At 44.0% G+C, this 59,908-nt stretch overlaps 1 protein-coding gene across 1 annotated transcript; it reads right to left on the bottom strand.

The window, feature by feature from the left end:
- Positions 1-18,360: 18,360 nt before the first annotated feature.
- Positions 18,361-33,842, bottom strand: CRABP1 (cellular retinoic acid binding protein 1). The gene is made up of 4 exons (XM_054042474.1): positions 33,673-33,842; positions 32,823-33,001; positions 29,724-29,837; positions 18,361-18,697 (listed from the first exon to the last, which is right to left on the bottom strand). Exons 1-4 carry the CDS (start codon positions 33,740-33,742, stop codon positions 18,647-18,649), a joined length of 414 nt encoding a protein of 137 aa, XP_053898449.1. The 5' UTR covers positions 33,743-33,842; the 3' UTR covers positions 18,361-18,646.
- Between the last annotated feature and the right edge of the window lie 26,066 nt (positions 33,843-59,908).

Genomic DNA, 59,908 nt, shown 5'->3' with positions numbered 1-59,908 from the left:
TATTCACTCTTCTGATACTTCCTGCAGTTACTCAAACAAAAACATAAAACAATAGTTCTGTCCATGTAAGCGGTCCATTTATGGCACTCTTAGCGTTCCAATGGCTGGATTATATCATGGCCTGTTTTGAAGATTCTAACAGCTGTTGCATGAAGCCACCAACCACGATGTTTCTGTGGTAATCTGTCCTAAGGGGCCAGTTGCAGACTTTTATTATCCTTCGTGCCAGCACTAAACTGTTGACGTCAAATTAGTTGCTGGAATTGGGAAATAAATGCATCCGAAGAAGTGGGCTGTAGTCCACGAAAGCTTATGCTCTAATAAATTTGTTAGTCTCTAAGGTGCCACAAGTACTCCTGTTCTTCTTTTTTTGGTATTTCAGAGATTATCATGCCAGTCAGCTCCAGATGATTCCAATTTATTTCACTAAACCACAACATTTTATATACGTACATTGTCTGCTGGCATGCCTGAAAAGGACTTGGACTTCTGGCTCTATAATATTTGCAATATGTCCAACTCCTCCGGCAATGTCCTGCTAAAAGAGTTTGAACTCAGCGTTAAAATGAAGGAAACTAAAATTATTAGGTACTCACATTGGATATGTGCAGTCCTGGCTTAAGCAGAAGTCTCATTTAGATCACTGCAAGTTTCATATGATTATGGGCTGCAGAGTCATGTGCAGCTAATCTAAATGTTCGCAAATAGCCCTGTTGTAGACTGATTCACTAATCGTCACTGTGGCACAGTACATATTTTGCACAGATGTTCACACACAGAACATTTTAAAAGTTCCTAAATACAGCAAAAGAAATGGCTTCAATAACCAGCAACCTCCTGGTAATATGAACATCTCTGCATTGACTCTGGCAATAAAATACTGGCTAAAGATCGCTATAAGGAATTACCACGGTAAATCATTTTGTCTTCAGAGGTAGCATGCTAGAGGCAGTGTGATCTAGTGAATACTGGACTGGGCCTCAGAAGACCTAAGTTCTATTTCCAGCTCTGCTTATAGCCTGCTGGATGACCTAGTGCAAGTCACTTCCCCTCTCTGCACCTCAGTTTCCCCATATGTAAAATGGAGAAATGATACTGACCTCAGTTGTAAAGTCCTTTGAGGTATACTGATGAAAAGCACTATATAAGAGCTGGATATTATTAGAGCATAATCCCATTAGTGCATGTTTTAGGCCTTCATTGTAATGACTGAATGAAATCTAAACATGCAAAGGGCATCAGACCTGTTTTGCTGTTTATTTCACTTATATTGGGTCAACTCCTGCAGTCCTTATTCAGCACAAAACTTCCATTGACTTCAGTGCTGCTTTCTGTTCTCTCAGTACAAAGTCTTGGGAAACTGCCTACAGATTAGGAGGAAGAAACCTTCTCTCTCCCTCAATTCAGCAGTTTGGTTTGGAGATCCTACACAGCTGCTCTTCTTCAGCTACTGTAGCCCCTGGGGTTCATCAGCCCAGTTGAGGGTGGGGAAAGAATGCACTAAATGCACAGGAAGGAATTGCAGAACTTTTGGGGAGCAGGGAACTCATGTAAATGAGCAGCACTATGTGTATTCTCAACCTGTGTCCTGCTGTACTGTATGCTGCATAAAATGGGCAATCCTGTTGGATCACTTGACATCTATCATGCTTTTATCACCTTTCAGCAATGTAATCTACCTGGGAATGAAAACTCCAGCCCTGGGAAAATTTACTGCAAGATCATCAGACCTGTCCTCCAATCTGTATACTCCAGTGAATAGCACACTGAGGTCAAGATCTTGGTCCTTTTCTTCAAGGCTCTTAACAATTTGGGTCCAGAGAACCAAAAAGATTATCTTGAGCTTCAAGATCACAGAGAGGGTATAAAAACCTATGTAGAATAGAACAGAACTGACAAAGTCAATCCCATTCCTCTAGCACCATGGAGTTGTTACAGCCAGGGTACTACTCTGTGCAGGAGACGCAAGAGCTGGTCCAAAACTGTGAAACTCACTGGTACAGAACCTAAGAACCAACCCGAACATATAGTTGGACAGTTTGGCTTCTGTCCAATAGTGAGCAAAAATGCAGTTACTTGTATACTAACCCAGTGGTTCTCAAACTTTAGCAACCCGAGGACCCCCATTTTGATTTAAAAATGTTCACGGACGCCCAAGCCAGCTTCTAACTTTCCCTGGGGGTGCTCAACCCATGCTCAGCCCCAGGCCCTAGCCCCCACTCCACTCCTTCCCCCAATGCCCCACCCCTGCCCCACCTCTTCCCACCTCCACTCCACCCCTGCCCCATCTCTTCCACGCCTCTTTCTGCCCCCTCCCCTGCGCACGCCCCGTCCCCACTCCTTCCCCCCGCAAGCGCTTCCTGCACGCTACTGAACAGCTGTTCCGCAGTGTGCAGGAGGCACTGGAAGGGAGGGGGAGGAGTTGATCAGCGGGGTTAGCGGCCCCGGACATGTCTTGTGGATCCCCTGGAGTCAGACATGACTTGCGGATCCGTGGACCCAGTTTGAGAATCGCTCCACTAACCAATTCATTGCAATATCACATCTCTGGCTGAGCTGTTCCTTTTCTCTTTTGGCTTGCCCAGTGTGAATCAGTTTGAATCCAACATCATTGCCTGTTCTGTTTATTGGCTTGTCTTTCTTTGTTTGTTTTTGTTTTGCTGTAGAAAAGAAAACAAAAGTTTTATGAGAGCACCACTATAACAACCGGCAAAAGCAGAGAAAGATCCCAATCTGAACCCTTGTAGTCCTGGGGCAGATGATGTGGCCTGATATCCCAGAACAGATTTTTTTTTTTTTTTTTTTAAGTTACACAAGTTAACTGGAGATCTCCGTAGAGATCAGGATAATCCTTATAGATGCCTTTATAGCATGTCATTCTCAGTATTCCATGCAATGCGCATGGTGGGCCTGATCCTACAAATACTTTCTTGACTCACATGAGTAGTGCAAATGAAATCAGTAGAAGACTGGTCGAGGGAGGATCAGGCCCTTAGATTGCAAGCTCCCCAGGCAAGGACCTTGTCTTTCATACAGGCTTGGGGAACACCTCATTCTCTCTTGGCCCAGTATAAGCAATTCTTATTCAATAGTAATGCCCCAAGTTTGTGCCATCATCAGATGTGACAACTCATGGGAGATTGTTTCCCTCGCACATTCACTTGCATTGTCAGACATTTCCTAGTGACACAAGCAGAAAGACAATTGGCAACAGGCACTGGTCATCAGATGAGAAGTAGGGACTGCCTCAGGCTGAGGTGGATTGGAAAGACAGCAGATACACCGTGAACAGTTATGCTTATTGCAATCATTAAGCCACCCTCATGTCCAGATGGCTGTGGCAAACTGCATGTTTCACCTCAAATGCTACTAAGCCCTTTGACACTCGCTGCCTGCAGAATATAGCTTGGTGATGGCAAAAGTAGCTTCTGCTTTGCAGGAGGGGCTTGGCCTGCTGGCTAAAGCACTGAACTGTGTCCTGGTTCTGTTACAGCCTTGCTGTGTGCCTTTGGGCACGTCCCTGAGGACCTGAGCCAAAGCCTATGGAAGTCCGTGTAAATAGAGTCCTTTTGATCTCAATGGGCTTTGGATCAGGCCCTTACTAACTGTGCTTTGTAACGCTGCGATACCGATACCCTCCCGCCTTCCCTCACAGAGATGTTCTCAAGGACTTCATTTACTGATGTTTGTATAGCATGCTGAGATGGAACGTGCCACAGACGTGCCGGTTATTTGTAACTGCTATACTGAAATTGTATCATTCCCAAAAGTGGCCAAACTGCAGCAAATAAAAAAAGCCAGAGGTCTTTTTCAAAGCTTTTGGCCAATGGTCATTCAAAATCCCATGCACTTAGATTTAGAACATTGCTGTATTGTAAGAGTCAGGGGACTCACTAATGCTGTTTGACTTTTGTGATCTTCCAACTGTTTGTTGTAAGAATAAAACAAACACCTTGGGCCAGAAGGTACATCTACACACTGCAATCAGGGGTGTGACCGCAACATGGCAGCATGGGCTAGTCACCTGACTATGTACCCAGGATCCCAGGTGGGTGTATATAGCCCAGGCTGCCACCTGTGCTGCTGCAGCTTCACTGCTATTGTTATTTGAGCTAGCTAGAGCAAAGCTAGCTTGGGTATTTGCTGCAGTCGCACCTCTGATTGGAGTGTAGCCAGCGTCTGCTCTCAATTTACACCCGCATAAATCTAATGCAACACCACATAATAGGATTGCCAACCCTCCAGGATTGTCCTGGAGTCTCCAGGAATTAAAGATTAATCTTTAATGAAAGATTATGTCATGTGATGAAACTTCCAAGAATGTGTCCAACCAAAATTGGCAACCTTAAATCAGTAGAGTTGCAAAGTTGCTGTGATAGCACTATGACAGTAGGGAACTGCTGCAATGCCAAGCTGCAGGCAAGACTTCATTCCTGTAGCTAGTTTCCAGCACTAAAATAGATAAATTTCCTGTTACACAAAACAATCCATGTCTCAAGAATCTACTTTTAATCATAACCTCACAACTCAGATTTACTGCTCATATTTTGCTACATAGCAATTGCCAACTTGATGGATATCTGACCATTTTTGACAATCAGCGTGAAAACTCTCAGAAGGATAGTTGCTGGAACAGCAGAGTCATTTAGCACTATCCTTCCTAGAAAGCAGTCTCATGGGTCATGGCTTCCATTAAATACAGGCACTTGGTGTAGGGAAAGTTAGAGCGATGGCCCCGATCCTTCACCTAGATCCAGTGGCTGGAATCCTGCTTTGGGGAGCAGCCCCAGTGGCATAGCTGAGTGCAGGACTAGGAGGCCATGGTTACTCTTCAGATGCATTTGTAATGGGACACATTTAAAAACAATTAAGAAGCTCTGGCTAAAATATACCAATTGTCATGATCACCCTCAGTTCTGATCTCCCGTCCAGACAAGTGTGTGACTTCCATCTGAGCCAAAACATGCTGGGCCACATTCTGCTGAGCTACATACTGTGGCCATATGTTGTGTGGCGAGAGAGAAACGGTCTCTGAGGCCTGGTCTACACTACGAGTTTAGGTCGAATTTAGCAGTGTTAAATCGAATTAAGCCTGGACACATCCACACGATGAAGCCCTTTTTTTCGACTTAAAGGGCCCTTTAAACCGGTTTCTTTACTCCACCTCCGATGAGGGGATTAGCGCTAAAATCGGCCTTTGCGGGTCAGATTTGGGGTAGTGTGAACGGAATTCAACGTTATTGGCCTCCGGAGCTATCCCACCGTGCTTCATTGTGATCGGTCTGGACAGCACTCTCAACTCAGATGCACTGACCAGGTAGACAGGAAAAGTTCCGTGAACTTTTGAATTTCATTTCCTGTTTGCCCAGCGTGGAGAGCACAGATGACCACGCAGAGCTCATCAGCACAGGTAACCATGATGGAGTCCCAGGATCACAAAAGAGCTCCAGCATGGACAGAATGGGAGGTACGGGATCTGCTCACCATATGGGGAGATGAATCAGTGCTAGCTGAACTCCGTAGCAGTAAACGAAATGGCAAAATATTAGAAAAAGTCTCAAAGGCCATGAAGGACAAAGGCCATAACAGAGACGCACAGCAGTGCCGCGTGAAAATTAAGGAGCTAAGGCAAGCCTACCACAAAGCCAGAGAGGCAAATGGAAGGTCCGGGGCAGAGCCGCAAACATGCCGCTTCTACGCGGAGCTGCATGCCATGCTAGGGGGTGCAGCCACCACTACCCCAACCGTGTGCTTTGACTCCATCAATGGAGAATCACGCAACAGGGAAGCGGGTTTGGGGTACGAGGAAGATGATGATGAAGACAATGAAGATAGCTCACAGCAAGGAAGCGGAGAAACAAGTTTCCCCAACAGCCAGGATATGTTTATCACCCAGGACCTGGAACCAGTAACTCCCGAACTCACCCAAGGCGTGCTACCAGACCCTGAAGGCACACAAGGGACCTCTGGGGAGTGTACCTTTGTAAATATTACACATGGTTTAAAAGCAAGCGTGTTTAATGATTAATTATTAATTTGCCCTGGCAATCGCAGCCAGTACAGCTACTGGAAAAGTCTGTTAATGTGTATGGGGATGGAACGGAAATCCTCCAGGGACATCTCCAGAAAGCTCTCCTTCATGTACTCCCAAAGCCTTTGCAAAGGGTTTCTGGGGAGGGCTGCCTTATCCCGTCTGCCATGGTAGGACACTTTACCACGCCAGGCCAGTAGCACGTAGTCTGGAATCATTGCATAACAAAGCATGGCAGCGTATGGTCCCGGTGTTTGCTGGCATGCAGACAACATCCATTCCTTATCTCTCTTTGTTATCCTCAGGAGAGTGATATCATTCACGGTCACCTGGTTGAAATGGGGTGATTTTATTAAGGGGAGATTCAGAGGTGCCCGTTCCTGCTCGGCTGAACAGAAATATTCCCCGCTGTTAGCCACGCGGTAGGGGGGAGGGGTGAAGTGATCATCCCAGAGAATTGGGTGTGGGGGGTGGGGTAGTTGGATTTGTGCTGCATGTTAATCCGGAAACCGCAGCCCATCCTTTTACATTGCAAACCCATTTTAAATGGCCAACCCAAGAGGTGCTTGGTATGGGAAATGAGGGCGCTACTGTTTGAAACCATTCCCACATGTTAAGAAGGTTAAAAAATCCAAAAGACTGTGGCTTACCATGGCTGCCTGCAAGCCGAAATCTGTTGCCTGGCACTGTGTGAGTGATCTCTCACACCAAACCGGCAGGGCCTCAATATAAGAGGAAAAATGCGACCTTGTAACAAAAGCACGTGCTGTGTAATGTGAACAGCAAAATTTAACGTGAAAGAGTGTACCCATTGTTCTCTAAAATGTGTCTTTTTTAACCACCTCTCCCTTCTCCTCCACCAGCTGCAAATGTTTCTCCTTCACAGAGGCTAGTGAAGATTAGAAGGAGAAAACGGCGGACTCGGGATGATATGTTCTCGGAGCTCCAGATGTCCTCCCACGCTGACAGAGCACAGCAGAATGCGTGGAGGCAGTCAATGTCAGAGTGCAAAAAAGCACAATATGAATGAGAGGAGAGGTGGCGGGCTGAATCGCGGGATGAACAGAGCAAGTGGCGGGCTGAAGAGGATAGGTGGGGTCAGCTTGCTGACAGAAGGCAAGAGTCGATGCTCCGGCTGCTGGAGCATCAAACTGATATGCTCTAGCGTATGGTTGAGCTGCAGGAAAGGCAGCAGAAGCAGAGACCACCGCTACTGTCCCTGTGTAACCAACAGCCCTCCTCTCCAAGTTCCATTGCCTCCTAACCCAGACACCCAAGAACGCGGTGGGGGGGCCGCCGGCCACCCAGTCACTCCACCCCAGATGATTGCCTGAGCATCAGAAGGCTGGCCTTCAATAACTGTTAAAGTTTTAAAGTTTTAAACTGCAGTGTGTCCTTTTCCTTCCCTCCTCCCCCACCCCTCCCGGGCTACCTTGGCAGTTATCCCCCTAGTTATGCGACGAATTAATAAAGAATGCATGAATATGAAGTAACAATGACTTTATTGCCTCTGCAAGCGATGCTCGAAGGCGGGAGGGGAGGGTGGTTAGCTTACAGGGAAGTAGAGTGAACCAGCGGGGGTGGGGGGGTGGGGCGGAGGGTTCATCAAGGAGAAACAAACAAGTTTCATACCGTAGCCTGGCCAGTCACAAAACTCGTTTTCAAAGCTTCTCTGATGCGCACCGCGCCCTGCTGTGCTCTTCTAACCGCCCTGGTGTCTGGCTGCACGTAATCAGCGGCCAGGCGATTTGCCTCAACCTCCCACCCTGCCATAAATGTCTCCCCCTTACTCTCACAGATATTGTGGAGCGCACAGCAAGCAGCAACAACAATTGGAATATTGGCTTTGCTGAGGTCTATCCAAGTCAGTAAACTGCACCAGCATGCTTTTAAATGTCCAAATGCACATTCCACCACCATTTGGCACTTGCTCAGCCTATAGTTGAACAGGTCCTGACTACTGTCCAGGCTGCCTGTGTACGGCTTCATGAGCCATGGCATTAAGGGGTAGGCCACGTCCCCAAAGATAACAATAGGCATTTCAACATCCCCAACGGTTATTTTCTGGTCTGGGAAGGAAGTCCCTTCCTCCAGCTTTTGAAACAGACCAGAGTTCCTGAAGACGTGAGCATCATGTACCTTTCCTGGCCATCCCACGTTGATGTTAGTGAAACGTCCCTTGTGATCCACCAGGGCTTGCAGCAGCATTGAAAAGTACCCCTTGCGGTTTATGTACTTGGTGGCTTGGTGCTCCGGTGACAAGATAGGGATATGGGTTCCGTCTATCGCCCCACCACAGTTTGGGAATCCCATTGCAGCAAAGCCATCCACTATGACCTGCACATTTCCCAGAGTCACTACCCTTGATATCAGCAGGTCTTTGATTGCGTTGGCTACTTGGATCACAGCAGCCCCCACAGTAGATTTGCCCACTCCAAATTGATTCCCGACTGACTGGTAGCTGTCTGGCGTTGCAAGCTTCCACAGGGCTATCGCCACTCGCTTCTCAACTGTGACGGCTTCTCTCATCCTGGTATTCTGGTGCTTCAGGGCAGGGGAAAGCAAGTCACAAAGTTCCATGAAAGTGCCCTTACGCATGCGAAAGTTTCGCAGCCACTGGGAATCGTCCCAGACCTGCAACATGATGCGGTCCCACCAGTCTGTGCTTGTTTCCCGGGCCCAGAATCGGCATTCCACAGCATGACCCTGCCCCAGTAACACCATGATTTGCACATTGCTGGGGCCTGTACTATGTGAGAGGTCTATGTCCATGTCAATTTCCTCATCACTCTTGTCGACGCGCTGCAATCGCCTCCTCGCCTGGTTTTGCTTTGGCAGGTTCTGGCTCTGCATATACTCCAGGACAATGCGTGTGGTGTTTATAGTGCTCATAATTGCCGTGGTGATCTGAGCAGGCTCCATGATCCCAGTGCTATGGCGTCTGGGCTGAAAAAAGGCGCAACACTATTGTCTTACGGAGGGAGGGAGGGGCGAGTGATGACATGGCTTTACAGGTACAATTAAAATCAACAAAGGTGTCTGTGCATCAAGGAGAAACACAAATAACTGTCATACAGAATGGCCCCCCCCAAAGATTGAAGTCAAAACCCTGGGTTTAGCAGGCCGTTGATTTCACGGAGGGAGGGGGAAGCAAATGAATACAGAACAAATCTGGTCCATCTGTTTTTTACATCTTAAGCTGGCAGCAGACAGTGCAGCATGACTGATAGCCATCGGCATCTTCTGGGTGCTTGGCAGAAGATGCTGTATTACGACTGCTAGATATCATCGTCAAGTTGGTTCAATAGGACTGTGGGCAGGACTGAGTCTCCAGGAGACAAAACATGTTTGCCCAGGTGCCTCTGACCGAACTCACTGAGGAATACGATGACGATGGATACCAGTTGTAATACACCATCTACTGCCAAAAGGCAAGGAGCTGCTGCTGTATAGCAATACAGCCCCACGTCTGCCAGCACCCAGATGACATATGGTGACGCTGAGCTGAGCTGAGCTGAGCGGGCTCCATGCTTGCCGTGGTATGTTGTCTGCACAGGTAACCCAGGTAAAAAGGTGCGAATCGATTGTCTGCCGTTGCTCTGACCGAGTGGGAGGGGCCTGACGACATGTACCCAGAACCCCCCAGCGACACTGTTTTTGCATCATCAGGCATTGGGATCTCAACCCAGAATTCCAATGGGCGGCGGAGACTGCGGGAACTGTGGGATAGCTACCCACAGTGCAATGCTGTGGAAGTCGACGCTAGCCTCAGTACTGTGGACGCGGTCCGCCGACTTAAAATGCACTTAGAGCATTTTATGTGGGGACACACACAATCAACTGTATAAAACCGATTTCTATAAAACTGGCTTCTATAAATTCGACCTAATTTCGTAGTGTAGACATACCCTTACAAAGGTAGATTCCAGGCCATTCAGGTGTAGGTAGTGTGAGTCAAGTCTGGTAAAGGCTCCAGAAGATGGATGATCTGGGCCTGGTCTACACTAGAAGCTTTTCCTGGTAAAGCAATGTTAATTAGGGATGCAATTTTGTTTTTACAACATTTCTACTCTGGCAAAAGCTCTAGGCCAAGATCTTCACAGGTATTTTAAATGCCTAACTCCCCCTGATTTAAGCAAGGAGCTGGGCCCTAACATAGACACAGGCCTTGTCTACACTACGAGAGTAGTTCGATTTTACTTAAATCGAATTTTTGGAATCGATATTGCAAAGTCGAACGTGTGTGTCCACACTAAGGACAGTAATTCGACTTTGTGAGTCCACACTAACGGGGAAAGCGTCGACATTGGAAGTGGTGCACTGTGGTCAGCTATCCCACAGTTCCCGGAGTCCCCGCTGCCCATTGGAATTCTGGGTGGAGCCGCAAATGCCTTCTGGGTAAAAAAAAGGTGTCCAGGGTGCTTTTGGGTAACTGTCGTCATCCGTCCATCACTCCCGCCCTCCCTCCCTGAAAGCGCCGGCGGGAAATCAGTTCGCGCACTTTTCTAGTCAGTGACAGCGCGGACGCCACAGCACTGCGAGCATGGAGCCTGCTGCAACCATCACTGCAGTTGTGGCCGCTCTCAACGCCTCGCAACTTATCATACACCTTTCCCTGAGGCAGATGCAGAAAAGTCAGGCGAGGAGGCTACGTCAACGCGGTGATGGCCTGAAGTCTGAGAGTAGCACAGACCTCTCAGAAAGCACGGGACCCAGCGCCGAGAACATCACGGTGGCAATGGGTCATGTTGATGCCGTCGAAAGGAGATTCTGGGCACGGGAAACAAGCACTGAGTGGTGGGACCGCATAGTGCTGCAGGTCTGGGATGAATCCCAGTGGCTGCGAAACTTTCGCATGCGGAAGGGAACTTTCCTGGAACTTTGTGAGTTGCTGTCCCCTGCCCTGAAGCGCAATGACACCCGGATGCGAGCAGCCCTGACTGTCCAGAAGCGAGTGGCCATAGCCCTGTGGAAGCTTGCAACGCCAGACAGCTACCGGTCAGTCGCGAACCAGTTTGGGGTGGGCAAATCTACCGTGGGGGTTGTTGTGATGCAAGTAGCCAAGGCAATCGTTGATGTACTGCTGCCAAAGGTAGTGACCCTGGGAAACGTGGAGGCGATCATAGATGGCTTCGCAGCGATGGGATTCCCAAACTGCGGTGGGGCCATAGATGGAACTCACATCCCTATCCTGGCACCGGAACACCAGGCCAGCCAGTACATTAACAGAAAGGGCTACTTTTCCATGGTGCTGCAAGCACTGGTGGACCACAGGGGACGTTTTACCAACATCTACGTGGGATGGCCGGGCAAGGTTCATGACGCTCGTGTTTTCAGGAACTCTGGTCTGTTTAGACGGCTGCAGCAAGGTATTTACTTCCCGGACCACAAAATAACTCTTGGGGATGTGGAGATGCCTATAGTCATCCTCGGGGACCCAGCCTACCCGCTAATGCCCTGGCTCATGAAGCCCTATACTGGCGCCCTGGACACTGAAAAAGAACTCTTCAACTACCGGCTGAGCAAGTGCAGAATGGTGGTGGAGTGTGCTTTTGGCCGTCTCAAGGGGAGATGGAGAAGCTTACTGACTCGCTGTGATCTCAGCGAAACCAATATCCCCATTGTTATTGCAGCTTGCTGTGTGCTCCACAATCTCTGTGAGAGCAAGGGGGAGACCTTTATGGCGGGGTGGGAGGTTGAGGAAAATAGCCTGGCTGCTGATTACTCACAGCCAGACAGCCGGGCGATTAGAAGAGACCAGCGGGAAGCGCTGTGCATCCGGGAGGCTTTGAAAGCAAAGTTCCTGAGTGAGCAGGGTAACCTGTGACTTTAAAGTTTGTGTATTGAGAAGCTAAACCTGCCCCCATTTCTTTGCCCAGTTAATGTTGACTATCCTATCCAGTTACATACCCCCTTCACCCCACTTCCAACACACGTTTCAAAATAAAAATAGTTCTACTTTGTTAAAGCACACCGTTTTCTTTAATACTGTATTCGCGGGAATTTTTTAAAACTGGGACGCAGACTGTGGTGCGGAGCGGGTGTACTGTAGTGGCACGAATGCAGCTTCTAAACTCAAGGATTGACAGGCTCCGCTGCGGTGGGATGGTTGTTTCAACGGAGCCTGTCACCCCTCCTGATAGGGACTGTGTGTATGGGGGGGTCTATGTGACTTTGTGGCAGGGGGAGGACGGTTACAGATCCCCTGCTGTGTGGCTCTGTGATCCTGCCTAAGGACCGCCGCTTAAGATCTGTAACTGCCCTCCCCTGCCACAAAGTCACAGAGCAACCCACCCCCCACCACATAACATGAAAACAACCTCCCAGACTAACCAGGGTAACTAGTCACTGCATCACTGCACTATGTATGTGCCCTGCTGCTGTGCCTGCCCCCGACTATATACCCTGCCAAAGGTGACTGTCCTGTCGAATTACCAACCCCCTATCCCCCCCTCCTGCAAAAGAACATGATGGAAACAGTAGTTAACAGAAACGTATTTTTTATTATCAACCAAACATGGAACTGGGAAAGTGAAACTTGGACGGGGGCTTGTGTCAGGCGGGAAGGAAAGAACTTGTCAAATTTTGGGGAATGAGAGCCTTCTGCTGCTCGAGCTCTCTGCAGGGGTGGAGTGAGAGTTAGCAGGGACTCTGCCGCCTCTCCTTCTGTGCACTTTGGGTGAGGGGAGTATGGGACTTGGTGGCGGGGGAGGGCGGTTAGAGATGGACTGCAGCGGGGCTCTGTCCTCCTGCCTCCGTTCCTGCAGAACATCCACAAGGCGCCGGAGCGTGTCCGTTTGCTCCCTCATTAGTCCAAGCAGGGTTTGAGTCGCCTGCTGGTCTTCCTGACGCCACCTCTCCTCCCGATCCATGTTGGCTTGGTGCATTCGGGTCAAGTTCTCCCGCCACTGGGTCTGCTGTGCTGCCTGGGCTCTGGAGCAGGCTATAAGCTCCGAGAACATGTCCTCCCGTGTCCTCTTCTTCTTATGCCTAATCCGCGCTAGCCTCTGGGAGTGTGATGACAGGCTAGGTTGTGAGACAGTCGCAGATGGGGCTGTGGGAATGGGAAAAAGGGAGTGAATTCCTCAGAAAGATAAATGTAGTTGTGAACAAAGAACATAGTCTTTCTCTGTTAACAAGACCATGCACAGCACCTCTCACATGCGCACTCAGCACAAGGTCGAATTCTCGGCCTTCGCATTCAGTGCCTGGGGTCTTCTACAGCACATTTGAGAAGCCTCTCAGGAGAACGGAATTTCTGTTGCAGGCAGACATGGTAAGCCGTAGACTTGTGGCAGCTTAAAACTTTAATATTAGCAATGGCCTCATTTCACATTGAAATCAATGTCGGTCCCTGCTGCCAGCAATTCGGCAAGCAGGAAGTCTGCTCCTGTCCCACACCCTCGCGGCTGTCCCCGGGAACGATCCCTTTCGGCTGCCCCTCTCCCGCCTCCACCGCGTGGCTGCAAACCAGCGGTTACAGTTCTGTAAAGGAACGGCAAAGCAGTCCCAACACTAACATTCCCCTACCTCATTCAAAGCAGGTCATCATGAGCGACATCACCCTCATGAGGATCTCTGACAGCGAGAAAGAGAGAATGCTCCGGGAAAGCCTGCAAAGACCAGGGCCGTATGCCGCCATGCTGTGCAGAGCAATGATTCCAGAGTACTTGATAGTCTCGTGGCGTGGCAACGTGTCCTACTACGGAGGACCCAATAAGGCCGCTCTCCCCAAGAACCTAATGCAGCGGATTTCCAATTACCTCCAGGAGAGCTTCCTCGAGATGTCACAGGAGGATTTCTGCTCCATCCCCGGACATATAGACCGCATTTTACTGTAGCTGCTGTAGCAGTGACTAACCAGTAGAGCGGCTTGGGCAGGACAATCATGCAAAACCGGACATTGCTAGATGTTTTTTCAATAGTTGCACTGCCCATGACTGAACCGTTAAGCTAATCAAACTAATCATGAGAAACCCATTTTTTAAATTGTTAATATTCCTGTTCTGTTACAAATAAATGTTTAGATTTTTACAACACTTACTGGCTGATCCTTCCCCAGATTCTGTGTCCGGGGTAACGGCTGGGGAGGGTTGGTAGGGGATCTCTGTAAGGGTGATGAAGAGATCCTGGCTGTCGGGGAAATCAGCGTTGTGAGCGCTGTCGACTGCCTCGTCCTCCTCATCTCCTTCCTCATCTTCCCCGTCCGCTAACATGTCCGAGGATCCAGCCGTGGACACTATCCCATCCTCAGAGTCCACGGTCACTGGTGGGGTAGTGGTGGCGGCCGCACCGAGGATGGAATGCAGTGCCTCGTAGAAACGGGATGTCTGGGGATGGGATCCGGAGCGTCCGTTTGCCTCTTTGGTCTTCTGGTAGCCTTGTCTCAGCTCCTTGATTTTCACGCGGCACTGCGTTACATCCCGGCTGTATCCTCTCTCTGCCATGTCTTTAGAGATCTTCTCGTAGATCTTTGCATTCCGTCTTTTGGATCGCAGCTCGGAAAGCACGGACTCATCGCCCCACACAGCGATGAGATCCAAGACTTCCCGATCAGTCCATGCTGGGGCCCTCTTTCTATTCTGAGATTGCACGGCCATCACTGCTGGAGAGCTCTGCATCGTTGCCAGTGCTGCTGAGCTCGCCACGATGTCCAGACAGGAAATGAGATTCAAACTGGCCAGACAGGAAAAGGAATTCAAATTCAAATTTTCCCGGGGCTTTTCCTGTGTGGCAGTTCAGAGCATCCGAGCTCGTACTGCTGTCCAGAGCGTCAACAGAGTGGTGCACTGTGGGATAGCTCCCGGAGCTATTAGCGTCGATTTCCATCCACACCTAGCGTAATTCGACATGGCCATGTCGAATTTAGCGCTACTCCCCTCGTCGGGGAGGAGTACAGAAGTCGAATTAAAGAGACCTCTATGTCGAACTAAATACCTTTGCGGTGTGGACGGGTGCAGGGTTAATTCGATGTAACGGCGCTAACTTCGACATAAACGCCTAGTGTAGACCAGGCCACAGTTATAACACAAAAAAGTGCTTTTGCCAGTATTGTTTATTACATTCATGGAACTAGTATAAGCTAAATCGGCACAAGTTCCCTTTTTCAGGTATAAGCTACGTGTACACTAGGAGGGTTCGCTGGTATAGCTATACAGGCAAACCTTTTCTGGTGCAGATTAGGTCCGAATGTTTCAGATGCTGATGGTCTGCCTGTGTAAATCTTCTCTCTTATCTTTATGGACCTCGCTATCAGTTTTGCCCCATCACCACACCCTGGTAAATTGGGCAATATATTTCCCATTTTACATATCTAAGGCACTGAGAAACTAATGGCTTGAGTTTCAGATGTGCCAACCTCTTGCACCTCCTAGTGCCTTCAGCTGGAGACAGGGTGCACAATATGTCCGAAAAAATCAGGTCATGAGTGACTTGCCCAAAAGTTCTCACAGCACATCTATGGCAGAACTAGGAATTGAACTGAGCTCTCCTGAATCCTACCCCAGAGCCTTAAAGACAAGACTTATTCTTTCTCCCATGGATTACTGTTGGAAGGGACATTGTAGTGGACTAATGCAATTCTTAAAAAATATTTCTTCCCCTCAGCAATTTTTCCTCACTAAGCAAATTTTCTCTTCAGTTTGTAACAGCCCCATGCTGTTGGATTGTTCTTACTTGTTATTATTAAGCTTGTTATATGCCTGCGTCCACAGTAATTCAAGCCAGGTCAGAACTTGGAAAAGGAGCCTTGCAGGAAAATCAGGTGCTGCATGATATGATGTTAGCAATGGGAAGATGGGACTCTCGCCTCTGGTTTAGCGTTGAACCATGCCCAAGCACACTGTTATAGGGTACTATGCTGCTGGACCATTCTTTAAAACCAGGTTCCTGGCTACTTATGCTTATTAAAAACCCAATGGCATATGTATGTATGTATGTATGTATGGCAAAATAAGGATGTTGACTGTGATATCAAATTCCAGTGTAGGGAAATTACATTCAGCCCACCTACATTTTCTCTGCAAGTAAATGGATGTGCTGTTCTTCACTTCCTGTCTTTAAGTGGTGTGTATTATTGTCAAAAAAGCCACATGTTTTGATCGTTGTCACATTGAGGGCAAATGTTTGTTCCATCTAACTGTAAGATGCATTCTCTCCATGTTGCAGGAAGCAAGTTACTCACGCTGCAGTTCAGATTATTAGTGAACGTGAAGGAGGATCTTCACAGACATAGAGTACCCAGGGAGTCCTCATTCAGATACCAGAGGAACATTGAGGACATGGGAGATTCTGTACAGATAGACAGATATTTTTAACCTGGCACATTGTGAGATGCTCTGAAAGCCACACAATGCATGCAAGATTTGCAGCGATATGTAGCTCTGTACATTTTTGTGGGTATTGGTTGTAGCAGGGTTTACCCACAGATGGATTTCTAAAAGCTACTAATTTTCTTATCCCCATCAGAAAACCACCACACTAATTAACAGTGTTGGCAGTTTGTGCTCAAGAACTCCCTGGGACAGAAATAGCCAGTTTTTCTATTCTCATTTTTCTGGACACTTCATTATGTATGTTTTAAAGGGAAAGAGCAACATTTGCTGTGGTAACACTGGGGGGAGGTTGACGGGGAGGGGGAGATTGTGAAGAAAAATGGGGTGCCTGACTCATTTGCATCTTAGTGCCCTGAAGATACTTCAAGCTTGGATCTAACCAGTAACAGTGCTGGTGTCTGAGCTCCACTCAGTAGGCATGGAGATACTTTCTGTGGTTCTCAAGCTATGGTCCACCAAGCCCTTTCTGGCTCTTCACAGGTTGAAATATTGAGGCACAAGTAGTGAGCGGGAAGGGGGTGCTGAGAGACGCCATGGGTCCATAAGAAATTCTCAGTGTTATAAGTGAACCACAAAAGGAAAAGTTCAGTAGGGGGTCTCCGTAGCTTTCCTCTGCTCTACCCTTTAATGACAAAGGATAGTAGGCAAGGTGTGTTATGGTCTGACTGCTCTCTGGAGAGATCCAAGATGTCCTGGTGTGATAGCAATCACTGTGAGAAATTACAAAAACATTGTTTGCCTTTAAATCAAGCTTGGGGTTTTATTGTGAGTGGCTAATGGAGGGGCGAGCAAACTTTTTGGCCTGAGGGCTGCACTGGATTTCGGAAATTGTATGGAGGGCCAGTTAGAGGAGGCTGTGCCTCCTCAAACAGCCAGGCGTGGCCCAGCTCCCACCCCCTATCCGCCCCCACCCTGCTTCTCACCCCCTGACAACCCCCCCAGAACCCCCACCCCATCCACACACCCCCGCTTCCTGTCCCCGAAACCCCCACCCCTGACTTCCCCCCTGCTGTCCCACCTAACCCCTCCTCTCTTTCCTGATTGCCCCCCGGGACCCCTGCCCCTGGCTGCCCCCCGCTGCCCCATCCAACCCTCCCTCCTTCCTGATTGCCCCCCAGGATCCCTGTCCCCATTCAACCCCCATTACCCGCCTTCTGACCGCTCCGACCCCTATCCACACCCCCACCCCTGATCACCACCCCAAACTCCCCTGCCCTCTATCTAACCCCCCCTGCTCCCTGCCCCCTTTACCGTGCTGCCTGGAGCACCGGTGGCTGGTGGTGCTACAGCTGCGCCGCCCGGCTGGAGCCAGCCACGCCGTCGCCACCACGCAGCACAGAGCACCGGCTCAGGCCAGGCTCTGCAGCTGTGCTGCTCCAGGAGCTCGCAGCCCACCACCCAGAGCATTGCACTGGTTGTGCAGTAACCTGAGGCTGTGGGGGAGGGGGAACAGCAGGGGAGGGGCCAGGGGCTAGCCTCCTGGGCCAGGAGCTCAGGGGCCAGGCTGGAGGGTCCTGCGGGCCGGATGTGGCCCGCAGGCCGTAGTTTGCCCACTTCTGGGCTAATAGCTGTCACCACTGGGGAAAGTGGGCTGATGCCAGTATTAAAATGGTAGTTCCCGCCTAGCTATATTGTGGACATGTAGTGGGAGGAGCTTTCCCCACCTTGCATGGCTTGCAACAGAATGGCAGTCCCTCCACTCAAAGCAGCACAGAGATTGTTCCCCCGTGGTGCCCTAAAGGGGGTGTGAAGAGGTAGAGTGGAAGCAGAGCCATGGCTCTCTGCAGGAGCATGCTGCATCCCTTAAAAAGGGGTAGTAGCTGTGCACTCCCCTTACACATTGGAGAGCTCTGGAAGGCATGCAGAGAGTCTCCAGTGCTTCCCAGGCTCAGTGGGACGCTGCACTGCCCCCAACATGGGGCTGTGCCCAGTTGGCCCATACTAGCCCTAGAATGTTTTGTTGGGCTTTCAATCCAAAACACCTAACAAAACAGCTGTGAGTTATGCCCAATAAATTTAATAACCAATACAAATTTTTAACTACAAAATACAAAGTAGACAGAAAAGCGATGGCATAAGAATCAAAAGGAACAGTGTTTGTTATGCAAAACAAAAGCAAAATACACTTAACAATAGATATGGATTCTGTTATGACACACTTGGTCACATACAACGCTGCATTAGTAACAGTACACATAGATATTCATTATGCAGGATTTTCTCACAACGGCTGCCTCTTCATCCTCTACTCCATCCCAGGTGACAAGTCAATTGGTGTTCTTCATTCTCTTACATAAATTCTTGTGCACACAACATCATCGGCACCAAAAGTCTTGAAAAGAAACAGAAATCAATCAGCAGAGAGGTAATAGGCAAAAATGACATACAATTTTTAGGAGTATATTAATTTTACCATACTAGCTAGTGGTATAGCACACATTAAATTGCAGCTTTGCCGAAGCAAAGGTTAATGTACTGGAGGTGGGTCTCTTTCCCAGACACAATGAAGTTTGTCAGAGAGAGAAATAACCCGGAACCTCATAATTTTTCTACAGTTTCTTAGCTTGCATTTGTGAATGGCAAGAGAAGTTGGAATGTACTAGACTTTTATATTTGAAAACAGTCACAATCTTTGAATGGCTTTGTCTGAATTAAGGGTGCTATGGGTGGGATTCAGATCAGATTGACTGCATGTACAAGACTGACTGCTCAGCTGCCCAGTTCCTCAGCTGGTGTAAATCAGTGTAGCTCCAGTGAGGTCAATGGAGCAATGCTGATTTTCACCAGCTGAGGATCTGGTCCATATATACTATATATATATAAAACCTGTCAATGTATGATGCTGCTGCAAGATGTTGACATGACAGACCTACAGACTGAAATCCTCTTTTTCCAGCTATAGTGTAGACCGCATCAGTGTGAGTATCCCCACGCTGCTCTGACCGGGAGTCCTGACCCTGACCTGGATCTTTCTCCTTTGGGAGTGAGAGGGTAGCTGAGTCTCCTTGCATTACCCATTCGATCCTCGGCCCTTCTGCTGAATCTACCAATAAACTTGCCAATTCTGCTGATGATTTCTGACATGGGCACTTATCCACTTGGAATCTGTCTGAGGCAAACTCATTTCCCATCACCAAAAAGCCATCAGATGGCATCAACTTTTGATCATAACTGAGAGTCACTGATCTAGAGATCAGGGACTCTATATCCCATTAGCAATCCCCTAAGACATCCAATTCCCCAACCCCAGCCTCAGTAGTTGACCAGTTCATGGAAGCACCGGGTACCAAGAGCCGTATTTCTGGTGTTTGAATGGAGTTATAGATAGGCCCCCAGATGTCTGTTGTGTTTTAAGTCACCAGTAGTACTGTAGTGCACTTAAATGGTAATTCTACTGGAGTGATTTCACAATATTGATTAATCAGGACATTGGGGGCAGGATAGTTATTGTGGGGGCCAGCCGGGGAACCTGTGTAAACACCAGTGTGTTTGTAGATACCTGCACTGCAGAGACTGATCAGACTGACTAACTAATTGCAAAAGCTAAAGATTAAATAAAATATTACTGGTGAAGGAATCAAGCAGAGAAGAGTCAGAAAATACTGACAAGAAAGAGTTCAAATGCAATATTCACTTAGCCATGTTGTACATTCAGTACTCTAAACTGGTGGTTTTTCAGGCCTGCATTTAGCAAGTTATGGGGTAGGATCCTCAGCTGGTGTAAACTGACATAGGTCCACTGAAGCCAGCTAATTGGGCTCAGATCCAGGGTTATGAAGATTTAGCTGTGGTTTACTTTAAAAAAAAAAATTCCAATGCTTTTTTTGGCCCACCATCTCTTCAAAACATTGTGGCCTAAAAACCGCACGTTTTTTTATTCTGTTGGCCTCGATGAGAAGAAAAAACATTTAATAGGTTTTGGGAGGGGGGGCAGAGGGCTGGTGGGGAGTGAAAAATGTTATTTTTATGTGTATAAAGAGCTTATTGTATAAACCTTTATACCTTTTTAAAAAATCTGAACATCAAAATGGCTGGAAATGAACAGTTAAAGGATTCAGCCAGTTCCCCTCAGCCATATAATCCAGCGTCGCACACTAATACCCCACCAGATTTACCCCATCTTAAGATGGTTTTCTGATAAAATTTGCAAAAATATGCACACATGCCAGGTAACTTCAGCAGGAGCTATGCCAGAGAAAGGAGTGTAGGAATGGTGCCCCTGAGGGGTTTTATTGCTGTGATGGTTTTAAACAATTTTATTTTGTTTATAAGAGTTTTGAGGCTGGATTTCCTTTTTATTATGTTTGTACAGTGCTCAACACAATGGGGGTTGGGCCTTTAGGTGCTACTATAATACAAATAATATTAATAGAAATAAAACAAAATAAAACTGACTCTGGGCACACATTCTCTGCAAGAGTTAGGGGGCAAAAGTCCTCTACACTTCTTCCCTAGCTACACATGCAAAGTTTCCACGGGATTTAGAAGACTCTTTGCTAATAGTCACCTATTGAGTGCCATTGACATGACACTTCAAACAGAGCTAGACATTGTTCCTTTCCTGAAGAGCCAGACTAGATTATGTGGTTTCTCGGATGCTATAGGAGTGTGGTGCATTTTTTAGCTCTGATGTTTTATATTTTATAGGTAAATTTTTAAAACTTGGGTGCCTAAAGTTAGCCACCTGAATCCACAGTTGGACACCTAATAAGTGGTCTGATTTCCAGCCCCTTTGAAAGTAGAGCTACTTATTTAGGCGCCTAAATGTGGATTTAAGTTGTTAACTTTAGGCACCCATGTTGGAAAATTTTGAAAAGCCTAAAAGTTTAGCATAGTAGCATTATTAGTGAAATGGCATTAAACCATATTGTTGAGCAGAGAAAGTTATGAATTGGAGGGACATACTCATACTTGCTGCACTCCTTTTCTTTGAAGTTACACATGACTTTGCTTCACAGATACATGTTAAGGACACAGTTGTGCACCTCATACATTGGTGAGCATCTAGTCTTGTGAGATGTCCCATTAAAATCAACAGGAATGATCATATAAGTGTTCCCCTTCATAAGAATGGCACAATCAAGCCATAAATCAATTTACCATTCAATTCTAAACTACCAAAAAAACAGATGTTGAAGCCCTTCCCTACATGTAATGCCCATTGAGTTCTGCACACTGCTGGACCGTGAGCTCAGTTCCTAGACAGAGGAAAATACATTTTAATGGAGACTCAGAAGAGCTCTGACTAGACTTCTGCACAGTATAGGTCCAGTCCTGCAGCCACTTCATGAGTAGAACACACATCAACTTCAATGGGCAATTCCGTTGTTCAGGAAAGGCAGGACTCAGTCTCTATGATTCCAGTATATTATCTGAACTAAAACCAAACAGCATGTTCAGGCACAGACCGGAATAAACCTTATAATGTATAAGACAATAAAACATGTTATATAAACTGTATGTGCCAGCATTTCACTTAGCAGCTAGCAGGATCCTTGGAGCATTAGCCTCACTGCTGTGCTGTACATGCGCAAAATGAAATGCCAGCAATTAGTCCTTGGAAATCTTGGCGAATTTGCTCAGCAATGTAAAATCCTTGTAATTTCCGAAGACCATCAATCAGCCTTGCTGAGCTGCAGCCACTGAACAACAACAACAACAAAAATCATGGGAACATTGCTCTTTAATTCAGCCCATTTTTAAAGGTCTGCTTTAAAAAGTTACACACTAAAAATATAAACAACCAGCTTGCATGGAGTTTAATTTATCAAATGCGCCCTATAATGAGAAACAGAGGGAAATAAACCCTTCAACCACTGCGGAATCCTTCACTTTCTAACTGAAATGGCTAGATAGAGAGAGGCCCAAATTTAGGCACAGATTCAGATGGAGGGATTCTAATCTAACAACCCCCTGCCCTGAAATTCACTGGATTTAGGGAGGGGGAGTGGTTTGAGGAGACAGGAGAGTCCCTCCATCTGAATCTGCCCCTAAGGTTTGGGTTCTAGATTGGAAGAGATGTGGAAGAAATCTCATCAGAATAGCAGATCTCATAAGAATATCATTATGCAAGAGGGTAGAAATCAAGATAGACAGTACAGCGTGTCTGGGACTGAAATCTTCAAAAAGCATCTTGGAAGAGTCCAGCACTGTCAAATCTGAAACCAACACTAATGACAAAGGGGGGGATTTTCAAAAGGCACCTAACATCCATTGTAAATCAACAGGAACTGGGCACACAATTCCCTTTGATGCTTTTGATATTTCCATCCTTTCTCATTAGCCTCAAACCTAAACCTTCATCTAAACTTAATCTGGATCCAAACCCAAATAATTGCCTTTTAACCAGTCTCTTGCTTCTGTCTACTAAGTACAAATTTAAAGGAGAGCTATCATGTGAAACATAGGAAGCCAAGAATCAGCCCCATCTAGACATAACAGCATAATGGGTGGAATTCAAGACTTTGTTTATATTAATATATTCTGCCACTGGCTCACTGTATAACCTTCAGACAGTCACGAGTCTTTTTCTGTCTCATTTTCCCCATCTGTACAATAGGGATAAAACTCACCTTACAAGGGTGCAGTGAGGCTTAAGGTTTGTAAAGTGCTGGGGTATGTGCTGTATCTAAGTGTAAATTATTATAGTGTCTTAAGTTTATTATTTCTGAAATTACAATATAGCATCCTACACAGGGCCAGCTCTACCTTTTTGTTGCTCCAAGCAAAAAAAAAACCCAAAAAAACAAAAAGCCAAAGCAAAAAAAAAAAAAAAAGGCGCCCAGACTCTGCCACCCCAAGAATGGACGGAATGCCGCCCCTTAGCATGTGCCGCCCCAGGCACGTGCTTCCTTCGCTGGTGCCTGGAGCCGGCCCTGATCCTACACCTGCCTTGTCACAGCCTGTACCTGAAAGGGACAGAAAATTCAATGCAAACACAGCCTATGTCAGGCAGCCAGGGCAAAGGCAGTCTAGTCTAGTGGTCAGTGCCTAATGGTCAGAGCAGGCATCAGGAACCAAGGACTAGGGTCAGAGCTGCAGTCAGTACTTGGAAGCTGGAGCCAAGGGTCAAGCTGGAGGTCAGGAGCTAGATACCAGAGCCGAGGGAGTTAGGAATTCAAGGCAGGGGTGAGACAGAAGCAAGGCTGAGTGCAAGCACCCAGGAGCAGCAGGAAAGGTAACACAGGAGTAGGCACAGTGGTGGGCACAAGCACTTAGCAGCCAATGAGCTGCTTCTGGCTTACGAGCAGGACTGCTGGCCCCTAGATGGCATGGCCAATCAGGCAGCCTTCTGCTGGCCAGCTCTAGTGATGAGGCTGCTTGGAGCCTAGCTCTACTGCAGGCCCTAATTCCTTGCAGAATGGGATAATCCATCAATTTGCACTCTGCAATTTCACCCAGGACCTGATCAGTCAATGAACAGGCTCCCGTTGACAACAGTGGACATTAGGGTGACCAGATGAGATGAAGAAAATATCGAGACATTGGGGCTGGCAAAAAAAAAAACAAAAGGCCGAGTGCTGCCGGCCGAGCAAAAAAAAAAAAGCGAAGTGCTGCCGGGGGAGCAAAATATCGGGACAAATTGCGTCCCGACCAAAAATCGGTCGGGACGTGGGAAAGAGAGCTAAAAATCGGGACGGTCCCGATTTTATCGGGACGTCTGGTCACCCTAGTGGACATTAGCTAGGTCCCCAGTACTTTAATAGAGAGACTGCCACAGCTTTTTCATAGATTCCAAGGCCAGAAGGGACCATTGTGCTCATTTAGTCTGACCACCTGCATAAAATGGGCTGTAGAACTTCCCCAGCACAATTCCTGTTTGAACTAGAGCATATCTTTTATAAAACATTCAATTTTGATTTAAAAATTGCCAGTGATGAAGGTTCCACCCCAGCCATTAGTAGATTGTTCTAATGGTTAATTACCCCCACAGTTAAAAATATATACCTTATTTACAGTCTGAATTTGTCTAGCTTCAACTTCCAACCACTGGATCTTGTTATACCTTTGATAATGGTCTCTTCCCTCTAGCAGACAAATAGTTTTCCCCAAGAACGTATTTACAGACTGATCACATCACCCCTTAATCTTCTCTTTGTTAAGATAAATAGATTGAGCTCCTGGAGTCTATCACTGGGTCACTAATGTCAGTTTCTAATCCTTTGATCATTCTCATGGCTCTTCTCTGAACCCTCTCCAATTTATCAACATCATTTTTGAACTGTGGACACCAGAACTGGACACAGTATTCCAGCAGTGGTTACACCAGTGCCAAATACAAAGATAAAATAACTTCTCTACTCCTACTCAAGATTCCCCTGTTTATGCATCCAAGGATCACATTAGCCCTTTTGACCCGAGCATCACACTGCGAGCTCAAGTTCAGCTGATTATCCACCATGATCTCCAAATATTTTTCAGAGTCACTGCTTCCCAAGACAGAGTCCCCCGCCTTGTAAGTATGGCCTACATTCTTTGTTCCTAGATATATGCATTTACACTCACCTGTATGAAAAGGTATATTGTTTGCTTGTGACTAGCTTATCAAGTGAGCCAGATTGCTCTGTATCAGTGACCTGTCCTCTTTATTATTTATCATTTATAGTGCCTATCAAAGTCAATGCTCAGTACCCCTCAAAATCAGGCCACTTATTTGGATGCCTAAGTTTAGAATACCCAAGTTTGAAAATTGTTGGCTTGTGCAACTTGTCCAATGTCACACAGGAAGTGACAAAGGCAAGAATAGAAGCCAGATCTCCTGACTTACAGTCCAACGGTCTATCCAATGGACAACTCTATCTCCTAACTTGTATTACTAAATACCCATATCAGTCAGTCAGCTGTATTACAGATGGTATTACAACAGGATGCATATTCAAATAATGCTTAAGGTATCTCCAGTACTTAAACATATATGGACATTGGATTCTGGGCTTGATCTTGCTTTTGTTGAGGCCAATGGCAAAACCTGCATTGACGTCAGTGGGAGCAGCAATGTTTAATTTGTATTTCAAGAGGTGATGGGGCTCAAGCAATCTTTTTTACTTTCATAACCAATGCAGCAAGCCCAGAGTTGCCGGAGCTATGAACTGCCAAGCCTCGAGGTGCTGAGGCTCAAAAATTAAGCACTGGGGAGCAGACCCTCCACTTGATTACTTAAGATCATACTTTTTTAAAATATAGGAAGCATTAAACCTTTAAGTGGTTTAATTCCAAGGCTTAAACCCCCACAGACACACTTTGGCACTCAGCTGTGCAATATCTCTCCAATCTGTGTTGGGCCATCTTACCTGCCAATGTTTAATTTCAGAATCCAGAAATATCATTTAAAAAATGTTCAATCATTCATCTATGCTCCACAGTTCACCAGTTTTAATCAACTATGGCATGATTTTTCCAGGGAGAGGAAGGGGACTGGAAACCAAGCTTCAGACCCCTCAAACTTCTGATCTTTGACCCTTGCTATAATTGATTCTGAGAACCCCTGTGTGACATGTGAACTGTGCAAAATTTGGTTTGAAGCTGTTTTTTAAAGCCATGCTTCATAAATCATCTACTATATAGCATTTGAGATACAGAACATACTAAAAATTATAAGGGCCTGAGCAGTCATGAAAGAAGCAACACAGAAAAGATAGAATATAAATTATTCTAATTTGAACAGCTAATATTTGAAGGCAGCAACCTTTAATTCTGGGTAAGAGCAGACCCTTTGTCCCTCCTAATTTGCATGAGTGATGGACAGCTCATTAATGTCACAGAAGAGTGCAATAACAGCAAAAAAACAATAGAATCACAATTAGTGAGTAAGGAAAAAAGACCTTATTTTAAAATGACCTCAAACATACATCTTTATTTTTAGACCTGTACATGAAATACATATGCTGTGTCAGACTCTGGTCCTGATTACACTAGTATAAATCCAGAGTAACTCTAGCGAATGATGTTCTTGTGTAAATAAGATCAGAATCTGGCCCAGTATCTGCATTCGAATTTAAAAGTTAAGGATAGTTAAGGATACTCTCAAGGTAAGAAATCTTAACTTTCACAAGTTCCCTCCTCACCTCCCTTTTTGTTTGGACATCCCATGTAATCCTTTATATCCATTTTTATTCAAAAATATTTGAAAATCCAAGTTTTCAATACTCAAAAAAACCCCAAACCAAACAAGCACAACCTAACATTTCTGAGAAACCCTATACTAACAAATCTGTGATGGAGAATAATAATACTATTAAATATGAAGGCGCCATTGCCATACTTCCAATGGGATTACTATAAATAATAGTGGAGAAAGCATCTTTAAAACTCTTTTAAAAAGTGTTAACGTGTCTTTTTTAAAAGAGGCATCTGATCCTGCCTCCATAGACCATCTGGCCTTAGATGAACAAGATTTATTCTTGACGTACCAAAAACACCTTTCCCAAATTTTCCCAAGATAAGATGAACAAAGAGCAAAGATGATTTTGGGGGAAGACAAACACAGATGCAAAAAAAAATTCACCTTGGTAGTGAAATGTATGATGCTATACTTGAAATAACTCAATACTGTCTCTTTTCGAAGGATCAGGTACCAGCCCTGCACGGCTCATACACTACCAGCACAGGTTCTGCTCCATGCAAGGCAGCTGTCCCAGTTGCAGAGACCCCCAAAGTGCACAGGAATGGGGCTCCCTCCACCTCATCTCCTGAGCTCTGCTAGAAGGGAGCTGGGGTAGGCTGACTGGGGAGCTATGGGAAGGATTACAGGAGAAGGAGGTGTTTCTTGAAGAGGAGGGAGGCCTGAGAAGGAGGTTAGAGTTGGGAAACATTAAGCTTTAAACCAATGCTTGCAGAAAATTGCACCAGGGTGAATTTCAACTCCCAGTCATTATGGTTCAAGCAAAAACCTTCAAAAGAGAAAGCCTTTTAAAATTAAGATTGGATATCTTTCTAAAAAAACATGCCCTAGTTCAGTGATTTTCAACCTGTGGTCTGCAGATCCCAAGATTTCCAGAGAGGTCCATACCTCCATTTGAAATTTTTTAGGGGTCCAAAAATGAAAAAAGGTTGAAAACCACTGCTCTAGTTTAAATAGGAATTAATTCTGGGAAGTCCTATGGCCTCCGGTGATAGAGGAGGTTAGACTAGCTGAGTACAATGGTTCCTTCTAGCCTTATATTCTATGAGTCCATATTGTGTTTCTTAACCTCACTCTCCTTTCCCAGTTGGGTCAGTTTGTTTCGTGGCTGCAAGAGGTGACAGCATTACAATCGGATCTCCTGCTTGTACTGTAAGAGTTGGCCTTGGTTTTGCAGACGCCTCATGAGCAGGTTGCTTAGATGACAAAATCCAAAAATGCTTTGTTAGAGAGATGGAAAAATGACACTTGAAAATAAATTCTGTTTGTATCAGTAAAAAAAAGATATGTAACAGAGGGTAGAGCTCCCTGCTTCCTAAGTATCTGGGTAACATGAAGGCTTACTAAGGTTGAATAAATAGAAATAACCAAGGATCTGGGTGTTCATATTTATAGAAACCAGTGCGATTTCACTAATAACATCCACCCCATTCCTAGAAACACTGTTCCTTACTGTCTGAAATAACAACATTAACATTCTAAAAGCTTCTTGTCTACACAGGATCAGATCTAGGTCCCCCCCCCCCCCCCCGCCCTTTCCGATGAGACCTTAAAAAACAGAGCTCCTGTCTGGATTACGTGAAGGTTAGATTGTATTGGTATCTTTCATAAGAGCAGAGGTATGCCCCAGTGGTCTGGACTAAAAATCCCCTCCTCATTGTTGTGTGTGCTATAAGTCAGTTGACTGCCTCCATCCCAGACAGCATGTCCTCCAGAAACTCTATTCCCTGGCTGAGGTACTATTCTGTCTGTCTATCTAAGATACTTATATGGTCCCCATCATTGTAGTATCTGAGTACCTTACAATCTTTAATGTACATATCCTTACAATACTCCTGTGAGATAAGGCACTGCTATTAGCACCATTTTACAGATAGGGAACTGAGGCATAGAGAGGCCAAGTGATTTGCCCGTGACTGCACAGGATGTCTGTGGCAGAGCAAGAACTACCTTGGATCTCCCACAGCAGAGACTATTGCTCTAACCACTGGACCATCCTTGGGATAGCTTGCTAGATTTACCCAGAATATACTGATACAAACAGGCAATGCAGTGACTTTGGATGTGCAAACTGCTGTTGTGGGGAAAGGCTATTGTGTGGGCACAAATTGAATTGTGATACTTGTAATCATGTTAAAGTGACCATGTCTCTAGCCAGTTACAGATCACAGCTGCAGTTGTAGCAGGGCTGGGCACTGAGGTGAGATTCAGAGAAGAGATATCAGTACCAAGATGACAACTGTAGAAGAAATAAATAGACTGAATGTGACTGAGGGTACATCTACACCCCTACTGCGAGGGTGGAGGGTCCCAGGGCTCAGGCTCCAGCCTGAGCTTGAACATCTACACAGCAATTTTTAGCCCCACAATCTGAGCCCTGTAAACCCAAGTCAGCTGACCCAATCCGGCTGCGGCTGTGCCACAGGTCTTTGATGTATCCTGAGTAGATGTATCCTCACTGGCTCAGGTGGAGGGATCCAGTTCCAGATACATGAGGCAGAACTACTCCTGCCCGAGTGTGGAGTGTTATATAGGAGTGACAGAGGGAACGCAAGGACTGAAGAAGCAGATTGATCGGAGCTGGACATAGGTGAATATGATTTCAGACATAAGGAAGAGCAAGTCCAGGAATCTTGAAAACAGAGGGCAATTCTGAATGGAGTTCAGAGATGAGCAGGGAGTCAGAGGTGATAAGAGGATGGGGTGACATGTTCCTACTTATCGGAGGGAGGTTATATAGTGCTAACAGTATGCCAGGCATTCCTTTGTCACACATCATGTGATAAGAAGCAACTTATTACACATGTACCAAAAAAAGGACGAGGAAAAGGATATTTTTCCAGATAAATCAAAGCAGGCAGTTCTCCAGAAATTAGGTCAAATTCTCTGCTCTGACTTACACTGATAAAATCTGCAATTACAACTGAAATCACTGGAGTTACTCTGCATTTATAGAACTGGAGTTGGCTCATTATAGTTATTTTACCACTAAGTGTTTAGAGGCAGCTAAAACAAAAGAATATAATATATTTTGGTAATTTTTTTGAGAACAACGATTTTAAAAAGCCATTGTCTGTGAATTGCACTGAAGAGATGTTAGGAGCATCCTGGCCTTTCAAATGCATTTAATATATACAGCGTGTTTCACAATAATGAATGGAAAAAAGTAACAGTCCGATTACATAGCAACAAAACCTATTAGTACAATGTATGCACTGGAAAGGTGAAAGGTTCTTACCAAAATCAGCTCATCGTTAGCTAATTCCCGAGTCCAATATGTTTTAGGGCCCTCTCCCTCAATAAGAGTTTGTTTGCAATAGATCTTGTTTTCATTCTCCCAAGTGGCTAAACTCTGCAGGCAAGAAAACCATTAGTAACATTAATTATATTCCCTGGCAGCATGAGGCAGAGAGACAACAATGAACACTACAGAGAATAATTGCTGCAGTAAAAGAGCAACACATGGTAGATAATAGCAAGGGAGAAAGGCATATCAACAGAAAGTGGTAAAATAAAGAAGGTTGGGGATGGCTGTTTTGGAGATACACACATATAATTAACAAGAATAATTGCAAATTTGACGTCTCAATGTAACGCTGTGTTTATTTCCGTGCATCCAAATTAAGTCCTTTAATTCTCATAAAAATCTTAATGATGAGAACTGAGAAGCTTTATTAATTAACATGTAATAACTTAGCATCTTTGTAAAGATCTGGCATGAGCTGACATGTTATTTACCACCTCCTGGCATAAAAGCAGCTAGAATCAAATGTAATGTTTTGGAATAATGAATAATGCAATATTTGCCACTTATAATCTTTATTCTATATGGCACTGTTCTAGGTTACTTGTAAGGTTAACATATGGTTCTAACAAGCAAGGTACAAAGCAACTAAATTAAAGTAGTAGCACTAGAATTTGGATATTTTGGGTTTTTTAAAAAATTAATATGGGGGAGGGTGTGAAGACTAAAATACACTAGGACATTTTTTCAGAGCACTTGGAATTATTACTATAAAGCTATTTTGAGGTGAGAAATCATGGCATTTCATACTGTTTTAACAAGCAGGCAAGTACAGGCTCTCCATTGCTTTTCCTCCTAGTGTTGAATTATTATTCCACAATGCAGTGGAACAGCTGTGCAGAAGGATGCCCCGTAATGAATGTACAAGTAATTGCTTTACAACTAGCACATGGGAGACATTCATTAGTCTGTGATGATAAAAAAAAATTTAAAGTCAACACTTCCCTGACTTTCCAAAGGAAAAACTTTTCTTTTATATAAAAAATTGCCATTTCCTTTATATAAAAAACAATGATTCTTTCAAAATTATAGCCTTTTAAAACCAATATGGCAGAGTTATACATGTTATGCTTTTCATTCCAACTATCCTGGATCCTTATTTGTTTGTGTGAACAATAGATCAGGTCAGACTGCAGAATAAGACCCTCTTTTCTTGTAAAGTGTTTCAGAATCTATAAACATTCAGCTATTTTGTCAGGTATTGCAAGCTATATCATGATGTTATTTTTCTGTCAATTTCTGTATCATAGCCACAGCTCAATTTTATATTGAGCTCAGCAATATAATTCATTCATGTAATTTCACACATGGAAAAAATTTACTGCATCACAAAACTTATTTTTAAAAAATTGCCCACTTTCAAAGCAATAATTATTGTTTTTCTATATGTAGCAATAAAACTTAAAATGGAGTCAGATGTGTTCTGGATGATCAAATTCAATTTTACTTTCACCAAGAGAAAGAAATTAACAAAACCAGTGAGATATTTCTTGAATTAGCTGTTTAATCTGTATACTTTGTTCATCCTAGAGATTCAATGGGAGTTTGCGGGTGCTCAAGATCTCCCAGGATCAGGCTCCCAGTTACACCAGTTTAAATCCATAGTAATTGTACTAAACTTGATGAAGTTACTCTGGATTTACATCAATGCAAATGAACTCAGAAGTTGGTCCTGGGATGATCAGAAATATTTTGCTACTATTTTGCCTTTTTAAAATATTACTCTTTGTTTGGGGCTAGATTCTGATATCTTTTAGTCGCACTGAGTTGCTTCTTACTTTGAAAGTAGTTCCATTGATATCATTGACACTACTCACACTGAGTAGCACTTGCATTGATGAGTAGTGTCATTGACATCAGTGGAACTACTTAGGGAACAAGATGCTACTCAGTGCGAGTAAAGGGCATCAGAACCTGGTCCTGTGTGAACTTTTTTTCATACAACCCCCTCCTCCCACCACAGAGGTCCCAATTCTCTATTTCATTATGCCTTGTGTATTCATATCAGTGTAAAGTGGATGTAAGATGCAACTAAATCAGAATGTAGTATTATACACCCACTTTGCACAAGTGTAAATGACTATACAAGGTACAGAGCAATGGAAACATGAGGCCCAGAGTTTCTCATCAAAGTGTAAAAAACCAAACCAAAACAAACAGATGAGACATCTCAAAGATAACACTGAACAAAGAAAGTGGTGTAATGAGGATGGACAGCCATTGAAGTTTACACTCATAAAATTAAAAATCACAATGCAATATTAGATCAAAGATACAAGCAATTAATATCTAAGCAAAAAATTAAGATATACATTTGAACTATGATAAAAGAATTTCAGGCCAAAGCTAAAAATATCCTGCAATTCTTATTTGAGACTAGGCTGTTTTGTTTTAGGATAAAAGTTATGAGCAAGTTTGTGCCACTAATTTCTGCTCAGCACTCAAGGCAGAGATCTTAGTTGCTTATCCACAGTCTGTGTTACAGTAAATCAAGGAATGTCTTTCACCAATAGGGACATATTAAAATAGAGAGAAGGAAAAGCAATCAGAAAAATTTCTGCATGTAAGGGATAGGGAGAAGAATTGTGTAAAGTCATCTTGAGCTCTTATTTCAGGTCCTGATACTTTTTGCTGCTTTTCATTTTAAACTGCCCTCCCTGAGGAACAATGCCAGACTGAGGCCACTTCATCAGATTAGGGATGGATGAGGCAGAGAAGACCGAGTAAAGGAGTAAGTCGGCAATGCCATTGTCTTGAGCCAGTGGAAATTTATCTATCTGCCGCATATAAAAATTACAGAGATCTTAGAGAAATCCACTCTGGGAGAGCAAAGGGCTTTTCCTAGGACACAGGGGAAGCTGTGTCCACCTTTGGTCTGGTGTGTTCTATTCAGACTCTTACTCAATCCCCATTACCACTTTTACCAGGGTGGGGTTTCTGTTGGGAAAACACCATCAGCCAAGGCTGCGCGCACACACACACACACACACACACTCACTCTCACTCTCTCTTACACTTCTCCCTCGCCCTTACCCTGCATTTTCTGCCATCCACAGTCTCCTCTTCGAAGCTCTCCCCTACTTTGAAATTGATCTCAGTGGTGCGGACGGTGGTAGACGTTTTGATGTAGAACTGGTCCCCATCCTGGCGGATCTCCACGTGCGGTTTGGAGGCGGCTGCCACTGCCACTTTCCTGAGCATCGCATTGACACCTGGGCAAAGGGGGAGACCAGGAAGCAGAGCATTAACCCAACCATCCGCCTCCAGGACCGGTAACCTCCCTGCTGTACAGCATGTGCACTATTAACCAGAGGGCACGCACCGCAATACAGCTGTTATTAAGAGGATTGCATTTAGTAGCGGGATCTTTAGTTAAACGGTGGCACTATTAATTATGAATGTGCCATTAATCATTGGGATGAATAGGTCTGCCCTGGCTACTGGGGTTTAGTGATAGGACGGCGTTTATCAGTAGGGTTAGCAGTGATGGCTTGGCGTTTGCCAGAGCCGTGCAGGTGCGTTAATCACTCAGACTACGGACAGGTTTGCACGGACCATGGTGGCAATAGGCTAGTGTGAACGGCTCTGCGTGTGCCAGGCGGGCTAGTATCCACCTGCTGGCACGTCTCTGCCCAGGCTAGCATCTCTCACGGCCCCTCCGTGTGGCGAAGTCTCCGCAGCCCCCGGCCCCGCGGCTGCGGTGAGACGGCAGCAGACACCTGGCCCCGCACCGCCAGCGCAGCCGGGCCGGAGCCACGCGGCTGCAGATTGACTGACTTCACTGCAAATTCTCCGGGGCAGCGGGCTGCGTCCCGCCGGCTCAGCCCAGCCAGTGTCCCGGCTGCCCGGCGCGGGGCAGACACGCGCCCCGCCCGCCCCTTACCCAGCGCTTTCAGGAGCTCGTCAAAGTTCTCGCTGCTCTTCATTTTCCAGGTGCCGGCGAAGTTGGGCATGTCGGAGGCGGCGGGGCGTGCGCGGCGGGGCAGGAGGGATCGACCCGGGCTCTGGCTGCTCTCAGCTCCGGCACCTTGTGAGCGCGGCGAGCTGAAGCGCCGGCTGTGTGAATGAGTCACTCCCACCCCCCGCTTCCACCTCGCCCCCCTTGGGACTCGGCAGCATCCATCCATCCACTCCCCCGTCCATCCATCATCCCGCCCTGCCTTCAGCCAGCTAGCCACCTCCTGGGGCTCCCCAAAGGGAGACCCCAACTGTCACTCGCCCTGCAGCTGGGAGCCGGCTAGAGATTCACCAGCTATTGAAAGGAGCAAGAGGCAAAGGGGGATCCGCAGAGGAACAGTGCCCAGGATGGACTTTAGCTGGGGCATTGTCCAAGGAGGCAGGCAGGGTATAGCCAGAATGATACATTATTTCCTCCAGTGACAGCTCCTCAGCCTCCTAAAGGGGGAAAGGTCCCTTTATCATCCCGCAATCTTGCAGGCATATGGGCCAAACACATGCCTGGTGTAATGGGATGAACCTAGCCAAATATTTCTGGTCCAGAAAACCTAGACACGGAAATGGGCCTTGACTCAGAAATGTAGCTAATTACAAACAGACAAGGAAAGGGTGAGACACACCTGAGAAACAACCCAAAACACCAAACACAAACCAATTTCCCCCGGTTTTTTGTTGTTGTTGTTATTGTTGTTTGTTTCAGTGAGAACTAAAGAAATTCAGTTTCAGTTCAAAACAAACCAACAATTTCTTTTTCCAGATTTTTCAGTTCGTCCTTAAACTGAAAAAATCCATGATTCCCTCGGGTCTAAATAAACCCCCATCCCATCCATGAGACTACATACAATCAAGTATCAAATCACTCTTACTCACCTAACCCACTGAGTTAGCCTAGGATAGTAACAGAAATTAATCCACTACTCACTGCCATAATATCTCTCCTTCCCATATGGCTTCCTGCAGTTTTGGAAATGGGAGGGCAGGATCTGAAGAACTGGAAATTATTCCTGCCGCATCAGAAACTGCAGCGCTCATTGAAGAGTCACAAATTTTGAAAAAGCATCACAACAGGCTATTTCCCATGTATTTGCAAGAGAGGTGAGTTTGGTAAAGTGTATCTATACAGTATTCAGGAGATAACTATTGTCTGAGGTCTTTCATGCTTCCTTCCCCATTGCTGCTGCTTTTAATCCCTCCGTTTCCTAGGTATCAGAAGAGCAAAAGAAGATTTCTCTTTCTCATACCAGGCCCAAGCCTGCTCACCTTATAAGTGTAATGGGACTACTTACATGAGTAAAATGTTGCACTGTTGTTGTAACTGTGTTGTTCCCCGGAAATTAGAGAGAAAAGGTGGGTGAGGTAATATCTTCTATTGGCCCAACTTCTGTTGGTGAAAGAGACACGCTTTGGAGCTTACACAGAGCCCACACCTGAAGAAGAGTGCTGTATGAGCTCCAAAGTGTGTCTCTAAAAAGCAACAGAGGGTCCTGTGGCACCTTTGAGACTAACAGAAGTACTGGGAGCATAAGCTTTCGTGGGTCAGAACCTCACTTCTTCAGATGCAAGTAATGGAAATCTCCAGAAGCAGGTATATATCAGTGTGGAGATAACGAGGTTAGTTCAATCAGGGAGGGTGAGGTGCTCTGCTAGCAGTTGAGGTGTGAACACCAAGGGAGGAGAAACTGTTTCTGTAGTTGGATAGCCATTCACAGTCTTTGTTTAATCCTGATCTGATGGTGTCAAATTTGCAGATGAACTGAAGCTCAGCAGTTTCTCTTTGGAGTCTGGTCCTGAAGTTTTTTTGCTGTAAGATGGCTACCTTAACATCTGCTATTGTGTGGGTTTTATTAAGGTAGCCATCTTACAGCAAAAAAACTTCAGGACCAGACTCCAAAGAGAAACTGCTGAGCTTCAGTTCATCTGCAAATTTGACACCATCAGATCAGGATTAAACAAAGACTGTGAATGGCTATCCAACTACAGAAACAGTTTCTCCTCCCTTGGTGTTCACACCTCAACTGCTAGCAGAGCACCTCACCCTCCCTGATTGAACTAACCTCGTTATCTCCACACTGATATATACCTGCCTCTGGAGATTTCCATTACTTGCATCTGAAGAAGTGAGGTTCTGACCCACGAAAGCTTATGCTCCCAGTACTTCTGTTAGTCTCAAAGGTGCCACAGGACCCTCTGTTGCTTTTTACAGATTCAGACTAACACGGCTACCCCTCTGATACTAAAGTGTGTCTCTTTCACCAACAGAAGTTGGCCAATAAAGGATATTACCTCACCTACCTTGTCTCATAAGTAAAATGAGCAAGATTTGACTGGATGCTGTTATTTACAGACCTCCTTCCCATAAGAATACATTCTAATCATGCAGAAAGGACTCTTGAGTTTGACCCACAACTGTGCCTGATGCAATTTAACTATGCAAACAACTTGGCTGAGCCCGTTTCATGGCATACACTCAGCCACTCTTCACTTGTTTGGTTGATTCTGGAAAATTCAAAACAATAATTTGGTTATTTGGAGTATTTAAAAGCAAGTGTCCACAACTGGACAAATGTCTAGAAATGGGGAGTCACCAGTCACAGACTGGGTCTAATCCTCAGGCCCTCCTCAGGTGAAACTGATAGGAAGCTTTGTCCAAGTAAGGACTGCAAGACAGGGCTGAATATGTGTCTGCATTTGGTCACTTTTCTACAGATATTTTCTTTCTAGATGTAGTTTCTTTGAAGGGAAATTAGTAGAACTAGTTGATGCTTTTTGTCCACAATGGTTTTTCAAAGAAAAAAAATTTTTTTTTCAATCAGGATGGAAGTTTGTGTGAGCAACGTCCATTTGTGATTACATTTTTCATCTTCTGTCAAAAACATTGTTTTCCAATTTTTGTAACAACCAAAATTTTGGCCAAAACCTGAAAAATGTCAGCATTTATTTTTTTCAATGAAAATTTCTGAAGAAAAACTTTTCATTTTTGTCTTCTTTTTATGAGAGTGGAGGGAGAAGGGACACAAAGCATTTCCAGACCAGCTCCAGCAGGCAGGTTTTTCCCCTTTGTGGGAAAGGTTGCAGGGTCCACTAGGCAATCTAGCAGTTCCCCAGGAACCTGTGCAGAAGAGCCTCCCTCATCCCTCAACTCCAGCTGCATGGCTCCATTGTAATGTGACACAGCCTTGCTTCCAGGATTCAGAATCACACAGCCACATATGAGAACTCAGAGATAACTCACATTTTTCATTGTTTGCAGGACTGGGGCCTTAACTGTCTAAGATAACTATCATGTGTAGCTCCCACCCAAGTAGATGGGAATCACCCACATGTATCAGAGAGCAGAAACTGGCCAAGAGATTTTTTTGGGGGCGGGGTGGGAGTCTTTTTCTTTAGAGGAGAGTTTAGTTTCCATGCCCGTTCATTCTTTTGCTGCTGTGCTGAGACTGCCAATAAGGGTTTCAATTGATGCTAGCTGTGACACTATTCTGGGGATGTGGTATTTGTCTACTAGGTATTGTACTGAAGCCATCAACCCATGTCATGAAGACCACGAAACAACCTTCAGAGTGTCATGACTTTTAAAGACTGGAACAGAATTGAAAGAACAAATGGCTTAGAAGTTAAAGGCTCCATTTTGCATTAGCAACACATGGAAATGCCAGTCCTTCTAGATGCAAGTATAATAAATTACACTTTTATTTAGATGATGATCATGCCCAAAGGCTGCTGGGTGCCTATGCATTTATACAGTGCCCTTCATAAAACAAAAGCCCAGATAAACTATCTAATCAGCTTTGTCTGACAAGGTCTATGCATTCCAAGGCAAGCATCTCATTTGTACAAAAGGCCCCATTTCCTTGAAGTACTGTATGGTGTGGGATCAACAACTCTGTAGAATTAAGCCTAAAGATCCAGACATCCTATGAATTGCCCATATTTGAGAATGCAGAGGCTTTGTTCATAGCACAGAGAGGGAGACAGGCATCAGCATTTCCAGAACAAATTTCATCCTCCTCCTCAAATATTCTCCAAGTGGAGGGGACACAGAAATCAAATGCTGCCTGGCATTTTCCCTTGCCTTCTTGCTTTTTGTTTTGCTTTGCTTCTTTCATGGTTTTTTCCTTTCCCTTTTATTTCCTTTACTTCCTCCCTTATTCTCCTTTCTAATTGCCTCTTCTTCACATTCCTCTGCCTTCACTGATTCACTTCAAAGTCAATAGGAGTAGTAGTCATGTAAATGAGGGCAGAATGTGGCCCCAAATCTACAGGTACAGTTATTTCATTCTAACAAAATGGCCATCAAGCAGTACAATGCTTTTACCACATTCCAAAGTCCACAATATGGCTGAGCCTTGCTGAGGAAAATGATCCTTTGCCTTTTCCTCCATATGTTATTTAGATGCTCCAGAATTTGATCCCATTGTGCTGCAGAGTACATGGAGCCCAGCTTATACTGGCCAAGCAATGCAGTTAGCTATTACTTAAGTTGCAGCAAATTTCATGTATTTTGCATTCAACTCATGCTAAATAAGGTGTATACACATGGATCTTGATCAGTGTACATGCTGCCTTGAATATATTTGACAGGTAATGGCTCAGATCCTCAGCTGATGTGAACTGGGGGTAGCTCCACTGACAATAGTGGAGCTATGGTGACACACTGCTGAGAATACCGCCCATGTACTCTAACCATGTGCATAGATCTTTACCCTAGCACAGCGTCTATAAGGGGCATTTATCATGCTGGTGTTAAAATGACCCAGATTAAGAAGCAGGTTTATTTTTCTTTCAATCTATATAGATATATTTCCCCATTAATGTCGTGGAAAATAGCTTTGATTTTCAAAGTGTCTCCTTCAGCACTTCTTCCCCTTGGCATTTATTTTAGCTACCTGAATCCCCTAAGGCTGATCTTTCCTTGCAGATGGATCTAATTAATCTTCCCAAAAGTGCCCCTAAGACAAAAGAAAGTAATATATGTACAGATGGGACAAGGTACTCCATCATCCATCCAAATAAGTGACCAATAATGTGACCACAACTATCCCCCTGTGGTTATTGACTGACCACTGCAAAGTCACATAAGGCTCAGTGGAAACAATAAATTTTATTTACTAAGGTGGCACCGGAAAAAAAGATTGGTCTGAGGGAATATATAATAAATTATTTCTGACATGAATAAATTATACATATGGAAGGCAAATTGCTGTCGTAAATTTATCTGCCAAATTAATTTACAATGGGGCTCCCAGTGTGACAATAGATGAAATGTAATATAAATGTATGTGGAATAAAAAGCATTTCTGCAGTTCGGCCTTGTATTGTCTATTACACTCTCATTAAAATGTCACTGCATCATTAGTTTTGTGTTTAGCATCAGCTGACAGGATACCCACTGTTCCCTGAGCTAAAACACTGGAGAGATTCCCCCCACCCCCAATGTAATGCTTATTGCAGCAAGGTGGATGGAGCCCTGCACTGCAAGAGCTTGAACAGTAAAAAGTCCATCCATTTAAAATACTATTATAAGCCTACACTATGAATGGAAAAATAAATGTGATTATGTGCCCTCATGGCTATGATCTTCCCAATATTCTCCCCATGTCACCTCCTCCCCCGCCAGCAATGCAGTTGACCCCAATTCTCTTCCAAAGTCAGGCCTCAAACTGGCCACCTGCTCCTTCTGTCTCCTCCCTTATCTGCCAGGGGAATACAATGAAATTGCATATGTTTTTATAAAATAAAATACAATCTACTGCCCTTACTATTTTGTGTCTTTCAACCTTAAGAACAGGGAGCCTGATTCTCTTCTCACTTGGTGCTCAGTCTCACGAGAGGCTGAGCACTCTGGCCCTGATCCAGCAGAGCACTTAAGCACATGCTTAACTTATGTGCTTTGCTGGATCAGCACCAGAGTAAATCAGTTGAAGTCAATGGAGTTATATTAGTGTAAAACCAGTGAGAGGAAAATCAGGACCAGTCCCCTTCCCAGACTAGCAATTTGCAAGAGTCTTTCCATAACGTTCACTATCTAGGAGAAACAACTACAAATTGCTGAGTTGCTTTGGAGAGGGCACTGACACAGAGTCATAGTAATATATGACCAACATCTAATAATTTTTAGCAGACATCCTGTTTAACAAACATGCACAGAAAACCACTGAGACCATAGACTGCTGGGCTCCAAAGGAGCTGTCTGTCTGTCTATCAGGCCAACAATCCTTGGGTTAAACCAAGCAAAAGTTAACAAGGCAGAATAGAATGATTTTGAAGGAGCATTTACAGTCTGTCAGTTTTAAAATACGATTTTGTAAGACTAGGGAAATCTATTTACATAATTAAATAGAGCTGTTATGGTCTGCTGGGTAAATAATGTGCTTAAAAAACGAGAGGGGGTGGTTAGTGAATTTCAGAGTCCAAGACAGTGAAGGGCTGATAGAATTGGTTAGAGCCAGCTTAACGCTTGCAGGCATTGTACAGGCTTCCTCTGCCAGCTCTCTTCATGCACATCGGCACTGAGATGCAGCACTACAGCTTTTCCAGTACTGCCAGAGCCTTCCAGGGGGCAGCCAGAATACCAGCGCTGAGTTGGGTGTCCTTGAGTTAGGGATTGGGTTGATTAGCATGCACAAAGATACCAACCTCTAAGGACTAGAGGCTTGTTGTGGGGTGCCCGTGTGCGGGAACAGAATTCTGTGGAACTGCTGAGATATTTCATTTAGTCAAACTGCTACTGCAGAGCCATAATTATTGCTTTATGACCAACATCTAATAAAGATTTTCAGTAGACAGCCCTTTTAAAGCTTACGTCAGTAGACCACTGAGATCAGACTCACCGGGTTCCAAACGAACTGTTTCCATCTATCTGGCCAACAAAGGAAGCTGAAGAGCTACTTGTAAGTGCACCCCCATACTTGTAAGTGCACCTCCAGCCCACAACAGAAAGCCTCCCCTCTCATATCCTTATTCAGGAATGGCTGGAGTGTGAAAGTCACCCCTGTAGAGAGCCAGCACAAGGCCTGTTTACCACTTACTGGGGTTATGTGGGTCTGAAGTAGTGCAGGTGCTGGCTGTCTACGCAGAGGTGAATTTCTCCCTAGATGAATACCTAGGCCATGCAGCATGTAGGAGAGTCCATAAACATAGATTTCACCAGCCCATCAGATGAGTCTCTAGCCTCCAACTCTGTCTCCCAACACACCCCTAATTCAAGGAAGCCCCATGAAAGACTCTACATGATACTGATATAAGCTTCTAAGAAATAAAATAAATCCATATCTTAGCTGGATGAACTGCTGCAGAAGTGTCTAATGGCCAGTGGCCAAGTGGCTGGTCCCCAATCAGAGGACTTTTAATAAATACATAATCTAGTGTTTTTAAATAGAAACCTGGTTGTGTGTCCTTAAGTCAGATGAGATGGAGATATACAACCAATTAGCCCTTGAAAACCATCCCCTTCCTTTGGGCAAAGAGCAGTGAACTCATTGAATGAGCTCACATAAGTCATCTGATATCATCACTGTGGGCAACTTACCTTATATGATCCCGGAGGAAGTGAGACTTCCTGCTTTGGGTGTTTATAGAACCCTGAGCTAAGGCTGTGACATCGCTTAACATTTGGCTGTTGAATTGAGATTTCTGTCTATGGGCATCAAGACAGAAAAGTGTTGTTTTTTTAATGATGATAACAGTTACAATAGAAACTAGAGATTTTTACATTTAGAGGTTTCTATGGAGTCACCTCACTTCTCATTTGACTTAATTTGTCTTACTCAGCAGAAATGGTTGAACAAATAGCATTAATAAAACTGGAGCTGTCAATGTAAGAATGATCAAACCATGTCAACTTCTCTCTGAAGAGGCCCCATATCTGTTAAGATTCACTTGCCCAGGCAGACGGATACAAATTTATTGACTTTCTTAGTTACTGGAACTCTCAAAAGATCTTGGTCTCCAGAGATAAAAGGATCATGTGACTTCTGCACATGACCAGAAAAAGAGTGAAAACCCAAAGGAAGATATCCTTGTTTAGGTAATGGAGTCGGTGGAAAGACTCCAACTGACTTCAATGGTAGTTGAAGGAGGCTGTGAATCTACAGTGGCCCAAACCATTTGCACAAACCTAGAAGGTTTTCCTTTGCCACCTGTTCCTTGCTGTGAATATACCAGATTCAAAAGCTTCTCACTACCACTGAGAGACCAAGAGAAAATGTTTGTTTTTAATTTCCTGATAATACTGAGTACTTTGGCATTCCATATAAATTGGAACCGATACACAGGAATCCTACCCTTTAATTTAATTTACAGAGTTATAAATGCTCCTTAGAACATTGCTCATCATGCTAACACAAAGCACTAATAAATTTAAGATGTAAGGACCCAATCCTCAGCTGGTATAAATTAGTGTAGCTCGGACAAATTCAGCGGAGCTATTCTGATTTATACCGGCTGAGGATACAGCCCTAGGTATCTCCAGGTTGCTGGTGTCCTGACTCCCATTCACTCTTCTACATCTTTGCATTGCCATGATTTCATGATTGCTCAGAAAATGGCCTGGAGAAAAACAGCTCCTTCCATTGTTAACTCTCTGACCTTCTAAACTAACATCCTTTACTCTTTCTATTAGGAAAAGTTTCTGGGTCTTATTAACTAAACAGACTGAGTGACCATTTCCAAATGGCCTCCAACATCAGAGTCTCCAACAAGGAAGTCATTGTTGCCCAAGCTTCCTTCCCTCAGTACTTGGTTGGCAGATTTCATATTGAAATAGAATAAGGCAGGCATTGCATTACACTGCTCTACAGCCAAAATGCTTCTGAAATAAATGTCGTCAAACTTTACTAATTCTGAGTCACTGAGAACGAAAATGATGCTTAAAATTGTTGTCTGGCTCTAGTTTTCAAGCTATGCTATTGGGTCAGTATATACGACCCTTGACTTGGGAATGGCGGAGGATAAGTGAGTTATAAAGGGAAGGGATCTCAATTTAAAGCAGAATTGACTAAAATACATCTTTGACTGGATCTATGAATAAATCTATGACTGGGTTTGGACAGTACTTGCTTTTTAGGCAAAACAATGAATGATGCAATCTGAAGCTGGTATTGCGTCATACATGATATGAATTGCATCATGTTATTCCTGGAAGTCATGGATGATGCAATCATAACGAAGCTTACATCACTCTGCTGAACAAATTGCCCTATATCCGCTCTAGAAATCATACAGTGTTGTGCTCTCTTATTTGTCAGTGTTTGATTTTGCAAAGGGACACATTTCTGTTTAGCCAAAGTGAGCAGAGATGCCTCGTACTTGTGTGAACAGTGCAGATAACTTCTGCTAGGTTTGTGGTGAAGTGACTTTTGCATCACAAAAGCGCAGTATAACCATTATGGTTAAGAAAGCCTATCACCTTTATTTTGGCTGCAAAATTGGAGATCAGGACAAGAGGTGGGCCCCACACATATGCTGCAACACTTGTGCAACAAATCTTTGCCACTGGTTGAACAGGAAAAGGAAATCTATGCCTTTTGCAGTGCCAATGATTTGGAGAGAGCCAACAGATCATACCAGCAATTGTTACTTCTGCATGGTGCCTCCAGTTGGGAAAGGTGTGTCAAAGAAGAAAAAGTGGACTGTGCATTATCCAAACATTCCATCAGCTATATGCCCAGTACCCCACGGAGAAGGACTGCCGGTTCCTGATGCACCAGAATCATTCTCACTTGAGTCAGACGAGGAAGAGGAAGAGGATGAAACTTCTGGTCCTGAACCATCAATGTCACAGGACTCACATTTTCTCCCATCCTCCTCCTCTGAACCACACCTCATAACACAAGGTGAACTGAATGACCTTGTCAGGGATTTGGAACTACCCAAGAGTAAGGCACAGCTGTTGGGCAGGTGATGTTAGGGTTTCCATGTTCCGTGACCGTCAAAAGGATCTTGTCCCTTTCTTCTTCATGGAAGGTGATCTTGTAGCCTGCAGCAACATTGATGGTGTGATGGCAGCCCTCAACATAGTTCACGATCCAGATGAGTGGAGACTGTTCATTGATTCATCGAAGGCGAGTCTTAAAGCTGTTTTACTGCATAATGGCAATGTTTTGCCATCAATTCCAGTTGGTCATGCAGTCCATATGAAGGAAACCTATGACAACATGAAACAACTTTTGAGGTGCATAAACTATGACCAACATCAGTGGCAGCTTTGTGGCGATTTGAAGGTTGTTGCTCTCTTGCTTGGTCTGCAGACTGGATACACAAAGTACTGCTGTTTTCTCTGCGAATGGGATAGTCGTGCAAGAGATTCCCACTACATCAAGAAAGATTGGCCACTCTGACAGTCATTGGAGCCTGGGAGGAAAAGTGTTCAGCATCCACCACTTGTTGAATCAAGGAAGATTTTGTTACCACCCTTACACATCAAGCTGGGTCTGATGAAGAACTTTGTCAAGGCCATTGACAAAACACAAGCAGCTTTCAAGTACCTCCGTGGAAAATTTCCAAGGTTAAGTGAAGCTAAGATAAAGGAAGGTGTCTTTGTTGGTCCTCAGATTCGTGAACTTCTTCGAGATGATGCATTTGACCATGCACTGAGTGGCAAGGAAAAGACGGCATGGAAAGCTTTCCAGTTAGTGGCAATAAATTTTCTTGGAAACAACAAGGCAGACAACTACAGGTTGTTGGTGGAAAACCTCCTCAAGGCATACAAAAGCCTTGGTTGCAACATGTCACTAAAGATACATTTTTTGCACTCTCATCTAGATTTTTTTCCACCGAACTGCAGAGCAGTGAGCGACGAGCACGGTGAGCGATTTCACCAGGACATTGCAACAATGGAGAAATGCTATCAGGGCAAATGGAGCCCATCAATGCTTGCAGACTATTGCTGGACAGTGACAAGAGATGCTCCATTTAATGAATACAAGAGACAAGCCAAGAAGCGCCGAGTAGACACTGAATAGGACTAAACTATGTACATAATAGTTTTTTGCCTTTTGTTTCATAATAAATTTTATTTATATAACCCTTTTGCTGATTTTTAAAGTGTTACATAAACAGGACAGGTGAAATATTATCATGTACAGCAACCATAAACACATGAAAAGACGTAGGTTTACAATTTATGATTAAAACTCTACTATCTACACAATATACATAGACATAAAATGTAAAAACTTAAATATCTTAGAAACAGTAGCCAATCAGTTGCTTTAATTGTCATATTTGAATTCAGCACATCAAAATACATAATAAATAGCACATTTTATCTCTGAAGCAGATGACTTCTCAAAAATTGTAGACCAGTGTTACAATACAATTACAGCAGTACAGTACAATAACCACTGAATCGTCTCATGTGGTTCTCTCCAGTTGTGTTGCAAATACCCTCCCAAAGAGTCAATCCAAAATGTCACATCTCCCTACAGCTAGAGCTGATGTCTCTACCTATAAGATTTTACTTACCCATTGAAATTGCACATTACTAGTTCCTCTCCACTCTCCTATGAAATATCACGCACAGAAGATGCACTTTACAATGAAAGCAGTCCAGGGGCATTTTGAAATATGGATTGAGATATGAATAATGCAGTACTTAGACTTTGGGTGGATTCTTTTGAGGAAGGGGCTTTTGATAAAAATGAGCCCTCTTTGAGTTGTGGCTTCCATCCACTAAGTGGCTGCCTTAGTTTCACAATATAGGTGTATTGTCCTATGGGGGATGAAAAACCCTTAGTGTGTTCCCATGTCTTGGCCAGAGTGTTCTGCTGTTCTACGGTATGTAAGGCAAAAGTCCCTATTCTGATAAGATAGTTCACAAGATCTGACTTGTTGGGTCTTTGTGATCCCTTAGCTAAAACGGAGAGCCAGTGGTGCCAATTCAGATATTTCTTGGGGCGGGGGTGGGAGGGAAGAGAGAATTCCAGTCATTCCCCCTGAGTGGACCCTGTACAGAGGGGCAGCTGGGTCAAATTTCAGTGGTGGTGTGACCACACAGTGATATGGACTGCTCTGGCAGCAGCCATATCAATTCAGTACAGGATTGCTGCTTAAAAGTAATCTCCCCACCCGCCCAGCTCTATGGTCTTTGAGCAAGTGCAGAAACCTTCGGGGAAAGAGGGGCATTTGCCCTCCCCTAATTGACACCTGATGAGGGCCAAGGTTTTTCGAAAACAAGTGCTTACAGTTAGAGTGGGATTTGCTGGGTGCTTAGCACCTTTGAAAACCAGGCAGGTTTCAAACTATGGATTTAGGGGCCTGATTTTAGGGTCCTACTTTTTAAAATCTTGGCTGGAGACCTTGGCCAAAATTTTCAAACTTGAGTGCCTAAAATGAGTCACCTAACAGTGAAGGTAGACTCCTAAACAAAAGTGCTCTGTTTTTTTCAGAGGTGCTGAGCAGCCTTAACTTCTGCTGACATCAATGGAAGCTACAGGTGTTCAGTACCTCTGAAAATTGGGCCCCTGTAATGTAGGTGCCTAACTGTAGGCTTTTGTTAAGTAACTTTAGGCATCCAAGCTTAAAAATTGTGGCCATAATCATTGGGGCCTTTAAGAATGGCTCTTCAAAACCAAGAGACAGGGAAGTGGCTTGAGTTATCTTGATGCTCTCCAGATCAGAGCGAGCTGGAAAATGGATTTTTCATCCCATGAAAAATTTCATTGGAGATGGAAAAGTCAAAATTTCAATATATTTCACTAAATGAAATTCAGAAAAAAATAGTTTTGGGTCGTTTTAAAATAAAATAAAATTTCAAAACCAAAAGTAGTTTAGAAACAAAAAAAATCAAAACTTTTTCTCCAGTTTTTTTAAAATGAAACTTTGCTGATATGATTTCACAAGAAATTTCTGGAGCTTCCCAAACCATGCAACAGAATCTGCTCCTCTTGTCATAGAATCAAGGCAATGTGAATGTTGTATAGGATAGACTGTTTGATTGCTTAGTACATTTACTATCTTGTTTGCGGCTTTAAAAATCAATTTTAAAAGAAGAATCTGCATAATCTGAACATTTTAAAAGCCAAATCCCTTCTTTACCAGAGAATAAGAGTTAAATATTTTTGTACATCAATCAAGCATACTTTCACACAAAGGACACTTTTGGCTTATGGCCAAATACAGTGTAAACCCTAATTGCTGTTTCTGATTTGCATGACAATATCATCCAGGGGCCCAGTCAGGATCAGGGCCCTATTGTGCTAGGTGCTATACAAATATCTCTCTGCCATTTTGCATCTACAAATAGCAGCAAGTGCTATTTTGTCAGCACAAGCAAATCCATGTACACATCTAAAACTGATTGCACCTGCCTCTGTCTTCTCCATACCCTCCTTTGCGTCTGTGACAGTTTGGGGATATGTCTGTGTCAAATTAAGAATTCCATTTTGTTTTATGAACACCATTTATGACCTTCCTTGTGATTAGAGCATCTGTTTTGTAGCAGAGACTTGACTATGTGGATCCACTGTCAGAGAAGCTGTGACAGAGCAATCAAGGGTCATCAACAATGAATAGTTCTTTTCTACTGGAACAATGGGGGTTCCACTAACAGGGCTATTGATTTTGAATGGACTCTCTCTACATAGAAACCTGTCTCTGATGCGGGATTTGGAATCCCTCAGTCAAAGCACAAGACTTTATTTAAGGAGGCTGCTTCTCTGAGGACAGGAGAAAGCCATTCTACCTCCAGAAGCAAGATGGCCAAACCAAGAAGGACAGAAGGGCTGCCTGGTCTAAGAACTTGGCCCAAACCATAGATACACAGCTATGACAAGATCAGACCCAGGGGCTTGCATTCAGGAGCTTCTTGTTTTCCACAGATCTGTAATTCTCTTGTGCTTTTTAAAGAGTAAAGAGTTTGTGAATAAGAAGTTGTTTTGATAAGCCTGTGTTCTTTGCTTTATTGCCAGTTGGTTTTCTAGTTACTCCCTTGAGGGACAGAGCTCCCACAGCCAGGTGGATTCTTGGGGAAACATGTCTAAGCAATTCGGGGCTTGGGAGGGCTGTGGTACTGGTTCTGGGCTCTAGGTGGCCAGAGTGCAGGGCCTCACTACACAAAAAGGGTGTCAGACACCAGGCCTGCACCTGGAAGTGTGCTTGGGAAGCCCAGACTAGGAACAGTGACCAGTCACTGCCCAGACCCAGGGGGCTTAGAAGAAGCACATGGGAGCCAGCTGTTGGATCCACTCACAATAGATTGGTGTCCATCCAGAGAGTGGGACTAGGCCAGGCTGTGAAAACACCCAGAATCATTCTTGACCACTGTTGCTCATGAGAGAAGTTTGCTGGCACAAAAGTGAACCCCATACCTGCCCTGTGTGAAAATGGAACTAGCTCTAATGGCATTCTACAAACAAGGCTTGCCCCGGGGAAGCTGGTTGCTGATCATCACATCCCAATACTGAACATTTGCATTGGCCAATTATAATGATTACTGCCCACTGAAAATATACAATCCACCATTACTGTCAGGGTGAATTGTAAACATACAAACTCCTCATGACTCACTATTAGATCGGATTTGCATTACACTGAGATAGTCATCGCTTCAGATAACTGTGCCTTTGGCTACGATAGGACAGTTTGTACTTTCACAATAATCTCCAAGGCATTCCTTGTATTAATGTTCTAATGATTGTGGCAAGCAGGTTTACTGCTGGCCAACGGTTCAGAATTCTGTCCTATTTAACAGTTATAAAGGACCTGATTCTGCCACACTCACTCATCTGGAGTAGCACCTTACTCTGTGGATAATCACACTGATTGGAGTCAAGGGGACTAGCACACAGTAAGGTCCTACCCAATGTGAATGAGAGCAGAAAAACAGAGTCCAATACGAGTAACTAGAGTTAGGCACTATCTCACACATGACTGAAATGACACACAGTTCCAAGTGAACTGGCACACACGTTGCATCGAGTTCCTGACCTTGGAGGAGGCAAGGAAAGGGTGCAGCTACAGTGGCAGAGCATCTGATGTGGCATGTTGGATCTCCAACATTTTGGGAGGTGGAGGCAACCAACACAGCTAAGTACCTAATGGGATTCCTTCCAGCAAGCATTTTTATGTCAAGGGAAGGTGTACTACCATGGTGGAATTCGGACAGACTGAAATGTAGGGAAGGAAAGGTAAAAGTGAGAGGAGAGGAGAGGAGTGAAGGGGCAAAATGGAGGGAAGAGGGACATGCTGAAAGGGAAAGGTTAGACAGCTGAAGATCTAAGTAAAGCCTGCACCCAACTAGTACCATGGAATCACTTGAAGTCAATGACTGTGCTTAGCACATTTGAGTGGGAGTCATGGGTGCTCAGCACCTGGCAGGATTTGTGGCTAATGATTTGGCTTGGGTCTTGCATTATAAAAGGACTCCAATCATTGCACCAATTAGTGAGCCATGGTCTAGCAATTCTGAATGGTATACAACATGGAATGTAAACAGTGTATAAAACCAGCTGGGCCTCATCTTGGGAGTCACTCTGGATTTAAGCGTATTATGGGTCTGAATATTATGTTTAAAAGACTGTTTGCTGCTGCTGTAGAGGTCCAAGCAGAGCAGCAGATGCACATCAACACCCAGGTTTGCGAATAGATTCAAACCTTTCATTTCCTGGGCCTGAACACTGACAGCAACAGAAAAGGGAAGGTCATTTATTCCTGATATGGCAGCTTGCTATGAAGCAACTCTGCTTGACTGATTCTTTGTAGTCTCTAGACATCATGTGGCGTGCTAGCAGATGATAAGTCAGACAGGCATTGTGTGTGTGTAGAAAGAGTGTGAAAGTGTTGGAAACAATTGTTGTACAATGCCATCTAGCCTACCAACCTCTCTATTGGAGCAATTTTTGAATCTGTGTTATTTTTCTCAGTCCTACTGTCTCATTCTTGGGAGGAATCAATATTTAGATTTTTATTAAAATAATATAAATAAAACCTGATCTCATATCCTGAATCATAAAGATTGCTGCTGTTATAAGGATCTACTGTTTAATTTCTTATTTCAATGTTGTGTTCATATTAAAATGCTACACTTTAAAGGGCACCATCAATTAAAAAAAAAGAAAAGAAATCACACTTGTATCTGATTTTTAGTTATCAAGTAAGTAAACACTTAAGATTACTGTAACTGAAAGGAGTTGGAGAAAAAAATATTCTTCTGATATTTTTACAGTTTTACTCTGTGCATTTTACTCTATAGTCAATTTCATAGTTTCTCCTAGTTTGTCCTTTAGGCCTCAATCCTGCAATTAGATTCGTATGGGCAGACCCTGGCTCTTGGGTGGTGGAGGCCTAATGACTTCAGTGGGGCTCTGCATGGGCACAAGGGTCTCTCACATGGATCCATTTGCATGATCATGGCCTCAGTTATTCAGCTTCTTCCTCTGTGTCTTTCACACAATAGCAGGGGGGAGAAAACCAATTAGGAAAATGTGGTTGTGAAACCACAAAAAAAGTGGCAGGGGGACTCCAGGACAAGTAAAGCCTCTGAAACGGTTTTAACTCATTATATGAAATTGATATGGTTTCAAACCAACTATGTCTCTTTAATGTACATATTCAAGAGGATGCTATTTGCAGAGAAAATTAACAACACAAAAATCTTACTTTTACAGTAGGTGCTAGACTCTGAATTTGATAGAGAGGAGGGGGCATTTGGAAACAGAATTTCAGAAATAAGTATAATTCCATCATCCCTGCAGAAGGAAGGTTGACAAAATGAGCCTGGGGTCAGATAGGAGAAGAAAATAAAACAAGACAGGGACCGTCCCATTTTAATATCGCTGAATGCCAGCGGCATAAAATACTTGAGATGCAATGTGTCAAAAATGCAATTTTTCACCCCATATACTAGTCTGGTTTGCTTTTCTAGGAAGCCATTGATTCTTTGTCTTTTGGAACAATATTACCAAGATCAGCTCATTTCAGAACAGATGTGCCACTGCATCAGTATCTACTAAATTTCTCCATCATAAAATACAGGTGGGATGCTTCATCCACAAAATTCTCTGTCTCTCTAATTTTCTCTTTTCCCTAATTACACAATCATGTAATCCCAGGTGGAATAATATTACATTTCCCATGTAACTCTGATTTACTTGACAAAGCAGCATTCATATTTCCAACAATTTATTTAGAATGTCATGAAAACTGGCCAACTTTACATCATTTCCAGTAAGTGCATATCAAATTTCATAAAATACAAATCAAATTAATATATTTTCCCACCAATTTAAGAAGGTAGCTATTAGTGAATGAACTTCTAACACAGCCAGAATGGGGGAATATAGTTAAAGGGCAAAAATCAGAATGAGTAGGTGGTTATTTACCTATAGCACTTTCAACAGAGTCCAAGAACATGAGTCTTTTTGCATCACAGATTCTACATGCACAGGTCTTTCACCCCATGTTACTAGAAAACTCACTCTTCAGCAACCACAATTATAAGTAAACTTTAATGATCTATCATTTTTACACATCAGCTTGTGTGGAGAAGATAATGTTGAAAGTCTAATATAGACAGTACCAACAGAAACAGACCTTCATCAAAACCAAATGTGCAAACAATAAGAACAAAAACTAGCACAGCTCTCTCTCACCATGCAGAGATTCAGAACAATGCATTTCAGCTGCTACTCTAGAAAGATCCCAAATCATGGATTCTATGGAAATTTTTTTGTTCAGTAAAACTGCTACTTTCAATCATCTCTCAACATTTGTTTGCTATGCTGGGGCTACAATGGCTGCTTCTAATTCACTTAATTGCACTTAATTAAGTGCTCATTAGTGCTCATTTTTTGAAACAGCTCTATCTTTATCATAAACAACTACTACTAGCAACTGCAAATAGGGTATCGCTGGGGTGAGGTGGAAAGGGGAGAGAACAAAGAATAATAAAACCAGCGTATAGGTCCAACAATACTCCACTTAGTTCTCTCTAGATCTGGCTTTGAATGTACAATGAAGCAGCTACAGAGAAATATTGCAATTCTCTCTAAACATAATCAAATAAACTCAAATTAATTTGTCTACCTGCTAATTTTCTGAACGAAGTTATTAGGAAACAGGAGGAAATTGATGTGTTAGTAGTCAGGACTTCTATCCACTGGCTCTTTCCAATACACTTGATTCATAGCAGATGTTAATAAGTCGACACGTCTGTTCCTGTTACTTTGTTCTGAAAGAGTAGACTGGGCTGAGAACAGTCACATTGAGGTCATCTGGAGAGGATTTTTAAATATAATAATAGAGGGTGAGATTCTCCCACCCTCACTCACAGTGGGTAGTAAGTACCCAGTTCCTCAAGTATTCCCATTGAAATCAACAGGACTACTTGAGGAGTAACGTACTACTTCATGTAAGAAAGGTGGAATCTAGCCCAGAATTATTAATTACTAATTATTATTATTATTATTTGTATTACCATAGGGCCTGTGAGCCCCAGTCATAAACAGGACCCCATTGTACTAGATGCTGTAAAAATACAGAAGCAAAAGATGGTCCCTGGCCAAAAGAGCTTACAAGTATAAGACAAGAGACAGATACAGACAGATAGATGGGGAAGTACAAGGGAACAATCAGGGCCGGCTCTGGCTTTTTGGCTGCCCCAAGCAAAAAGAAAAAAAGGGGCAGCCAGAACGGTAAAGCAAAAAAACAACAACCTGTGGCGCAGCCGAAGCGCGGGTGCAGGGGAACCGGCTTGGGGGGGGAAAGGGGAGGGAGCGGGCGGGAGAGAGAGAGAAGGGGGCGGCCAGGGCTACAGCAGGGGCGCTGCCACGTGGCCCCTCCCGCTGTGCCACCTCCTGCCGCAAGGGCTCTGCTCCAGTCAGTGGGGAGGGAAGGAAGAGGACTGCCCGCCAGGGCGCTCTGGTTCTCCACGCCGCCGCCCCCTACAGGGCGGCCGGAGCGGAACAACAACAACAAAAAAGCGGCTGTGCCGCCCTAGGATTGGGCAAAATGCCGCCTCCAACAATCTGCCGCCCCAAGCACCAGCTTGCTCAGCTGGTGCCTGGAGCCAGCCCTGGAAACAATGAAACAATATTGGTCACCATGATGGCTATGTATTGTTATTATTAAAAGGATTGAATACTGCAAGACATTAAAAGGGATAGAGAGAAAAGCCATTTGAAATCATGAAAAATCCAAAGACTTAATTAAACAATGAGCTGAATATTTAAGAAAACAGTAGACACAAAGAAAATACAGGGACAATCTTTCACCCATACATGAGGGAGCTAGTGGAAGGGAAAAACAAATACTGTAGTAGAGGATTGTTCACAAGAGCTAGACAGCTATTGAAGAGCAAACAATATATTACTGTCTATAGCCATTAGTTAGATACCTAGATCAAGCTCCTGAGCTTCCTTTCAGCCAACAATGGTTCTTTCTTCCTAGATATGCTACGATTATACCTGGCACTTGTTGATAATGTGTATAGTCAATTGGTTGATCACACTCTGGTTCATTATGAAACATATTCAGAAGACCAAATAAAGTCAGCCAGGTTTATTAATATGGTACAGGAAGAGAGGTTCTAAACAATGCCAGTCTCCAAGGAGCTGTCCCATGCAGTGGTTACATTCACCTTACGCAGGTGAGTGCCTCAAGTTATATACTTTAGTTGGTAGTATTTATATGATGATTTTGCAAGTTGCATATCTCTTTACATGTCACTAAAATCCAACCCATGTTTTCCCCCAATTCTCTAACTTCTTGTTAGGGAATTCCTTTCTTCCTTCTCTTTGGTTTGGATATTAGCATTGCAGGTACGTCCAGGAAGGTACTTCCTAGCTTGTAGTACGACACAGAACAAATCTATCTTGATGTTGACAAGTTTCCTCTCTGCTTATACCAAATAATTACTTCAGCAAATGCAAGGAGTTATGGGATACTTAGCATAAGTGAACAGTATTATGGAATAGGCCAGTTTAGGCTATATCATGATTACAGTATTTGTGCTTAATGTTACTGGTCCTTAATGCATACTAATTTTATATATATTGCAGATAATACATATTATTAATATGATATATTTATATACTAGCCAGCATATATAATCAACACATTTATGAACCCAGTTGTGCACTTTCTAGTCTGGGAAGACACCTGCTAAAGCCAATGAGAATTTTGCGTAGGATGCTGATCCTCTGACTGTATCAACCCACATGAATCCCATAGATTTCTACAGAATTAGGGGTTTTGTTAGAGGATCCCCTTTCAGGATCAGTGTGACGTAATGGGATACAGGATAGGCCCATGATCACACTTTGTGTCACAACATCCACATGAGATCTGTAAGTAAATATTATTTCCCCCTTTTTACACATAGGAAAATTGGGGCACTCAGAAAGTAAGGCAAAAATTTTCCAACCGGGGTGCCTAAAGTTAGGCTCTTTAATCCATAGATAGGACCTAAGTGAAAGTGCCCTGATTTTCAGAATGCTCAGCACTTGCAAATACTCTTGATGTTGAGGAACGCAGTGCCTTATAGATGATGCTCTGCACCTTTCAGCATCAGGCCCTAAAAAAAAAATCACATGTGGCAGCTCGTCCTCCAATTGCCATTAGCTAAAGAGCTAGCATGTCTGCATATATAAACCTCACATCATACGCTTAGAGCCCTTACATGAAAAGAACAAAAGATAGTGTAGTGCTAATCACCACACCTGCAACTGAAAACAGTTGTCTGTAAAACAGATTGTAAATTCATGGTGCACAAATTTTATACTCAAAGCAAAGAGAAGAGAAGCTGATAGGCAGGCATCTCTATAGGGGCAGAGTTATGATTATTTTGGTGCATCATCTGAAGTACAACTTTAATTCAGCATTCCTGGGTTTCCAATATTTGTAAGGAGGGGATAATTCCATCATTTTTGAAAGGTAACATGCACTCAAACTGCAAATAATGTGCATGCAACCTTAACTTCACCTTAACACATTTGTTTGTGTTGGAATATATTACAATAATATTAATATTTTAAACATCTGAACCCTAAGATAAATAGCTCTCTGATTAGATCTCATTACATGGGCGATCTGTATTCTTGGGTCGAGTCACTGCACTACTATGTTGGGATTGCTTCCGAGACTTTATTTTACTCGGCTTTCCAAGAACTCAGTTTGATTCCAGACTTCATCACTCAGGTATTTTTATTTGCCATTTAGCAATGCTATGCTGAACTGATTAGACTTAAATGCAGGGCATAGATGCAGGATACATTACAGATCTAAAGTTACACAGAAACCCTCTCCATTTACATATGACAGGTTTCAGAGTAGTAGCCGTGTTAGTCTGTATCCGCAAAAAGAACAGGAGTACTTGTGGCACCTTAGAGACTAACGAATTTATTAGAGCATAAGCTTTCGTGGACCACAGCCCACTTCTTCGGATGCATTTACATATGTTTACACATCTTACTGCATTTACTATACATTGCAGTCTACATTTTAGGACTGACTTGGTTACTTTGTAGGAACCAATCCCTGTACAGCATACTCTGTCTATGCACTGTCGGTGTTTGACTTACTCTTTACTTCATTTTTACATTTCTGACTTATTTTGTCCATTTTATCTTGTTCTTTGTAAAAGGTTCCCTGGGTGTTAGTTAGTTCAGACATTCTGTCTTCTAGTTCACTGACCCATTTACCTAGTTAGCACAAACATTTTGTTTTCAGTCTGCTATCTATTTATCTCCTTAATCCTGTCTTCTAAAGTATAAAGCCTCCCCCATGTTTAATTATTCATCTCAAGCCAGGCCTACATGTCCCAATTACTGCATATAGAATATGGATTTCATTTTCCCCAGAGGAAGGGTACCATGGCCATTCCACTTAGGGCAGGGTTATGATAGGTTCTTGCCTAGGCCCATAACGTGTGGGGGCCAAAAGTTTCCTGGTCTTGCCTGGCCTGCCCAAAGGCAGGGCACAATAATAGTCCCTCTGAGCAGGGATTGCTCATCACCTTGTCCCTTGACAAGCAAATTGCCTGAAAGGGGTTGGAGAGGATCAGGAAAGATGGGAGGCCATGACTCCAATACCCTCTATTCCAGCTTGTGGAGTGGGGGAAGTGTACCAGGACAGCAATCTGCACCATCCTAATGGATGGCAAAGAGTACACTCCTTCCCCACCCCCTCGCTATGTGTACAAAGCATCAAAGAGATATTTTTCTTGAGGCAAAATCTCTTTGTGTGCTCTCTGAGGTGGTGCTGCTACACCTTGCTCCCTATACCAGACTCTCTGCAAATTGCACAATCTAGCCCCCACCATAGATGGAAAGGGAAAGAAGAAAGGGTAACACGGTAGCATGGAAGACAATACAAGCAAAGAGGTTGTATGTGCCTTGTATTGAGTGTAACAGTCTGAGAAGATCTGGATCCCCACATGGAAAGGGTATTTTTCCACCCTATCACAGTGCATCTCAGATCCCTATCCATCTCCCCCCTTCGCTTGTTGATTGCCTTGCAGATCCTACTTACAAGTCAAAATACAGTCCAATTATCTTCCCAGCATTTTGATGAGAAATCGCATTTGGAAAGATACAAGAATGCATTTTCCAAGAGATTTAATTCCTGTAAGGGAAAAGCCTCCTTTTGCCACTCGATGGAGAGAACTGTCACATTTCATTTCATTACAGAGTCTTAATGTGACATTACTTTATAAGGCAGCAGAAAATGACCCAATTCATATGAAAAACAACTTGGTCAGACACCCACATGAAACACAGGGAGAAAGTTTGCAATTCAAAACAGAACATCTTTGCTTGACAAGATTAGATTTTCTTTATGTGGATACGAGCTGTAAAATAAATACTCAGACTAATATTCTTTCCATTAATAAAGGAGTTTCACCTATTTTCTCCAGCAGCGAATCTGGTCCTCAGATCCAACATCTTGGTCACTACAACTGATTAGGCCAAATCCTGAAGTGTATACTCAGTTTTTATTTGGTCTTTACCCAGGCAAGACTTTCAATGAATAAGGACTTCAGAATTTACCCCATTGTTAGTAGCACCTTTGCTTGCAGTTGCCTTAATATATTTTCATTAACAAAAGTAATTAATCTAGATACTCTGCACCTACTGGACCAGAGTCTCATTTAATAAACCATTCTCAATCCTGAGTAACTCCAGGGATGTGAGAGCAGAATCTGGCCTCCTGTGTGTTGCACAGAAGAGCCCTTTGCAACTGCAGATTGCCAAGGGAAGTGGTTGGAGATGCTAAAGGCAATGTACGTCCACAGCGGAACTAGACAAGGCTCACACTGTGCAAGGGAGGAGCAGTGGGCTGTTCGCTGCTCCTGTACTTCTAGGACCTGGAGGTAGGTGACTATGGGTTAGCTATACAGTACTCAAGGTCCTAAGCATACATCAGGCAAGCCCCCTTGGTGCGTTAGCACCTTAACCTCAGAGCAAAGGCCTGCTATTGGGGCCCTGTTCCATTTCTCAGGAGAAGACCAGATATAAAAAGCAGCATAAGGAAATGAGAATTGACTTGTGTTTATTTCTTATGTTGGGAAATCTTTCTTTTTTTTTTTTAATTTTAAATCATTCCAATTCTAAACATGTGTTGGAAAAGCTGCTTTTCAAAATCTAAAGCTGCTGCACAAACCAAAGCTTACATACCAACTGTTGGACCATCAAGCTGCTAGGGCTGCGTTTTCCATTCTCTCTACTAATGTACAACAGGGCACCTTTAACACACCGAAATATAGCAAATCATTTCTAAGAGCCAAACAGCCAAACTTTGTTGCCCTAAATCAAAACTCCAGGTGACTTCTGTGGGAGGCTCCCCTGAGTAGGGCTGGCAGAACCTGGTCCTATGTAAACTGCCAGCAATCCATAGTCATTTACGGCAAGTTCAGTAAAAGCTCATTCGATATGGAGTACACCCAGGCATGTCCCCTCAGATTGACTCTTCAGGGCTTGAGCAATCTTCTGCACTGAGAAACATGGATGTAGCTTTTATTAACTTCAGCTCCTGTTATTACAGCTCAGATCCAGCAAAGTACTTGGACACATGCTTAATAATCCCACGGACTTTTTAAGTGCTTTGCTGGATCAGGCTAACTCCTCTACATGCAGGTGTGCTGGTTTTTTCTGATAGTTTAAAAAGACAAAGCCAAACCACAAACAACAAACCCTACTTAATTCCAGCGTGCTCTTAATTTGAACGTCAGATAGTGGGCTGGTGCCTTTGCAAAAATCCCCACTTAGAATATCTGTCCTGGACTTCACTTCTCTTTCCATTGTTTTCATAATGAACACGTGAGTGTCAGAAATAGCAGCTTTCTCTTTTCTAACACTCGGTGGATATTGGCAAAAATCAGACCCTTAATTGGCCAACAAAATAGCAATAGTGGAAGCTGTATTGTAGCAGGGCTTCAATATTTTCCCTTCCATGTTGCCTAACTTTGCTCTGGTAGCTAAGTGGCTACAGTATAGCTTCCACCATTGCTACCACTGGTGGAGTTGCACCAGTTGGAGCTGAAATATGTGGTTGGGGTTTCCATGGTATAGACAAAGGCTCTTTCCAAATTCATCTGACAATGTCATTTCAGGGATTGAGACATCTCTGTTATTTCCATGGCAACAGTGGCATCTCAAACACTGCACTGATACATCACAGAGGCGAAATTCAACATGTGCACTAAGGCTATGTCTATACTGCAATAAAAGAACTGCGGTGCCAAGCCTCAGAGCCTGGGTCTATTGATGGGCTTGTGGGGCTCTGGCAGTGGGTCTAGAAATAGCAGTGTAGACATTCTGGCTCAGACTGGTGCCTGGGCTCGGAAACCTGGCAAGAAGGGAGGGTCTCAGAGCCTGGGCTCCAGCTCGAGTGGGAACATCAACACTGCTATTTTTAGCTCCACAGTCCAGAAAGATTGAGTCAATTGACCTAGGCTTTGAGACTTGGCGCTGTGGGTTTTCTTTACAGCATAGATATACCCAGAGGGGCCAGCACAAGGGTTATGCACACCTTAAGCTCTGTTTTGAATGTTTAAGTGGGACTTAGGTGGTGCCTAAGCCTTGTCCTGGCCCCTCTGCAAATAGGCAAATTTCACTCCAAGCAGTTAGTTAGGAAGAAAGTAGCTTCTGTCTGAAGACTAATGTCTTGGGTATGGGACCAATCCTGCACTATTCATCAGGCACAGATCCTAATCTACTCACGGAGAGATTTGCAAATGTAAGGAGTTTAGGATCAGGCCGCTATCAGCAAAGATAGTAAGGGAAGTAGGGAATGAATTAAGGCTCGTAAACTGGGTTAATGACTTAGTGAACTTAGCAAAATTTGATGGTGGGGGCCTTAAAGGTTGCTCTTCATTTCCAATCTTAGAAGTTTTGGGGTCAATGAGTCACGCTTTTCATGCGGAACCAACACTGGCCTGATGTTTTTGATGACTTGCTCTTCCGTATCCCCAGGTGTCATTACAGAAATGTCCTGCATGACTTCTTTCCATCACTAAGTGCTGGGAAGCTGCGGCTGAGCTAACTGGGGTATGAATACAAACATGGTGTTAACATTCCCTAGTCTGCTCAGTGCAGCTACACAGACACTTACATTTTTCTCTTTCAAATAACTTCTGAAGGTCACTAAGCCCAAGTAAAAAGCAACAGAGGGTCCTGTGGCACCTTTAAGACTAACAGAAGTATTGGAGCATAAGCTTTTGTGGGTAAAAACCTCACTTCTTCAGATGCAAGATGCACTTCTTGCATCTGAAGAAGTGAGGTTCTTACCCACGAAAGCTTATGCTCCAATACTTCTGTTAGTCTTAAAGGTGCCACAGGACCCTCTGTTGCTTTTTACAGATTCAGACTAACACGGCTGCCCCTCTGATACTTAAGCCCAAGTACTGTATTTGGGGATCCTGCTCATACCTTTCAAGCAGCAACATGGTAAGTATATTTAGTGGGTCTCTTAGGTACAAAAGCTACCGTACCCTAAGGCATCTTTGTTCTATCTAGACAGTGGAAGCACCAGTGCCCAAACCCCATGGTAAAAGCTGCCCTTAGGGCATTTTCAGCCCAACCAAAAGCAGAAAATGCTAATAACATTACAAGCTAGCCTGTTCCCATAGGTTTTCCTATGCTATTTTGTAGACCTGCATGTCCTATTAGGAGGACCGTCTGAACTTCTGAGTGTATACCCAAGCCAAACTCCAAATTTAGAGGTCTCCC

This window comes from Malaclemys terrapin, chromosome 10, assembly GCF_027887155.1.
Source record: "Malaclemys terrapin pileata isolate rMalTer1 chromosome 10, rMalTer1.hap1, whole genome shotgun sequence".
Taxonomy (NCBI): domain Eukaryota; kingdom Metazoa; phylum Chordata; order Testudines; family Emydidae; genus Malaclemys; species Malaclemys terrapin.
The sequence above is the reverse complement of the archived record's forward strand: the minus strand, read 5'-3'. Positions and strand labels throughout refer to the sequence as shown.

Excerpts from the sequence above, each read along its gene's own strand:
- CRABP1 (XM_054042474.1), bottom strand. The coding sequence starts at position 33,742 with ATGCCCAACTTCGCCGGCACCTGGAAAATGAAGAGCAGCGAGAACTTT. Across the intron at positions 29,838-32,822 it reads TGGATGGCAGAAAATGCAGG|AGTTTAGCCACTTGGGAGAA; the intron begins GTAAGGGCGAGG and ends TCTTGCCTGCAG. Across the intron at positions 18,698-29,723 it reads CTAACGATGAGCTGATTTTG|ACTTTTGGTGCCGATGATGT; the intron begins GTAAGAACCTTT and ends TTTCTTTTCAAG.